Genomic DNA, 72089 nt, shown 5'->3' with positions numbered 1-72089 from the left:
GACGACGGCGATGGTCAGGAGGTGGCGGTCTCTCGAAGGTGGTCTGGCGAAGATCTTTTCTCTCCCGTGGATAAACTCGGACGCGAGAGAGATTGGGCGAGGTTCTGAGAGTACTGACGACGTCCGAGACGAGCTTATCGTCGATGGAGATGTGGCCTACTGGCGCAGGCTCGCTGTCGACGCCAGGGAAGAGAACGAAGACGATGACCTCCTCTTGCACGATTTTTGAAGCACTTGAAAGGGTATGGTGGTGGGTCGAATTTGTTCGTGGGCTGGGCTGCTCCTGGGCTTGGTCGATGTGGTGGTAATGGGCTGCGGTGGCCTGCCAGGTAGGTTTCCCTCTCTTTCTCATTACAAATTTCGGTTTTCTTTTTCTGTTTTTATTTACTGGTTTGAATTCAAATTGAATTCTGGTTTGTTTTGCATGAGCTAAAATATTTGAGTATCAAGATAATTTGATAATCATGCTTACTGCATGGTTTTATTATTTTAACAAATAGTTTGGTTAGGATTCAATTGAGATCTTGTGAGACTTGAATTAAATAGAAATGGTTTAGGTATTTATCTCAACTCTTTAAATTTGGAAATCAAACCTATTTTGAATGATTTAAAGGTTATAACCAGTGCATAGTAAACATGTCATTAAGTTTTGTTATTTTTTTAACAATATTGATGGTTCCCATGTATTTTTATATTAGGGTTAGAGTTTTAAATTAAATGGTAATAAGAATGAGATGAATTCATCATTTTATGTGAAGGATTATTTCTTAGGGTTTAAGAAGATGGTTAGATTTACTCTATGTTAAATAATCTTGCTTAGCAAACTACTACTGGAATTATTTAACATAGATCCTAAGCTCATTATGGTTAATTCACTTGTATACTAAGGTAATTCTATTTTATAAAACATTATCTTACTTGGTTAACTAATCAAGTTCCTTTGAATAGAAAATAGGATTGGATATTGGTTCACTCTACTCACTTAAATAACACTTAAGCTTAGGTATATATGACTTGGCTTATACTTGTGGCATATGATACACAAGTTAGGGCTTAATATTTTATGTGGGATGGATCCCATATGAAAGGGTTAGAGTTTTGGGAATACTTCACTAATTGAAGTATTAAATAGGCATGAGGTATGGCAGGGTTTTACTTATGATCCAAAGTAATGCTTGGATTGGAATTCAAATATGGTTTAGGGTTTAAGTAGTGATCACCAATGTGATACACCACTAGGATTAGGTATGAGCATAAGCATTGATTCTATTTTAGTGGCTAGGGTTATCCTCCTCACTTAGGTAGAATTATTGAATCAAGACAATGCTAGGTTTGTCTCAAGTGTTTGAATATGCAAGGTTTAAATACAATATCATTACTACTCTATACAAGGCATGATTATTGGTCTGGATTAACTACTATTGATATATTTATCATTTCATGTGATAGATGAGATCTATGGATCACATATATAGGTTTAACTTATCATCTCAATTTATAAGATAAGATCATGCATTAGACATGATCCACTTATTCCTCACTAGTCTATCTTCTTCAATACTTCTTTCAACACACTCACTTAGATTCATAGGGTTTATGATCATCACCCAATTTGTAATGATCAAGGTATTGGCCTCATAACAATTCATTGGTGAATTATGGTTCTTTCTCCAAGATCAAGTATAAGTCCATATACTTGAGTATACCTCTTTAAGTTGAGCTCTTCTGAATAGGTAGGGTTTCTCTAGGGTTTATGATCATTACCAAGTTGTAATGATCACAACACTTGCCTCTCTATATTTACTAGAAGAATAGGTTCTTGTTTACCATCAAGTGTGAGCTAGGTCAAGTAAGGTTTAATACTTGACTTGTACCCCTTATAGCATTGATTAGTATTAATGGTTTACCTCACATAGATAGGTTGAATATTAAACTAGGTTCTACCCAATGGATATTATAAGCATATTAATGATTCTCTCCTTTCTCTAGGTGTAATGGTATGATTGGAAAACAAGGTTGGAATGGTCAAGGGTTAATGAGGAATGAATATGAATGTCCCTGACATGGATTCAATTATTGTAGTTGAAAAGATATACCATGTGACTCATGGTAGGAACATTTATTTAGTAGAAGACATGGATAAGATAAGTATAGAATAGTGTCTTAATTAATTGTGTTCTTTGATTTATAGTTGAATAATTATTCATGTGTTGTTGTAAGGAATATCATTTTGAGATCCTTTATAATATCTTGTAGTTGATCCTTACTTAAGGTGTTGTTTGTTGTAAAACTAATTCTATTTGATCTAGCCCATAGATCAAATTATCTCTACCCAGAACAGGGTTTTTAGCAAAGGTCACAGTGAAGTTTATAGCGCTTGACTTGATGATCTACTTCAATTCCAGCAAGTCAAGTGAAACTTCCATCGTGGTAAGTTTTATTTGAAAGCGCGAAAATTCCCCGGATTTTTCTATGCATGAATGCAATGCACACTTTGGTGTTCTCTCATTTTATTGCCTCTAAACCTGGGATATTATAGCCTCTCCCCCTTAAACTGAACTTCGTCCCGAAGTTCGAACGCTCTCATGTTTTGGAATGTGGAACAGACTTGAACAGATCACAATCCTTCAAACTCCATAGTGATCTCACTAGATATAATTGAATATATCCCTTGTCCAGATCCTTCCTGAAGTCTTCTGATGTCTGGCACTGATACTTTCTTTAATTCTATGATTTCTTCCAATATTCTAAGCTTATAGTCTTGCTATCCAAAGATTCCTTGGATTATAACATCTTATGGTGCTAATGGACTTTACTAATGGTTGTGGTGACATCTTCCTATTTGGGTACTCAAAGCATGGTTCTACCAGCTGCGGTAATCTAGCTGCGGTGTAATATGGCACTACGGTGTACCAGCTACGGTGTCCAAACCTTAAGTTTAAAGATTCATTTAAGGTAGGGTATTGTTTTCCCTTACTACCATAACGAAAGTAATGGTACTTAGTAAGGTATTTACAATAGGCATTGTCCTGGTGGTTTAGTCCTACGAATGGATTAGACTCATATAGTCCATCCAATCATGGCTTCTAGTTTATACTAGTTATCTTCCTTTTGGTTTCTTTAGGTTCCATGAAAGGAATCTTTATAATAATCATCAGTTTCGGTATGGTCAAACCCTTCGGTCTTTTGTTTTTCTTAGGCTTTGATTGTCCTCCAATAACTTCTTCCTCCAACTTCATTATCTTGGACTTACTTGAGTTCTCTTGGTTTCGAGTACTTATAATTACCCACTCAAGTTAAGGTCTAACCCTTACTTCCTCGAGATATGAACCTCGGCTTCTGGTCTGACAAGCTCCTGAGAGTATCATTATATGGATAGTTCCCAACAACCTTATGAAAATAAGATCGGACTTCCTCTCAGTTCAGACCTTTTTCTCCGCCTATCATACTCAAATAATATCTTAATACTTCTCCTTCAGCCTTCCTCTCCCCCTTGGAGTTTACTAATGATCTTCAAAATTCCTTTCTTCTAATCATTAAACTCCAAGGTTAAAAGATTGGTCTTGGTCTAGCGTATAGTTTGTACTTTTCTAAAGTCTCACGAAGAATTCTTTGTGGTGTATCCACACAGTTGTGGATATCCGTTTGTGAATCCTCCAATTAAATAGTTACCAACTACGGAATACTAGCTACGAAATCCCTCTTTCCTTTAGAGTGAAAGAACGATTAAGCTGTGGACTATTTGTTACCAGCTGCAGACTATCTAACACAAGATGTGGCTTATTGGATACCAGCTGTGGCTATGTTATGGGTCTAGTCAATATCTACCTACCAGCTGTGGCTACTTACATAGTTTTAGTTAAGATATACCTCACTTTACAATCTTTCTCTTCATGATTATCCTATATCAGCTGCGGTCTTATTATACCAGCTACGACTTCACTTGTCTATTTTCCTTCTTCCAGGGTTTGTTTTGCAAGAAAACCACTTGTTGACACCATAAAAATAGTATTGTAAGTGACTTCACTTGCATTCCCTTCTTCCATAATGAATATGACTCCACTTCTACTGCTCCATATTCACTATCTTTCTCACTTTAGTGATACTTCCATATTGAAGTACTCCTTGATTAAGGATAAAAGTGAGTTTTAATTGGTCCTTCCTCCAGATTGTTGTGGTTGCTTCCCACAACTTTACTTCCTTCTTCTAGTGAACCTTCATCTTGTCTTCCAAAAATCTTCATAATTCGTCACTTCCTCACACGAATACCTTTACCCTCTAGACCTATAACATCAAGTAAGAGTTTGATATTGCAACATGCATTTGCATATCAAAATCAAACTTCATGTATGGATCTAGTCAAACAATGAAAATCCAATAAAATCCAAGAAAATCCAGCTTTGTGCTTATAATACACATCCTTATATGCCTGAATATAGTAGTTGGGTAAGACATCCCTAAACATCGGGATCAGATGTGTAGTATATAACACCACATAAGATAGGTTTAGGTTGTGATACTTAGCACAATACGTGAATGTCTACTAGTGGTTTCAACATTTATCTTAATTGCACATTTGCAATGAGACAAACTTGAAAGAAAATGGCCTAGGATAGTTGGAGTTAACCTAGTTTTCTTTGGAAGTACTAACAAAATAGTATACCATATATATGTGCTATTGAGGACTACTTCCTATAATACAATTATTTCTAACATGTCTACTCTAAACATATGATTGTTTAGAATATACCACCTATAACTCTAGGATTTCTCTATGTGATATGCTCTAAATATGCCTTCTTTAAATTAAGGACTATGATTTTAACATACTTGGTACAGTTATTAGGATTTTAAGGCCTAAGCTTTCGAACTATTCCTTAAATCCTACTCCTCATCATACTTCTGTTAACTTACTTATGATGTTCTACTCCATCACATCATGATTCTCAAGTGAATCGTATATGATTACCAACTTTACCATGAAAAATAGAGTTGTATAACTCCCATCACTCTTCCTTACCTCCTATGATTGACTCATCATAGACATATACTACCTTATATAACTTATCTCCCTTACTTAACATCAGTCATTTGACTTTTTAAATGACTCTTACTTAACTATAACTTGCATTGGTATATTTCTTCCAATAGGATATCTTCCTTATGGTTGTATCTTCTCTTTGGACTACCATGTATTGTATACCAACTGTGGTTTACTACCACCATTTATCTTAAGCTTCAATGGTGTACTAATTATTTGGAATGAAGCCATATAACTAACTAACTTTACTTAAGAAAGATAGATAAGAAAGATTGACTCAAGTGTGTCAGGATTATTCTCAAGTGAATACCCATCTCAAGTCAAAAGAATAGTTGGTTTGGCTAAGACAACTTCCTATAGACACTACCAAACCTATAGGTCTCCTTTAAAGGGTTTTAATCCTAGGGTCAAAGCATTTGCTCTGATACCAGCTGTGATGACCCAGCGTACCACTGCATGGTGTAGTACACAAGTCGTTGACATAACACAAGTGAAACACCGTTCCACTCATATTACATCTCTCAGAGTGGTACAACAGAAACATATGCGAGTCCAAGGTATGTCTATAGAAGGATACACAATCTGTTTACATAAGATCAACACAACCTCCTACTTTTCAGTGAGGTAAAACTTCAAATAAAGCTCCAGAAGAACGACTCGTAGTCTATCTTACTTCTAACTCAAGTTTAAGAGCTAATTGGCTTGCTATAGAAATCTAGCTACTTAGGTGCTATGATTAGGGAAAGGTTCCCTTTTATTTCTAGTCTAGGTTTCCATAATAGCTGATGCAGAAGTTGACTCCATTGACTTCCTTGATTGGATTCTACATCTTGTTGCAGTTGACTCCTTTGTCTTCGAGTTCCACGGTAGTTTCTCCTTCGGTGCCTTGATCTAAGAAGGGGGTTCAAATGGGATAGAATGAGTACGAGCGTACTCAGCAAGTTCATATTAAGAAATAGGTGTATCATACACTAGCTACAGCCATAGACCAGAAAGTCATAGGCCAATGCAAGTTTTCATAAACATTTCTTCAAAAGGTTTATTTTATTCTGAAAACTATGCCCGTCAGTCTTCACAGGTTGAACAGAACTTCGTGGAGTTCCTTTCCTGCCCGCTGTCATAGCCTTCCTTCCCGAACAGGGAGTGACAGCCACAATTCTTGATACCCTCTGCAGAGGTGCGTTACTTTACCCCATAAGAGATCTTAACCTTGTTGTCACGAGAGTATGTCCTCGTCCACACTTCCTTTGGTGTGAGGCCCAGTATAAGATCCAAGCCAATCACTGCCTTCTCCGCGACCCTGCAAACCCACCCTTTTGTCCACCCGCACACCCCCAGTAGACTTCTCCCGATAATACGGCTTTACTCACGGTGTACTTTGGCCAATCCATCATAGATCGTAGAGCCTATCATCACTAATGGATGGGGATTTAAAAGGCTATCCCAACCTACGGCAGTGCCTCCAACACCCCGCCGGCTCTACCAATCCTTTGGCGTGCAGAAGGGAAAAGATACAGCTGACTTCCCCAGAGCCATTATAGATCTTATGGATAACGCGATATGTACGGCGCTAGAATCACTGGATGGCATTGGTACTTAGTCCTAGATGAGTAGTACCCATGCAATGGAACCTCCACCATATCAACGCATACCATGGTTCCATTGCCCACCACATAGTCATATTCATAACTGTAAAATAATACTTTGCTTTTCAATGCATGAGTGATAAGTATAGTACTTTGCATATAGTTTGATACAAATAATCAAATGACATGAGCAAGCGATGAACTTGCCTTTCTTGACTGCAAGATTATGCAGGCAAAAGCTTTGATACGTGAGAACTCCGAATGCTAAAATACCATCATCGTCCGGTAAGGAAAATGTTTAAAGAACTGGCAAAGATGCTATAATGCATAGTATGAGATGCAATCGTCCCGAGCGTAACTTAACCTCGATGATTAAGGATGTATGAGTTGTAAAGATTTCTTTAGGGTTGGTTGCACTTTTAGAATGGTTTTCAAACAAGGTTCTTATTAGGGTTTGGTTATATTAGCATCATATCCAAGTGATATAAGACATCGTAACAATCATACACATAAAAAGTAGTGGTGGAATAATAAAGAACAATTGTCTATTTTAGGTTCTACAGATCTTGGTTGATGTTTACTTATACTATACTTCAAAAGAATAACTTTTGAAGAACATGTTGTTTAAGAACTAATAAGTATTTCAAAGAAGGATAGGGCTTCTAAGGTTGGATTGGCATTTGTACTTCAAAAGAATAATTTTTGAAGAACAGGTTAAATAAGAATATGAACTACCATAATTAGGAGCTATGGCTTTCTAGGGTTTACTATTGGATTCATTTAGTTTCACTAATAAGAACTAGTTGGTTCTTAACTTGGAATGGTTTCTATATAGCAAGTATTGGTAGGTTTATTGCTATGGTTTCTTCTAAGCATTATATCAAAGGATGGTTATCCAAATTGTTCTATAAATTAGCTACTAGGGTTTACTATGGTTTCTCATTTGCTTCACTAAGTAATCACTAATAGTTTCTAAACTAGATGGTTTCTTATTTCTTTAATAGGGTTTAGTTGGATATGAGCATGTGTTGTGAATTGCTACACAAGGTTGGTATTAGGTTTTATCATTATGGTTCTACTAAATTATGGTGGTTTAGGTTGATCCTAATGGTATGGTATATAGTAATAGGGATCAATGGTACTAATTCAATTAACAAGTTAGGGTTTATACCTAGGTGGCACTAGTGAATCATATAGGTTTTAACTAAGCATATGGACATGAAATGATGACTCCTGTGAATTGGTTTTATGCTAGTGGTTCATGACTTGTATGTGTTGGTCACATAATATGGTTCTCTATGTAAGGTGACATTCACATGATAACATGTGATAAGCACCTAGGGTTTAGGGTTAAAGCATTTTCAAATGATCACATAAAATAATGAGATCAAGGTCTTACTCAAATTGAAACTAGGGTTTCTAAATTATGGTACAACTCCTAAAATGATGATTTGGCAACATAGGTGTGGTTACTAATTACTTTGAATCAAAATTAGTGATGGTTTGACATTTTATTAATCTTCACAAGACTTAATAATTAGAGTGACTCCTATTTAGGTTTAATTAAGAATCAGGGTTCAATAATGGTTATTAGGTTTAAAGTATTTAACTTGTTAACTTAAGAATGTTTAAGTAAATAAGTTTTGATTTACCACAATAATATTGGCTTATAATATTTTCTTGAGTTATTACTATTTAAAGAAAATAGAAAGTAGCAATATGCAAATTAGGGTTTATGAATTATCACTAAAATTTAAGTGGATGCAATTATGATAAATAAAATTAATCTTAACATTTTAGTTAGTTACTGAAGAGTTAAAATTTAATTTTTAAACTTAACTCTTTATTGAATTCAATTTGCATTTTAAATAAATGAAAAGGCATAATTGAAGAAGTTAAAAATAAATGGATTTTTATTTTGTCACACATTTTTGTTTTATATTTTATTTGCATAGAGTTTATTTTTGTGAGCATTTTGATATATTATATATATTTTTCTGAGTTGAAATGATTTTTCTATGATTTTACAAAGTTTCAATTATTTACTGGAATTTGAAATTAAACCAAAACACTAAACGTACCGATTCACTTTTACCCACACAGGCTGACTGGTGGGACCTGCGTGTCCACCTCAGGAGCCACGCGGCAAGGTCCGGTCAACCTTGACCACGGGTTTGACCTCACCGGCGTTTAACCGCCGGCGGTCTGCTGAGGACGGCGCCGCCGTTTTATGACCGCCCGGGACGCGCGAGTACAACTTTCTGGATCCCCACGACCTACTGAACACGATGGTAGTGGTGGTTTTCCGAGAAACTCGCCGGAGCATCGCCGACAATCATGTCCGCGGTGGAGCTACTCCGGCCAAACGGCTAACAAAAGCTAGAGCTGATGCCAGGAAGCGAAAGTATGCTCTATCGGCGCGCAAACTCACCCTGAACTGGATGGTGTGGTCGGCGACGATGATTGCTGATGGAGACGACGGCGATTGACTGTTTCCCGGTGAAACAGGGTCAAAGGGAACAGTGAAATCCTCCTGGTTCCGAGCTCCCCTTGATGCCTGCTTGCTCCCAGAGGATCTACACGCCAAGGCGCATCTCCTCGACCTAACGGTGGACTCCAGGGTGGCTTCTATCGACGGCTAGCCAGAGAACTTGCCGGCCATGGTGGTGTTTCCAGTGAGAGATAGAGAGTGATTGAGAGAGAATGGATGGGCAGCGAAGAACAAGGAGATCACGGTGATGATCTCCACCTATTTATAGGCCAAGGAAACTTTCGAGGCATCGACACGACGACGGCGATGGTCAGGAGGTGGCGGTCTCTGGAAGGTGGTCTGGCGAAGATCTTTTCCCTCCCGCGGATAAACTCGGACGCGAGAGAGATTGGGCGAGGTTCTGAGAGTACTGACAATGTCCGAGACGAGCTTATCGTCGACGGGGACGTGGCCTACTGGCGCAGGCTCGCTGTCGACGCCGGGAAAGAGAACGAAGACGATGACCTCCTCTCGCATGATTTTTGAAGCACTTGAAACGGTATGGTGGTGGGTCGAATTTGTTCGTGGGCTGGGCTGCTCCTGGGCTTGGTCCATGTGGTGGTAATGGGCTGCGGTGGCCTGCCAGGTAGGTTTCCCTCTCTTTCTCATTTCAAATTTCTGTTTTCTTTTTCTGTTTTTATTTACTGGTTTGAATTCAAATTGAATTCTGGTTTGTTTTGCAGGAGCTAAAATATTTGAGTATCAAGATAATTTGATAATTGATACGCGTACAGCACGCGACCGTTGGGAACCCCAAGAGGAAGGTGTGATGCGTACAGCGGCAAGTTTTCCCTCAGTAAGAAACCAAGGTTTATCGAACTAGTAGGAGCCAAGAAGCATGTTGAAGGTTGATGGCGGCGAGATGTAGTGTGGCGCAACACCAGGGATTCCGGTGCCAACGTGGAACCTGCACAACACAACCAAAGTACTTTGCCCCAACGAAACAGTGAGGTTGTCAATCTCACCGGCTTGCTGTAACAAAGGATTAGATGTATAGTGTGGATGATGATTGTTTGCAGAGAACAGTAGAACAAGTATTGCAGTAGATTGTATCGATGTAAAAGAATAGGACCGGGGTCCACAGTTCACTAGTGGTGTCTCTCCCATAAGATAAATAGCATGTTGGGTGAACAAATTACAGTTGGGCAATTGACAAATAGAGAGGGCATGACAATGCACATACATGATATGATGAGTATAGTGAGATTTAATTGGGCATTACGACAAAGTACATAGACCGCTATCCAGCATGCATCTATGCCTAAAAGTCCACCTTCAGGTTATCATCCGAACCCCTTCCAGTATTAAGTTGAAAACAACAGACAATTGCATTAAGTATGGTGCGTAATGTAATCAATAACTACATCCTCGGACATAGCATCAATGTTTTATCCCTAGTGGCAATAGCACATCCACAACCTTAGAACTTTTTGTCACTGTCCCAGATTTAATGGAGGCATGAACCCACTATCGAGCATAAATACTCCCTCTTGGAGTTAAGAGTAAAAACTTGACCAGAGCCTCTACTAATAACGGAGAGCATGCAAGATCATAAACAACACATAGGTAATAGATTGATAATCAACATAACATAGTATTCTCTATCCATCGGATCCCAACAAACACAACATATAGCATTACAGATAGATGATCTTGATCATGTTAGGCAGCTCACACGACCCGACAATGAAGCACAATTAGGAGAAGACGACCATCTAGCTACTGCTATGGACCCATAGTCCAGGGGTGAACTACTCACTCATCACTCCGGAGGCGACCATGGCGGTGAAGAGTCCTCCGGGAGGTGATTCCCCTCTCCGGCAGGGTGCTGGAGGCGATCTCTTGAATCCCCCGAGATGGGATTGGCGGCGGCGGCGTCTCTGGAAGGTTTTCCGTATCGTGGATCTCGGTACTGGGGGTTTCGCGACGAAGGCGATAAGTAGGCGGAGGAGATAGGTCAAGGGGCGTCACGGGGGCCCCACACGCTAGGGCCGCGCGGGCCCCCCTTGGGCCGCGCCACCCTAGTGTGGTGGCGCCCCGTGGCCCCACTTCATCTCTCCTTCGGTCTTCTGGAAGCTTCGTGGCAAAATAGGCCCCTGAGCGTTGATTTCGTCCAATTCCGAGAATATTTCCTTACTAGGATTTCTGAAACCAAAAACAGCAGAAAACAGCAACTGGCTCTTCGGCATCTCGTTAATAGGTTAGTGCCGGAAAATGCATAAATATGATATAAAGTATGCATAAAACATGTAGATATCATCAATAATGTGGCATGGAACATAAGAAATTATCGATACATCGGAGACGTATCAGCATCCCCAAGCTTAGTTTCTGCTCATCCCGAGCAGGTAAACGATAACAAAGATAATTTCTGGAGTGATATGCCATCATAACCTTGATCATACTATTGTAAGCATATGTAATGAATGCAGCGATCAAAACAATGGTAATGCAATGAGTAAACAAATGAATCATATAGCAAAGACTTTTCATGAATAGTACTTCAAGACAAGCATCAATAAGTCTTGCATAAGACTTAACTCATAAAGCAATAATTCAAAGTAAAGGTATTGAAGCAACACAAAGGAAGATTAAGTTTCAGCGGTTGCTTTCAACTTGTAACATGTATATCTCATGGATAGTTGTCAATGTAAAGTAATATAACAAGTGCAATATGCAAGCATGTAGGAATCAATGCACAGTTCACACAAGTGTTTGCTTCTTGAGATGGAGAGAAATAGGTGAACTGACTCAACATAAAAGTAAAATAATGGCCCTTCGCAGAGGGAAGCATTGATTGCTATATTTGTGCTAGAGCTTTGGTTTTGAAAACAAGAAACAATTTTGTCAACGGTAGTAATAAAGCATATGTGTTATGTAAATTATATCCTACAAGTTGCAAGCCTCATGCATAGTATACTAATAGTGCCCTCACCTTGTCCTAATTAGCTCGGATTACCTGGATTATCATCGCGGTGCATATATTTTAACCAAGTGTCACAAAGGGGTACCTCTATGCCGCCTGTACAAAGGTCTAAGGAGAAAGCTTGCATTGGATTTCTCGCTATTGATTATTCTCAACTTAGACATCCATACCGGGACAACATAGACAATAGATAATGGACTCCTCTTTTATGCATAAGCATTCAACAACAGTTAATTTTCTCATATGAGATTGAGGATATTTGTCCAAAACTGAAACTTCCACCATGGATCATGGCTTTAGTTAGCGGCCCAATGTTCTTCTCTAACATTATGCATGCTCTAACCATTCTAGCGGTAAATCTCCCTTACTTCAGACAAGACGAACATGCATAGCAACTCACATGATATTCAACAAAGAGTAGTTGATGGCGTCCCCAGGAACATGGTTATCGCACAACAAGCAACTTAATAAGAGATAAAGTGCATAAGTACATATTCAATACCACAATAGTTTTTAGGCTATTTGTCCCATGAGCTATATATTGCAAAGGTAGAGGATTCGAAATTTTAAAGGTAGCACTCAAGCAATTTACTTTGGAATGGCGGAGAAATACCATGTAGTAGGTAGGTATGGTGGACACAAATAGCATAGTGGTTGGCTCAAGGATTTTGGATGCATGAGAAGTATTCCCTCTCGATACAAGGCTTAGGCTAGCAAGGTTTATTTAAAACAAACACAAGGATGAACCGGTGCAGCAAAACTCACATAAAAGACATATTGTAAACATTATAAGACTCTACACCGTCTTCCTTGTTGTTCAAACTCAATACTAGAAATTATCTAGACCTTAGAGAGACCAATTATGCAAACCAAATTTTAGCAAGCTCTATGTATTTCTTCATTAATAGGTGCAAAGTATATGATGCAAGAGCTTAAACATGAGCACAGCAATTGCCAAGTATCACATTATCCAAGACATTATAGCAATTACTACATGTAGCATTTCCCGTTTCCAACCATATAACAATTTAACGAAGAAGATTCAACCTTCGCCATGAATATTATGAGTAAAGCCTAAGGACATATTTGTCCATATGCAACAGCGGAGCGTGTCTCTCTCCCACACAATGAATGCTAGGATCCATTTTATTCAAACAAAAAAAAACAAAAACAAACCGACGCTCCAAGCAAAGTACATAAGATGTGATGGAATAAAAATATAGTTTCACTAGAGGAACCTGATAATGTTGTCGATGAAGAAGGGGATGCCTTGGGCATCCCCAAGCTTAGACGCTTGAGTCTTCTTGAAATATGCAGGGGTGAACCACCGGGGCAACCCCAAGCTTAGAGCTTTCACTCTCCTTGATCATATCGTATCATCTTCCTCTCTTGATCCTTGAAAACTTCCTCCACACCAAACTCAAAACAACTCATTAGAGGGTTAGTGCACAATTAAAATTTACATGTTCAGAGGTGACACAATCATTCTTAACACTTCTGGACATTGCACAAAGCTACTGAAAGTCAATGGAATCGAAAAATCCATCAAGCATAGCAAAACAGGCAATGCGAAATAAAAGGCAGAATCTGTCAAAACAGAACAGTTCGTAAAGACGAATTTCTAAGAGGCACCAGACTTGCTCAAATGAAAATGCTCAAATTGAATGAAAGTTGCGTACATATCTGAGGATCACTCACGTAAATTGGCATAATTTTCTGAGTTAGCTACAGAGAATTAGACCCAGATTCGTGACAGCAAAGAAATCTGTTTCTGCACAGTAATCCAAATCTAGTATGAACCTTACTATCAACGACTTTACTTGGCACAACAATGCACAAAACTAAGATAAGGAGAGGTTGCTACAGTAGTAACAACTTCCAAGACTCAAATATAAAATAAAAGTACTGTAGTAAAAACATGGGTTGTCTCCCATAAGCGCTTTTCTTTAACGCCTTTCAGCTAGGCGCAGAAAGTGTGTATCAAGTATTATCAAGAGATGAAGCATCAACATCATAATTTGTTCTAATAATAGAATCAAAAGGTAACTTCATTCTCTTTCTAGGGAAGTGTTCCATACCTTTCTTGAGAGGAAATTGATATTTAATATTACCTTCCTTCATATCAATGATAGCACCAACAGTTCGAAGAAAAGGTTTTCCCAATATAATGGGACAAGATGCATTGCATTCAATATCCAAGACAACAAAATCAACGGGAACAAGGTTATTGTTAACGGTAGTGCGAACATTATCAACTCTCCTCAAAGGTCTCTTTGTAGAGTTATCAGCAATATTAACATCTAAATAACAATTTTTCAATGGTGCCAAGTCAAGCATATTATAGATTTTCTTAGGCATAACAGAAATACTTGCACCAAGATCACATAAAGCATTACAATCAAAGTGATTGACCTTCATCTTAATGATGGGCTCCCAACCATCCTCTAGCTTCTTAGGAATAGAAGTTTCGCGTTCTAGTTTCTCTTCTCTAGCTTTTATGAGAGCATTTGTAATATGTTTCGTGAAAGCCAAATTTATAGCACTAGCATTAGGACTCTTAGCAAGTTTTTGTAAGAACTTTATAACTTCAGAGATATGGAAATCATCAAAATCCAAACCATTATAATCTAAAGCAATGGGATCATTATCCCCAATGTTGGAAAAAATTTCAGCAGTTTTATCACAGTGCTTTCAGTAGCTTTTAGCAAGCTTGTGCAGTTTTTCGCGCTTTGCATTAGAAGTGGAAACATTGCTAACACCAATTCTTTTACCATTATTAGTAGGAGGTGCAGCAACATGTGGAGCATTAGCATTACTAGTGGTGGTAATAGTCCAAACTTTAGCTATTTTATCTGCTTTTTCATTTTCTTCTCTTTCCCACCTAGCACGCAATTCGGCCATTAATCTTATATTCTCATTAATTCTAACTTGGATGGCATTTGCTGTAGTAACAATTTTATTATCTATATCCTCAGGTTTAGCAGCCATTTTATTAATTAAAGAAGATTGTGACGCAGACATGTATGAGATTCGATTTTCAGCATTTGCAAGTTTAGTTTGCAACCCAGAGATCTCCATATTCAGATTTTCAAGTTGATTTCCTATATTCTTCAACAAGGTAGATTGTTCATTCATAGTTTTAGTAAACAATTTATTTTGCTCATATTGTGATTGCATAAAGCTCTTGGTGGATCTTTCAATTTCTAACATCTTTTCCTCATTAGGTGAAGCATTTCTACCATAAGAGTTACCATTAGCAGGATATGGCCTAGAATTATTATAATTGTTATTTTTAATGAAATTCACAACAACATATTCTTTTTGAGCAACCAATGAAGCTAACGGAACATTATTAGGATCAATATTTGTCCTACCATTCACAAGCATAGACATAATAGCATCAATCTTATCACTCAAGGAAGAGGTTTCTTCGACAGAATTTACTTTCTTACCTTGTGGAGCTCTTTCCGTGTGCCATTCAGAGTAATTAATCATCATATTATCAAGGAGCTTTGTTGCTTCGCCAAGAGTGATGGACATAAAGGTACCTCCAGCAGCTGAATCCAATAGGTTCCGCGAAGAAAAATTCAGTCCTGCATAAAAGGTTTGGATGATCATCCAAGTAGTTAGTCCATGGGTTGGGCAATTTTTAACCAAAGATTTCATTCTTTCCCAAGCTTGCGCAACATGCTCATTGTCCAATTGTTTAAAATTCATTATGCTACTTCTCAAAGATATAATTTTAGCAGGGGGATAATATCTAGCAATAAAAGCATCCTTGCATTTAGTCCATGAATCAATACTATTCTTAGGCAGAGATAGCAACCAATCTTTAGCTCTTCCTCTTAGTGAGAAAGGGAACAATTTGTAATAACCCAGAACATAGGAACAATGAAGGGTAGATTTAGAAATGGGATGTGCATTTCATCGCAAAACGGGGGAAATTTTCGTGCTTTATTGCAACTAAACCTAAGAGGGATTGAGGTTCTCTCTCATTTTGCACTTAGTGTTAGGCAACTTGAGTTAGGGAAATTTCGACATGATCTCTTTTGTATTTTGTTGATTTGGGGAATTGATTTCATTTGAGAAGTGTTAATACATTTAACAATAAGCATTGAACAATATAAAATGGAATTCATAATTTAAACACAACTTATGAATTCAAACAACTTTGAATTTCAAAGTGAATCATAAATACAATGTTTATTCCAGAATATAAATATCAAATAAATCAAAAGCTCATAAACAAAAACTTGGGCTTTATTGATATCACAACACAAATTACATTGTCTTTACAATATTCTTGATACAAGAATGGATGAATAATAAACAGAAATAAAAATGAAGATTACAATATTATTCCTAAACTAAAACCTAGACTATATGACTTGAAGTATTTCTTCATGGTCATGTCTATCTTCAAAACCTGCAAAACAAAGAATCAAAACTAGCCAGAATGTTAGTGTTATCCAAATAAATTTAGTTTGGACAGAACCAAGTGTCATGCACACTTGTGCTTGTCCAAAACCATGGACAGCACAAGATAAGGGCAGCAGCAGACCAAACCTGAGCACACCAGGGGCTCAAGTTTCAGCATATGAGAGCACACAGCTCAAGTGTGCTGGGCAGCAACAGCAAGGCCATGCAACAGCATAGTCACCAAGCAAGCCAGGCTTGTGTGTCAATGCAAGGATAGAAGCAGGGTTCATATAAAAGGGGCACAAACCCTAGAAATCATAACCAGTCGACCAGATAAGATTCACCAGGTAAGGGTGAAGCTAGAACACAGAGTTCATCCAGTTCTTGCTCAAGAACAGAACCAAACCACACAACCACTTAAGCCACCAGAAATCATGGTGACCTAGAAGATAAACTAGACCTGGAGGTGAAGGGCTGTGAACAAACCACAAGTCTGCATCAACACAAAATCTCATACTAGGAGCTGGAACAAGGTATACCAAGTTCCTGGAGCAGATCCAATGGATCTAATCCATAAAACATGCATGACATAGTCATGGGGTTGAGCAGATGCTCAACAGGGTGAATCATCACTTGGTTTTCACCAAGGATCACTGCTAGTCTAAAAAGCCACCAAAAATAGAAACCATCCAGATACAGATCTTGTGCACAGAAGCAAGATCTGATGCACAGATAGCACCAGTAGATGTATTGCAATAAATAGCAGCTAGTATAGACTATACAGAAAACCCTAAGCATACAACCATCAGAAACCCTAGATTTCTTCACAGGCAAGCATATTGGCATTCATAGTTACTATGATCCCCAAATATGCAAGCAAAGATTAGAAGCCAACAAGATCCAACCAATCATGTGAGCAACCAGTCAGTAGCAAGGTTACTGAGGTCACATCACACTTAGCACCAAATAAGAGAAAGCCAAATATATCACATCACTATCCAGAAATGGATTTAGATTCTATTTTGCTTGCTAGATAATCATGAACAGTCAAATCATTTGCAAGCAAGTAACTTAATCATCACTGCATAAGCAGTTCATCATAATTTAAGTAATACAAGCATGAATTTATCACAGATCCATGCTAAGCATGACAGTAGCACACTGTTAAGCAACACAGTTAATCTATAGCCACTAGAACAAGTCTAGGTAGCTAAGATAAGCAACAGCACAAGTAAGCAACAGCACAGTGATGCTTGAGCATCAGCATCACCAGATAATTAACTCATATAGCCACAGTATTAGCCAGTAAGCAATCACTGACAATCAATTGATCAAATGGATCAATCATAGCAAGCCAAGTTACACAGAGAGGTTAGCCAACAAGCAAGGAATGGTCCAATGGATCATTGGCTTGCAGAGAAAGTACTGAAGCATATCACAGGCACCACTGGCACACACACAAGTGTCACAGATGCAACACAAGTACACCTAGACAAGCAAGCATGATAGACCAGTAAGCATAGCAAGCCCATAAGCATGAACATCATGGTATATCAAGCCCATAAGCAAGCACAGCATAGCATAGCAAGGTCAGAGCATGCTAGAAGCAATAGATAATTACCACCTGGCATGTACAGCAAGCAAGGCAAAGACCGGCTGCACCGTAAATTGATAGATTGGCCATAGCTTGCAGAAAAATGGAAGCACGGGCAACTTAGGCAGCCATGGCAAGGCTCTGTGTGATCACAGGATCACCAGAGAGCAGTAAAACAGGAGGAAGAAGAGGCACAATAGCTTGGGAGGAGCACAGGCATGGAGAAGAGAAGGAGGAGGAGCAGAACACTTACATGCGCCTGGTGGCAGAGGCTATGGCATGGCGAGGCAGTGCTCGCGCGGCCATAGCAGCTGCAAGACCCAGGGTAGGCGCCGGCGTTACACCGACGAGCACGAACACCACCACAGCAGCACGGCACGGAGACGACGGCACTGGTACTGCAAACAGCACCGCACCAGGTCGGTCTCAGGGGGCGCGTACGTCGACGGCGAGGACGAGAGTTCGCCGGAGACCACCAAATCGTCCGAGGCGATTCTCCAGTGGATCCAGATCGGAGGCGATTCGCCAGGAGAGGACGAGAAGGGAGAAACTGCACGGACAGATCGATAGATCTGCTCGCGGCGGTTCAGGTTCGGTAGGTGGCTACGACGGAGGAGCCCGGCGATGGCCGGAGCGAGGCGGTGGCCATGGCGGCGACGCCATCGCCACGGGAGTCGCCAGACGGTTAGGGTTAGATGAGCGAGTGAGAGGGCCGAGTGAGGAGAGTGAGGTGGGCCGCTTCGGCGCCACCGAACCCAAAAGGGGGCCAGCCTTATTGGGCCGTCCCTGGGTTTAAGTTATTGGGCTAGGCCCAATATAGGTCCAGCGGGGTATTTTGGTCTTTTTACATTTAATAAAAGACCAAAACTTTACCAAATTTTATTAAATAAAAAAACAACTCTAAAAATCCAATAAAAATTGGATTTATGAATGAAAAATAAATCTTAACAAGAATAAAATATGAAATGGAATTATGAAACAAATTCAAAATTATGAATTTTCAGAATTTAAATAATAACTTGGAATTTAAAATTATTATTTCCTTGTATTTAAAATTCAAGGAAAAATCTCAAATAAGTTCAAATACTTATTTTCAAACATTTCAAAATGAAATTCTATTATTCCAAGTCATTTCTTTTGAAAAAGGGTATTTTTCCCAGAAAAATACTATACTCCTTTTTATTCCAAAAACTATAGAGGTAACTCTATAATTTCAAATTATTTTTGGAATGACTAAGGTAATCAACAAGTAAATAGTTTTACTTTGAAATGTTGTACTTTGTGTGAATTAAAATGGTTTATACTTTTAAATCAATTGTAAATTACTGTCAAAGACATAAATCTTAAATACAACCCTAAATAGTAATAACTCAACGGGGTAAAGGGATTCAACATAAAATAATACATCCATGATTGCATTATTTGGATTTTATAACATTGTCCTTACCGGACAATGATGCTTCTTACAGAACCCGAGGTCCAGGTTCCATCAACTGCATTGAACTGCACTATCTCGCAGTCCACGTGTGCAAGTTCACCCTTGCTCATGTCAACTTGATTATTTTCTACTACTTTAATGCAAAGCTATATACTTATCATTCCTGCATCGCAAATGAAATGTTATTTTCCAACTATGAATATGACTATGTGGCTGGCAATGGAACCATGGTATGTGTTGATATGGTGGAGGTTCCATTGCAATGGGTTATATCACCCTAGGATTAATTACCAATGCCGTCCAGTGATTCTAGCGCCGTACAAATCGCGTTGACCATGAGATCTATAAGGGCTCTGGGGGAAGCCGCCGTATCTTTTCCCTTCTGCACGCCAACGGATTGGTAGAGCCGGCGGGGTGCTGGAGGCACTGCCGTAGGTTGGGATAGCCTTTTAAATCCCCATCCATTAGTGATGATGGCTCTACGATCTATGAAGGATTGTCCAAAGTACACCATGAGTAAAGCCGTATTATCGGGGGAAGTCTACTGGAGGTGTGCGGGTGGACAAAAGGGTGGGTTTGCAGTCGCGGAGAAGGCGGTGTGGGCTTGGATCTTTATACCTGGCCTCACACCAAAGGAAGTGTGAACGGGGGCAAGTCTCATGGATGGCAAAAAGGGTGAGATCCGTTGTGGGAAAAGTAACGCACCTCTGCAGAGTGTATCAAATTGTGGCTGTCACTCCTTGTTCCGGGAAGGAATCGCGAACGCGGGCAGAAAGGAACTCCACGAAGTTCTGGTCAACCTGTGAAGACTGATGGGCATAGTTTTCATAATAAAAGCAACCTTTTGAAGAAATGTTTTCAAAACATGCATTGACCTGCGATTTCCTGATCAATGGTTGTAGCTAGTGCATCAAACACCTTTTTACTCTTTTAGAACTTGCTGAGTACCTCTGTACTCACTTTCTTTCGACACCCTTGCTAGACTGTGATCCGGAAGTGGAGGCTATCAACGATGGAGCACCAGAAGGAAGCTACGAGCTGGTCTACGAAGAACCTGATCTTACCGGCGGAGTGGAAGGCGTAGACTATGGGATAGTCTACGGACCAGATGACACGGAGGTGGAGGAGTAGTGACATACCTTAGCATCATAGAGCCGAACAACATAGAGCTTACCTAAATAAGTTGTTGAGCTCTTTATATTTGTTATGAGTTGTAATCGTACTTAAGTAGTATCTTAGGGTGTTCTCCTAGGACCTGTGAGAATACCAACTTGTTAAGACAATGTTTGTAATAAAGTATGGAGTGTTATGACCTGCAATGTTTCTGTTGTACCACTCTGAGGGATATGGCAAATTGTGAAGAAGTCCCTTCGCAAAGATCATATCAACGACTTGTATACTACAACATGCAGTGGCATGCTGGGTCACCGCAGCTGGTATCAGAGCAAATGTTGCGACCTTAGGTTGGAAAAACCTAGTATAGGGAAGAAACCTGTAGGAGTCTAGTAGAAATAGTAAAGGATTCTCTAGAAATATGGTGATTATTCACTTGAGAATAGCAAAACCATATATTTTAGTGCGATAATTCTTTATTATAGCTATTATGATGCATTATCACCACTAATATTCTGCTTTTGTATACAGCCATAATGGCGAACACTTTTCCTAAGAGGACTTTGAGGAAGGTTGAGGGTTGGCTCGGTGATTATGATGGACCAATAACAGCTCTCCTGTGTGGGATGCTGAAGGAACTTCATTGTGATCCACGGATACCTGTTATCAAGTATACTTACTATGATGGGGAAATCCTAGCCAAGTGCAGAGTATCGGTCCAACTACCGGAAAAACTGCTGATGAGTCGTATAATGCCATACGGAGAAGCCAAAACTATCACCACAGCCTACAATATGGGCCTATTCAAGGCAATCCTTGAGATAAGGCAGCACAAGTCAGTAGAACTGCTATGTTCAGAGTTTTCTCATATACCTCATGCCGAGGAAGATGAGGATCCCACTCTTAATCATTTGGTGTTAGCACACAGAAGTCCTGAAGCTGCAGCACAGCACATGGATAGCTGTAAGTCTTTATTGACCACGATGTACCTTTTACACATGAAGATGAGAGGTGAGATTGACCACATGCTAGCTGAGTTCACGGACCCTGATAAAGTCCAAACTCGGATGCGAGATTTGAGGGCACAACCACAACATACTACACCTTTCTTTAACCCAGACAGCGATGTAGATTTGAGCGACCAGTGGTCATAGAGAAATCCACTTACAAGAGATCCACTTACACCTAACTTTGTTCCGCACTATCCACATGTGTCAGCATCGTATGATACTGGATATGGGGGAGACCATTCATGGAACATAAACTGCTCGGAGTCACCGATCGAGAACTCAACGGGTTGGCATTTCGGGGAACCTTTCGGTGATGAGGAGGAGCCAATTCCATGTGATACAGGAGATGAGAGTGATGCGGTTAACCAGAATGTTAACCAAAGCTATGGGCAGAAAGAGAAAGACACCAACTCCATTTCTTTAGATTTGGAGATGGGATTACCCAAAACATCCCAGTACGTCGTAGGTGAGAGCTCTGGAACAAAGAAAAAGAAGAAGAAGAAGATGAGGGGTCAAGTGAATAGGAATCCTCCATGGATGACTGGAGAAGAGGAGCTGTATTCCACTGGGGATATGTATGAGTCTTTATCTAGTTACTTTGGCATGACAGATCTCTGTCTCGGCACTTCGTCCGATTCAGACTACATACCTACGGGAAGAACTTTCATTCCGGACGGTCTTCGGAGGACAGACCGCTGTACCGGATGGACCCCAGGAATGTATGCGGAGGCGAATGAAGACGATGAGGAGTAGAGCTCCAGGGAAGAATAAAGTAATCTAGGTGGTATTGTAATAGAACGTATTTTAAATTCCCGTTGGCTTGGGCTTTGAGCCAAATAAGTGGTTTATATATACCACATGTAATATAAGTTTGTGAGTGTGTTATGTATTATACGGTGTATATACATAATAAATGTTTGTTTTGGATTTGCTTCTTGATTTTATTGTGTGACTAGTTCTGGGCAATGAGTTGAGCTCAGAAAACATTCGCATGGTGTAATTATGAGTAATCGCTCTTTGTTACAGGACTAGGGGGAAATGGCGTTAGTAGAAACCGAAGAGGCTCGCAGAGAGCGGGAAGCAAGAGAGAAAGAGGAGGCAGATGCAGCAGCTAGAGCAGAGAATGCACCACCACCACCACACCCAATGTTGCACCCAGACTTCCAACAGTATATGAGGTCAATGGAGGAAGATAGGAGGCGTTACCAGGAAAGCCAGAGCAAGAACATGCAAGATTTCTTTACCCATGTCATTAATGATAGGGGTAATGAAGGCAAGGGGGTAACTCTATCGGACTTCCAAAATGCAAGACCACTACCATTTACATCAGCTCCAGAACCAATGGACGCTGAAGATTGGCTCATGGATACGGAACGGAAGTTGAAGACCGTTGGTTGCAACGATGAGGAGAAGATTAGATACACCACTTATCTGTTGTCAGGACCAGCAACATCATGGTGGGAGAACCTTGTAGCAGTACACCCTCCAGATAAGGTATTCACCTGGGAGGAGTTCAAGAAGAAGTTTCGGGATGCTCATGTTCCGGACAGCGTGGTGGAGCTGAAGAAGAGGGAGTTTGAAGAACTAAGACAGAATACTGCACCAATCATGCAGTATGTTCGGGATTTCAGTAGGTTATCCAGGTATGCACCTGAGGATGTAGATACAGAGGAGAAGCGGAAGAAGCGGTTCATGAAAGGCATGAATCCATACATGAAGATGCAACTGAGGTTGGCACGGACTGCCGAATTCCAGGAACTGATTGACTCGGCAATCACTTTCGAGGATGACTACAGGCAAGTCCAGGAGGACAGGAGGAAGAGGGCTCGTATAGAGCCAAGGAAGTACCCAATCAGTAAACCAATACCTGATCGGAGTTTCAAACCCCGATACCGACCTACTACTGGTAACCAATACAACCGGGGAGGTCAGAGTCAGAACCCAATCAACCAGATCATCTGCAACAATTGTGGCCTAAAGGGTCATTTGGGAAGGATTGTCGTAAACCCAGAATCATCTGCTATGGTTGTGGGAAGGAAGGACACATCAAGCCGGAGTGTCCAAACAAGTCATCCTGGAGCGGACAGAGCTCTGGAGGACGAGGTGGAAACAACAACAACAACCGCAACAACAACAACAACAACCGCAACTACAACAACAACAACAATAAGAGGGGAAAGCCTTATGGAAAGCTGAATTGCACATCTTTGGAACAAGCGGAAGAGTCGGATCAAACAGTCTTAGGTACGCTAAGCATTCTTACTCATCCTGGCAAAGTATTATTTGATACTGGAGCAACCACATCATTTCTTGCATTGGAATTTGTGGAAAAATTCGGGCTTAGATGTTCTAAGTTAGAAACCCCTATAACTGTTCTATCTCATGGGGGAACGATCTTAGTAACCCACGTGAAAGAAGCACAAGTCCTAACCATATGTGACTGTGTGTATTTCGCGGACCTATTCATCATACCCATGAAGGACATATCAGTCATCCTAGGGATGGATTGGTTGACAGAAAATGGAGCGGTGATTAACTGTGGAGACAAAACAGTATCACTTCGCAACTCCATCGGAGGTCGAATAGTGTTCCAAGGAGATAAGTACAGTGAGTTGGAGATCGGATTGGAACTAAATAGCCTGAAGGAAGTGAGAATTGAAGATATTCCTGTAGTGAATGAGTTTAAGGATGTATTTCCTAAGGAACTACCGGGAATGCCACCCGATAGAGAGATAGAATTCACAATCGATCTGATTCCAGGCACAGCACCAATAGCACAACCACCATATAAAATGGGGCCAAAGGAGTTAGTGGAACTGAAAGCTCAGATAGATGAACTGGAACAGAAGGGATTTATCCAAGAAAGTGTGTCACCATGGGGTACACCAGTTATTTTTGTGGATAAAAGAGATGGAGGAAAGAGGATGTGTGGAGATTACAGAAATTTGAACAATGTAACTATCAAGAATAAGTATCCTTTACCTAGAATTCAAGATCTTTTTGATCAAGTTCAAGGAGCGGGAGTCTTCTCGAAGATAGATTTAAGGTCAGGATACCATCAAATCAAGATCAAGAAGGAAGATGTACCAAAAACAGCGTTTGTATCAAGGTATGGACACCATGAATACTTGGTTGTACCATTTGGACTAACAAATGCACCAGCAATTTTCATGAATTTGATGAACAAGATATTCATGAAGTACTTGGACAAGTTTGTGATAGTGTTCATAGATGATATTCTAATCTATTCCAAAGATAAAGAAGAACATGCCAAGCATTTGAAGATAGTTCTGCAAACTTTGAGGGAACATCAGCTATATGCGAAGTTCAGCAAGTGCAAATTTTGGTTAGATAGTGTTGAATTTCTTGGACATGTCATAACCAAAGAAGGCATATCGGTGAATCCAAGCAAGGTTCAGTCCGTATTGGAATGGAAATCACCTAAAAATGCTAAGGAGATACGAGGATTTCTTGGTATGGCAGGCTACTATCGGAGATTCATAGAGGGATTTTCGAAGATTGCAGGACCAATGACCAAGTTACTCAAGAAAAATACTCCATTTGTATGGACAGATGAGTGTGAAGCCAGCTTCCAAACACTCAAGGATAAGTTAACCACAGCACCGGTGTTAGCAGTTCCTGAACCTGGAAAGGATTACACGGTGTATTGTGATGCTTCCAAGAATGGACTTGGATGTGTTCTTATGCAAGATCGGAAAGTAATAGCTTATGGATCAAGACAGTTAAAACCACATGAACACAACTACCCAGTACATGATCTCGAGTTAGCGGCAGTTGTGTATGCTTTGAAGAGTTGGAGACAATTTCTATATGGATCCAAGTGTGAGTTATACACCGATCACAAAAGCTTGAAATATTTCTTCACCCAGAAAGAATTAAACATGAGGCAGAAGAGATGGTTAGAGTTGATTAAGGATTACGATCTTAAGATCAACTATACACCAGGCAAAGCTAATGTAGTAGCAGATGCCCTAAGTAGGAAGAGTACGGAGAATCAACCTACGGAATGGGAGATTCCAAAGGAACTTCGGAAAGAGTTAGAGGATGCTCAGATTTTGTTTATTCAAGGTGATGAGAAGGGAAGTATAGCAACCATGAGGATTATGGATGAGATGTACTCAGACTTGAAATATGAGATTATCCGAAAGCAAGCGGATGATTTGTTCATCCAAGAGGAAATCAAGAGGATTGGCGAAGGAAGACCATCGGAATTCCATCTAGGGGATTTTGATTCATTATACTTCCAGAAAAGGATCTGTGTACCAGATGATCCAGAAGTAAAGTCAATCATATTAAAGGAAGCACATGAAACCCCGTATTCAATACATCCGGGAAGTACTAAGATGTATATGGATTTGAAGGAGATGTTCTGGTGGAACAACATGAAAAGAGAAATAGCACAATATGTCTCGGAATGTCATACATGTCAACGAGTAAAGGCAGAGCATCAGAGTCCTGCGGGATTACTCAAACCACTAGAGATACCGGAATGGAAATGGGATGAAATAGGAATGGATTTTGTTACTGGTTTACCAATGACTAGTAAGAGGAAGGATATGATATGGGTAATAGTGGACAGACTTACCAAGAGTGCTCATTTCATAGCCGTAAACACAAAGGATACTGCAGAAAAGCTTGTGGATATTTATGTGAAGGAAATTGTGAGTAAGCATGGAGTACCAAAGAAGATAGTCTCAGATAGAGGTTCGATTTTCACATCAGCATTCTGGAAACAATTACAAGAATCTTTGGGATCCAAGTTGGATTTCAAGACAAAGATACCATCCACAAACCGGAGGACAAACCGAAAGAACCAATCAGATACTTGAGGACATGCTTAGAGCTTGTGCTCTGAACTTTGGAGGCTCATGGGAGGACCATTTACCTTTAGCGGAGTTCTCATATAACAATAGTTATCAGAGTAGCATCCAGATGGCACCGTATTTAAGCATTGTACAGAAGGAAGTGTAGATCACCAATTTGTTGGTTTGAAACCGGAGAAAACAAGGAGTTTACACCGGACTACATCAAGGAGAGACAAGATGTCATCGAGGTGATCCGGGATAGACTTAAAATAGCTTAGAGTCGTCAGAAGAGTTACGCTGACTTAAAGAGAAGAGATTGGGAACCGAAAGTGGGAGACATGGTTTATCTGAAGGTTAGCCCAATGAAAGGACTTAAGAGGTTCGGAGTGAAAGGAAAGTTAAGCCCTCGATATATTGGACCATTTAAGATAATCAATGTAATCGAGGAACAGCTTTTGAGTTGGAGTTACCGGCACAACTAAGTCAAGTTCATAATGTATTTCATGTATCACAACTCAGAAAGTGTTTGAAGGCACCGGATGATCCCATCACATATGAAGAAATAGAATTGCAATCTGACCTAACTTATGTGGAAAGACCGGAAAAGATTTTAGAAGTACAGTGGAAGAAGTTAAGGAACAGGGCAATCAAATACTGTAAAGTGCAATGGCAACATCATCCTGAGCGAGAAGCAACTTGGGAGACGGAAGAAGAATTAAGGAAGTCTTACCCCGAGATGTTCAGGTACCAATCTTAACTTCGGGACGAAGTTTCTGTTAAGGGGGAGAGGCTGTAATAACCCAGAACATAGGAACAACGAAGGGTAGATTTAGAAATGGGATGTGCATTTCATCGCAAAACGGGGGAAATTTTCGCGCTTTATTGCAACTAAACCTAAGAGGGATCGAGGTTCTCTCTCATTTTGCACTTAGTGTTAGGCAACTTGAGTTAGGGAAATTTCGACATGATCTCTTTTGTATTTTGTTGATTTGGGGAATTGATTTCATTTGACAAGTGTTAATACATTTAACAATAAGCATTGAACAATATAAAATGGAATTCATAATTTAAACACAACTTATGAATTCAAACAACTTTGAATTTCAAAGTGAATCATAAATACAATGTTTATTCCAGAATATAAATATCAAATAAATCAAAAGCTCATAAACAAAAACTTGGGCTTTATTGATATCACAACACAAATTACATTGTCTTTACAATATTCTTGATACAAGAATGGATGAATAATAAACAGAAATAAAAATGAAGATTACAATATTATTCCTAAACTAAAACCTAGACTATATGACTTGAAGTATTTCTTCATGGTCATGTCTATCTTCAAAACCTGCAAAACAAAGAATCAAAACTAGCCAGAATGTTAGTGTTAGCCAAATAAATTCAGTTTGGACAGAACCAAGTGTCATGCACACTTGTGCTTGTCCAAAACCATGGACAGCACAAGATAAGGGCAGCAGCAGACCAAACCTGAGCACACACCAGGGGCTCAAGTTTCAGCATATGAGAGCACACAGCTCAAGTGTGCTGGGCAGCAACAGCAAGGCCATGCAACAGCATAGTCACCAAGAAAGCCAGGCTTGTGTGTCAATGCAAGGATAGAAGCAGGGTTCATATAAAAGGGGCACAAACCCTAGAAATCATAACCAGTCGACCAGATAAGATTCACCAGGTAAGGGTGAAGCTAGAACACAGAGTTCATCCAGTTCTTGCTCAAGAACACAACCAAACCACACAACCACTTAAGCCACCAGAAATCATGGTGATCTAGAAGATCAACTAGACCTGGAGGTGAAGGGCTGTGAACAAACCACAAGTCTGCATCAACACAAAATCTCATACTAGGAGCTGGAACAAGGTATACCAAGTTCCTGGAGCAGATCCAATGGATCTAATCCATAAAACATGCATGACATAGTCATGGGGTTGAGCAGATGCTCAACAGGGTGAATCATCACTTGGTTTTCACCAAGGATCACTGCTAGTCTAAAAAGCCACCAAAAATAGAAACCATCCAGATATGCATCTTGTGCATGAAGCAAGATCTCGATGCACAGATAGCACCAGTAGATGTATTGCAATAAATAGCAGCTAGTATAGACTATACAGAAAACCCTAAGCATACAACCATCAGAAACCCTAGATTTCTTCACAGGCAAGCATATTGGCATTCATAGTTACTATGATCCCCAAATATGCAAGCAAAGATTAGAAGCCAACAAGATCCAACCAATCATGTGAGCAACCAGTCAGTAGCAAGGTTACTGAGGTCACATCACACTTAGCACCAAATAAGAGAAAGCCAAATATATCACATCACTATCCAGAAATGGATTCAGATTCTATTTTGCTTGCTAGATAATCATGAACAGTCAAATCATTTGCAAGCAAGTAACTTAATCATCAACTCGCATAAGCGAGTTCATCATAATTTAAGTAATACAAGCATGAATTTATCACAGATCCATGCTAAGCATGACAAGAGCACACCGTTAAGCAACACAGTTAATCTATAGCCACTAGAACAAGTCTAGGTAGCTAAGATAAGCAACAAGACAAGTAAGCACAAAGACAGTGATGCTTGAGCATCAGCATCACCAGATAATTAACTCATATAGCCACAGTATTAGCTAGTAAGCAATCACTAACAATCAATTGATCAAATGGATCAATCATAGCAAGCCAAGTTACACAGAGAGGTTAGCCAACAAGCAAGGAATGATCCAATGGATCATTGGCTTGCAGAGAAAGTACTGAAGCATATCACAGGCACCACTGGCACACACGCAAGTGTCACAGATGCAACACAAGTACACCTAGACAAGCAAGCATGATAGACCAGTAAGCATAGCAAGCCCATAAGCATGAACAGCATGGTATATCAAGCCCATAAGAAAGCACAGCATAGCATAGCAAGGTCAGAGCATGCTAGAAGCAATAGATAATTACCACCTGGCATGTACAGCAAGCAAGGCAAGACTGGCCAAGCATCGTAAATTGATAGATTGGCCATAGCTTGCAGAAAAATGGAAGCACGGGCAACTTAGGCAGCCATGGCAAGGCTCTGTGTGATCACAGGATCACCAGAGAGCAGTAAAACAGGAGGAAGAAGAGGCACAGTAGCTTGGGAGGAGCACATGCATGGAGAAGAGAAGGAGGAGGAGCAGAACACTTACATGCGCCTGGTGGCAGAGGCTATGGCATGGCGAGGCAGTGCTCGCGCGGCCATAGCAGCTGCAAGACCCAGGGTAGGCGCCGGCGTTACACCGACGAGCACGAACACCACCACAGCAGCACGGCACGGAGACGACGGCACTGGTACTGCAAGCAGCACCGCACCAGGTCGGTCTCAGGGGGCGCGTACGTCGACGGCGAGGACGAGAGTTCGCCGGAGACCACCAAATCGTCCGAGGCGATTCTCCAGTGGATCCAGATCGGAGGCGATTCGCCAGGAGAGGACGAGAAGGGAGAAACTGCACGGACAGATCGATAGATCTGCTCGCGGCGGTTCAGGTTCGGTAGGTGGCTACGACGGAGGAGCCCGGCGATGGCCGGAGCGAGGCGGCGGCCATGGCGGCGACGCCATCGCCACGGGAGTCGCCAGACGGTTAGGGTTAGACGAGCGAGTGAGAGGGCCGAGTGAGGAGAGTGAGGTGGACCGCTTCGGCGCCACCGAACCCAAAAGGGGGCCAGCCTTATTGGGCCGTCCCTGGGTTTAAGTTATTGGGCTGGGCCCAATATAGGTCCAGGGGGTATTTTGGTCTTTTTACATTTAATAAAAGACCAAAACTTTACCAAATTTTATTAAATAAAAAAACAACTCTAAAAATCCAATAAAAATTGGATTTATGAATGAAAAATAAATCTTAACAAGAATAAAATATGAAATGGAATTTATGAAACAAATTCAAAATTATGAATTTTCAGAATTTAAATAATAACTTAGAATTTAAAATTATTATTTCCTTGTATTTAAAATTCAAGGAAAAATCTCAAATAAGTTCAAATACTTATTTTCAAACATTTCAAAATGAAATTCTATTATTCCAAGTCATTTCTTTTGAAAAAGGGTATTTTTCCCAGAAAAATACTATACTCCTTTTTATTCCAAAAACTATAGAGGTAACTCTATAATTTCAAATTATTTTTGGAATGACTAAGGTAATCAACAAGTAAATAGTTTTACTTTGAAATGTTGTACTTTGTGTGAATTAAAATGGTTTATACTTTTAAATCAATTGTAAATTACTGTCAAAGACATAAATCTTAAATACAACCCTAAATTGTAATAACTCAACGGGGTAAAGGGATTCAACATAAAATAATACATCCATGATTGCATTATTTGGATTTTATAACATTGTCCTTACCGGACAATGATGCTTCTTACAGAACCCGAGGTCCAGGTTCCATCAACTGCATTGAACTGCACTATCTCGCAGTCCACAGGCAAGTTCACCCTTGCTCATGTCAACTTGATTATTTTCTACTACTTTAATGCAAAGCTGTATACTTATCATTCCTGCATCGCAAATGAAATGTTATTTTCCAACTATGAATATGACTATGTGGCTGGCAATGGAACCATGGTATGTGTTGATATGGTGGAGGTTCCATTGCAATGGGTTATATCACCCTAGGATTAATTACCAATGCCGTCCAGTGATTCTAGCGCCGTACAAATCGCGTTGACCATGAGATCTATAATGGCTCTGGGGAAGCCAGTCGTATCTTTTCCCTTCTGCACGCCAACGGATTGGTAGAGCCGGCGGGGTGCTGGAGGCACTGCCGTAGGTTGGGATAGCCTTTTAAATCCCCATCCATTAGTGATGATGGCTCTACGATCTATGAAGGATTGTCCAAAGTACACCATGAGTAAAGCCGTATTATCGGGGAAAGTCTACTGGAGGTGTGCGGGTGGACAAAAGGGTGGGTTTGCAGTCGCGGAGAAGGCGGTGTGGGCTTGGATCTTTATACCTGGCCTCACACCAAAGGAAGTGTGAACGGGGGCAAGTCCCTGCGGATGGCAAAAAGGGTGAGATCTCTTGTGGGAAAAGTAAGGCACCTCTGCAGAGTGTATCAAATTGTGGCTGTCACTCCTTGTTCCGGGAAGGGAACTGCGAACGTGGCAGGAAAGGAACTCCACGAAGTTCTGGTGAACCTGTGAAGACTGACGGGCATAGTTTTCATAATAAAAGCAACCTTTTGAAGAAATGTTTTCAAAACATGCATTGACCTGCGATTTCCTGATCAATGGTCGTAGCTAGTGCATCAAACACCTTTTTACTCTTTTAGAACTTGCTGAGTACCTCTGTACTCACTTTCTTTCGACACCCTTGCTAGACTGTGATCCGGAAGTGGAGGCTATCAACGATGGAGCACCAGAAGGAAGCTACGAGCTGGTCTACGAAGAACCTGATCTTACCGGCGGAGTGGAAGGCGTAGACTATGGGATAGTCTACGGACCAGATGACACGGAGGTGGAGGAGTAGTGACATACCTTAGCATCATAGAGCCGAGCAACATAGAGCTTACCTAAATAAGTTGTTGAGCTCTTTATATTTGTTATGAGTTGTAATCGTACTTAAGTAGTATCTTAGGGTGTTCTCATAGGACCTGTGAGAATACCAACTTGTTAAGACAATGTTTGTAATAAAGTATGGAGTGTTATGACCTGCAATGTTTCTGTTGTACCACTCTGAGGGATATGGCAAATTGTGAAGAAGTCCCTTCGCAAAGATCATATCAACGACTTGTATACTACAACATGCAGTGGTATGCTGGGTCATCGCACAATTTTAATTTTATAATGTCACCATCTACATCCTTATACTTTTGCATTTCACATAATTCAACAAAATTATTGAGATGGGCAGCAGCATCATCAGAACTTACACCAGAAAATTGCTCTCGCATAACAAGATTCAGTAAAGCAGGTTTAATTTCAAAGAATTCTGCTGTAGTAGCAGGTGGAGCAATAGGTGTGGATAAGAAATCATTATTATTTGTGGTTGTGAAGTCACACAACTTAGTATTTTTAGGAGTACCCATTTTAGCAATAGTAAATAAAGCAAACTAGATAAAGTAAATGCAAGTAACTAATTTTTTTGTGTTTTTAATATGGAGATTGCAAACAAGACAGTAAATAAAGTAAAGCTAGCAACTAATTTTTTTGTATTTTGATATGATGCAGCAAACAAAGTAGTAAATAAAATAAAGCAAGACAAAAACAAAGTAAAGAGATTGGAATGTGGAGACTCCCCTTGCAGCGTGTCTTGATCTCCCCGGCAACGGCGCCAGAAAACAGTCTTGATACGCGTACAACACGCGACCGTTGGGAACCCCAAGAGGAAGGTGTGATGCGTACAGCGGCAAGTTTTCCCTCAGTAAGAAACCAAGGTTTATCGAACCAGTAGGAGCCAAGAAGCACGTTGAAGGTTGATGGCGGCGAGATGTAGTGTGGCGCAACACCAGGGATTCCGGCGCCAACGTGGAACCTGCACAACACAACCAAAGTACTTTGCCCCAACGAAACAGTGAGGTTGTCAATCTCACCGGCTTGCTGTAACAAAGGATTAGATGTATAGTGTGGATGATGATTGTTTGCAGAGAACAGTAGAACAAGTATTGCAGTAGATTGTATCGATGTAAAAGAATAGGACCAGGGTCCACAGTTCACTAGTGGTGTCTCTCCCATAAGATAAATAGCATGTTGGGTGAACAAATTACAGTTGGGCAATTGACAAATAGAGAGGGCATGACAATGCACATACATGATATGATGAGTATAGTGAGATTTAATTGGGCATTACGACAAAGTACATAGACCGCTATCCAGCATGCATCTATGGCTAAAAAGTCCACCTTCAGGTTATCATCCAAACCCCTTCCAGTATTAAGTTGAAAACAACAGACAATTGCATTAAGTATGGTGCGTAATGTAATCAATAACTACATCCTCGGACATAGCATCAATGTTTATCCCTAGTGGCAACAGCACATCCACAACCTTAGAACTTTCTCACCTGTCCTGCATTTAATGGAGGCATGAACCCACTATCGAGCATAAATACTCCCTCTTGGAGTTAAGAGTAAAAACTTGGCCAGAGCCTCTACTAATAATGGAGAGCATGCAAGATCATAAACAACACATAGGTAATAGATTGATAATCAACATAACATAGTATTCTCTATCCATCGGATCCCAACAAACACAACATATAGCATTACAGATAGATGATCTTGATCATGTTAGGCAGCTCACAAGACCCGACAATGAAGCACAATTAGGAGAAGACAACCATCTAGCTACTGCTATGGACCCATAGTCCAGGGGTGAACTACTCACTCATCACTCCGGAGACGACCATGGCGGTGAAGAGTCCTCCGGGAGGTGATTCCCCTCTCCGGCAGGGTGCCGGAGGTGATCTCCTGAATCCACCGAGATGGGATTGGCGGCGGCGGCGTCTCTGAAGGTTTTCCGTATCGTGGCTCTCGGTACTGGGGGTTTCGCGGCGAAGGCTATAAGTAGGCGGAGGAGATAGGTCAGGGGGCGTCACGGGGGCCCCACACGCTAGGGCCGCGCGGGCCCCCCTTGGGCCGCGCCGCCCTAGTGTGGCGGCGCCCCGTGGCCCCACTTCGTCTCTCCATCGGTCTTCTGGAAGCTTCGTGGCAAAATAGGCCCCTGGGCGTTGATTTCGTCCAATTCCGAGAATATTTCCTTACTAGGATTTCTGAAACCAAAAATAGCAGAAAACAGCAACTAGCTCTTCGGCATCTCGTTAATAGGTTAGTGCCGGAAAATGCATAAATATGATATAAAGTATGCATAAAACATGTAGATATCATCAATAATGTGGCATGGAACATAAGAAATTATCGATACGTCGGAGACGTATCAATAATCATGCTTACTGCATGGTTTTATTATTTTAACAAATAGTTTGGTTAGGATTTAATTATCGATAGATCTTGTGAGACTTTAATTAAATAGAAATGGTTTAGGTATTTATCTCAACTCTTTAAATTTGGAAATCAAACCTATTTTGAATGATTTAAAGGTTATAACCAGTGCATTGTAAACATGTCATTAAGTTTTGTTATTTTTTTAACAATATTGATGGTTCCCATGTATTTTTATATTAGGGTTAGAGTTTTAAATTAAATGGTAATAAGAATGAGATGAATTCATCATTTTATGTGAAGGATTATTTCTTAGGGTTTAAGAAGAAGGTTGGATTTACTCTATGTTAAATAATCTTGCTTAGCAAACTACTACTGGAATTATTTAACATAGATCCTAAGCTAATTCAGTTGTATACTAAGGTAATTCTATTTTATAAAACATTATCTTACTTGGTTAACTAATCAAGTTCCTTTGAATAAAAAATAGGATTGGATATTGGTTCACTCTACTCACTTAAATAACACTTAAGCTTAGGTATATATGGCTTGGCTTATACTTGTGGCATATGATACACAAGTTAGGGCTTAATATTTTATGTGGGATGGATCCCATATGAAAGGGTTAGAGTTTTGGGAATACTTCACTAATTGAAGTATTAAATAGGCATGAGGTATGGCAGGGTTTTACTTATGATCCAAAGTAATGCTTGGATTGGAATTCAAATATGGTTTAGGGTTTAAGTAGTGATCACCAATATGATACACCACTAGGATTAGGTATGAGCATAAGCATTGATTCTATTTTAGTGGCTAGGGTTATCCTCCTCACCTAGGTAGAATTATTGAATCAAGACAATGCTAGGTTTGTCTCCAGTGTTTGAATATGCAAGGTTTAAATACAATATCATTACTACTCTATACAAGGCATGAGTATTGGTCTGGATTAACTACTATTGATATATTTATCATTTCATGTGATAGATGAGATCTATGGATCACATATATAGGTTTAACTTATCATCTCAATTTATAAGATAAGATCATGCATTAGACATGATCCACTTATTCCTCACTAGTCTCTCTTCTTCAATACTTCTTTCAACACACTCACTTAGATTCATAGGGTTTATGATCATCACCCAATTTGTAATGATCAAGGTATTGGCCTCATAACAATTCATTGGTGAATTATGGTTCTTTCTCCAAGATCAAGTATAAGTCCATATACTTGAGTATACCTCTTTAAGTTGAGCTCTTCTGAATAGGTAGGGTTTCTCTAGGGTTTATGATCATTACCAAGTTGTAATGATCACAACACTTGCCTCTCTATATTTACTAGAAGAATAGGTTCTTGTTTACCATCAAGTGTGAGCTAGGTCAAGTAAGGTTTAATACTTGACTTGTACCCCTTATAGCATTGATTAGTATTAATGGTTTACCTCACATAGATAGGTTGAATATTAAACTAGGTTCTACCCAATGGATATTATAAGCATATTAATGATTCTCTCATTTCTCTAGGTGTAATGGTATGATTGGAAAACAAGGTTGGAATGGTCAAGGGTTAATGAGGAATGAATATGAATGTCCCTGACATGGATTCAATTATTGTAGTTGAAAAGATATACCATGTGACTCATGGTAGGAACATTTATTTAGTAGAAGACATGGATAAGATAAGTATAGAATAGTGTCTTAATTAATTGTGTTCTTTGATTTATAGTTGAATAATTATTCATGTGTTGTTGTAAGGAATATCATTTTGAGATCCTTTATAAGATCTTGTAGTTGATCCTTACTTAAGGTGTTGTTTGTTGTAAAACTAATTCTATTTGATCTAGCCCATAGATCAAATTATCTCTACCCAGAACAGGGTTTTTAGCAAAGGTCACAGTGAAGTTTATAGCGCTTGACTTGATGATCTACTTCAATTCCAGCAAGTCAAGTGAAACTTCAGTTACTGTGGTAAGTTTTATTTGAAAGCGCGAAAATTCCTCGGATTTTTCTATGCATGAATGCAATGCACACTTTGGTGTTCTCTCATTTTATTGCCTCTAAACCTGGGATATTACACTTCTCTAACTTACTCATCCAATTCACTTTCAGATGGAGCCCGTCAACACCAAGTTTTACCAGCTGGGGAATGGTGGGAGCCTGATCTTCGAAAGGGACCTCAATGCCCTCTCGGATTTCCTCGGACGCCCTCACCCAGAGTTCCACGGAGTCGAGGTCAACGACCAGCCCGGAGGGGAACTTCAGTGGATCATCACCGCTGATCTGAGGGGCAAGATGGAGCCTCCTACTTCTGAGAGGATCCTCTTCTCCTTCAGGGAAAGCAACTGGATGGCCGGACTCGCTCGTGGTCTGCAGGAAGCACTTGCCCGTCTCTACGGGTAGAATGTGGTGGCGATTCTCGCGTCTCACTTTGCTCACCTTGCAAGGCGCGACTCCATTGGAGGACCCATGGACCTGCAGTCTCACCCCGAGCTGAAGCACCACGTGGAGCATCTGGACTTCATGTTGCACAACACTCAGAAGGAGATGGACACCGCTCGTGTGTACGCCAACCAGACTCACGTCCACATCACTCAGCAGGGCGAGGCCATCAAGATGCTCGCCAAGGACCGCAAGTCACTCCGCCAGCAGCGTGCCAAGAAGGACGCTACCATCGCGCGTCTTCACGCAAAGATAGTGTCCTTGGAGGCAACTGTCAAGGCCCAAGAGGACCAGCTGAGGGATATGGAAGAAGATGGTGAAGACCTTCAGGGAGGAGGAGCATTCCAGAGCGATGACGACGACTTCAAGGAGAATGAGAACACTGTCGTAAAGGATTACGAGTTTCTGGAGGCCGGAGAGGATGACTTCATCTAGATCGATGTGGATGAGGAGGAGTAGTTGCACTTTATCACTGGAGTAGGTGTGAGTTTGTATCCCGTCACTTGTATCGTAGCGCGAGTAAATGGTTCTTAAAACCATGGGTGTGTTATCTTGTAATATGTGATGTTGAATGAATGAATGTGTGTTTGTGTTTTATCTCAAAGGAATTCAATTGTTAAATTTATGAACTTACCCAAAATAAGCCATAGAAAATTCCCTCTTATCTCATGATCTTCTCTGTGATCAGATGGCCCCTCCCAATCGCAACAATAGCCAAGATGCCATGATGCAACTGCTGCAGACCCTGATGGCAGACCGAGAGACTGAAAGAGCTGAAAGACAAGCCAACATAGCTGCACTGCAACACCTCGCTAACCAAGGCCATGGAAACTATGATCACCCCGGATCCAAACTCAAGAACTTCCAGAACACCAACCCTCCTGTGTTTAGCAAGACAGAATGTGGGGACCCCGGACTAGCTGTCCGAAATACCTGTTATGTATACAGTTCACGATCCCATGATCAGTGCGCCGTGAACACATAACCGAACTGATATCAAAATTTCTTTATCCTTTACAAAATGGAATAAGAAAATTACAACAAGGTCACATGACCAATCTTTACATACTAGCCTCGAAGGGCCTAATCTAATCATCAGAGTAGCGGAATCACTTCAGCAGCGTAGAGTCCAAGTCATCTGCCTTAACCCTACAGGCAACTGACTGGGAAGATGTTCCTAGCTCGCATAGACGTCGTCAACTCCTTCTTCACCTGTCGAGTTCCTCCAAGTCTGGCCAATTAAATAGCCAGGGACAAAGCCGTGAGTACATTGGAATTGTACTCGCAAACCATCAAGAAGGTGATAACAATTCTAACTAAAGAAGACAAGAGAGAAATAATAGTTTCTCTTGTGGATATAGCATGTGGAATCAGTTTCTCTTGTGGATATAGCATCCCAACTTCGCAGTTAAAGGGAACACTAAGAGGGTTCTATGACATCTCTATATCTTTGTTGAAGAAGATACTCTAAAAGATATCCTATGACATCTCTATATCTTTGTTGAAGAAGATACTCTAAAAGATATCCTATGACATCTCTATATCTTTGTTGAAGAAGATAATCTAAAAGATATCCTATGACATCTCTATATCTTTGTTGAAGAAGATACTTCAAAAGAGTTCCACAACATAAAACACTAGGATGGGGTAACCCAATTTTATTTATCCTTCCCGACCATCTCCATATGGTCGACACATCCTTTCCCGTACCCTTCTGGTACTTCAAAACAAGTTCTTTCCTTTCCTTTGTCAAACAATTTTGTAAAACAAAACTCATCAGGCTAAGCAACAGCCATTCCAACCGTCCATGACCGCGGACGCGGCTATTCGAATAGATTTTACTCTGCAGAGTTTGCACACCTTCCCCACCTCTATCCGGATACCTATCGTGTGGGCATCATCCCCGCATAACAACATATGCCACGACGGATACCCGAACATAGCCTTTCGCCCATTCGACTTAGCAAGAGGTCCTACCCTATGGAGTATGTACCTCCCCGGCACCGTGGCAGCCCACCTCCTCTTGAGCGTGGCTCCACCGCCAAGCCAGGAGACCCATAGTGTCTTCCGGACGGGTCAGCCCCGAAGGCCTCCCGTTATACTATTGTCCCAACAATGACAACCCGGACTCGGGGGTAACCGTACCCTTGTATAGTTGTGCGGTGCCTCATGCTAAGAAGAACAAACGTCAAGCTAATCTCCGTGCCCACGTTTGAGTAGCTGTGGTTGCGCGGGTTAATTGTCACGGGTGAATACTTAGACGCCAAAGTTTTCATAAACAAGATTCTCTTTCCAACCATCTTTGCCAAGATCCTTTTCTTTCATAAACACACACTTAGGTAAGTCCAACTCACCCAAGGTTTTTCAGAAGTTCTTTTCAACAAGGTATTTTTCCAAGGGGTTCCCAACCTATAGTTTCATGTAAGAACTAAGAGACAACAATGGCGTGATGCTAGCCATCATACCACTAAGGAGATGATAATTGAGGTGTCAAGGGGATCATACATACTTAGGATAAGCATGCATAGGGACATCATAAATAGCATGATTCAACAAGGGTCATGATGTTAATCATCATACCACTAAGAAGATGATAATATAGGTGGTCAAGGGGGCATACATGCTTAGAGTAAGCATGCATAAGATCAACAAGGGGTTCAACACACTGGAGAGTAAGTATGTATAACAGCAACAAGGGGTTCACAAACTTGGGAGTAAGTATGCATGGCATCAACAAGGGGTTTAAGATACGACAAGGGCATCATGCTAACCACCATACCACTATGGGGTGCAAAAAGGGTGTCAAGAGGTCGACACACACAAGACAAGTGGGCGTACCCATCACACTTAGAGGGGTACACCAAAAACATGATGATGAAGACCACCATTTCACTAAAGGGGGTTGTAGGTGAGGTGTCAAAGAGAATAAACATGCTCATGGTGAGCATGCTCCATCAACATAAGTAGAAACAACACAAGATAGATCGAGAGACAAGAATAACAACAAAGTAACCACAATATGTGATTAAACATTCAGAGATCAAGAGATGGCTTGCCTTGGTTGGCTTATTTGTCCCTGGACTTCTTCAACTCCATCAAATAAGAATTCCAACAATAAATATAATCCTCGTCCGAACCACTTCTTCTTCTTCTCCGGAATTGTTCGCATCTATCACCGGAAATATGAGAGGAACACAATCAACACATTGCACCAACAAAACAAACATTCTACAATCAACAATCATCCATCAATAGCTAACCACTTTACTAAGATCTAACATACTAAGGATCACAATTCAACTTTAAATTTGATTTTAAGAACACCTAATTTATTCCTCCTAAATAAAGGCATGAGAGCTTTACAAAAGAGAAATTGCCATCATGGTTATAACCAAGGTATGAATTAAACATCCCCTAATATATAACACTATCAAGAAGACTAGCGCAATGCTTTGGCCTCAAAAACATTCATCCTTTATTTTCAAAACATTTTTTGAAGAGGTAGAAATCATTTGTCTCTTTTATTCTTGAAACACTACACTAAAAATAGAAAGTAAACCATACACCCCAACATTTGAAATATTATAAAAAAACACATGAAACTTGGTTTAAGTCTCAGAGAGTTTTGTTTTGCAAGAATGAAACATAGGTTGACCATTTTTAAAAAGAAGAGGTGGTCAAGGATTTTAAATAAGCAAAAGTTTCGGTACAACATTTCATGTGACACACACTTAGCACAAATAGTAGCCAAAAAGTTATGAAAAGGGTCTAACACTAATTATTCTAGATGGTCAGTACTAAAACAATACTAACAAAATTGGATTCACTCAAAAAGGTTAATTTTTCAAATTTAGAAATTAGAGATACTAAACAATAACCAGTGATCATGTTTAATACATTAAAAATTATACAAAAATCCTAAAAATACGGGACCAGTTGCATTGGAAAGGTAATGAAATTTCTGACCTAATGCAATTTGTTTCACTCGATTTGGTTTTGTAGATCTCGAGTTATTAGCAAATTGAGTTCTCTGGTTTTCTCACATCTTAACAGAATTTTAAATTTTTAAAAGCACTGGGATGGGCGGAAAGCTCTGGGCCACGCGATTTTTGAACAGAGGGCCGGCCCAGGAGGAATTCCAGGTGGAGGGAGGGGGAAAAATGAAAAGAGGGCCAGCTGTTGGGCCCTGCAGGTGCGGGCCGACGTGGCCATGCAGCTTACGATCGGGAGGACGACCTGGCGTCGTTCTCTTCCGCCCAGGTACGCGTACGGGAGCTCGGGGAAGAAGCGGAGGCGGCCAGCGACTTACCGACGAGGCGCGGCGGCAGTCGACGGCGGGGACTGGGCGGGTGGTGGGGCGTTGTCAACACCCGGATTTTTAAGTCCGAATGCCTATTATGTCATACATCGCAATCCCAGGAATATTGTTGTTGCGAGGCATAATAGTTAAGTATCACAGTCATCATTCATTTCAAACCATAAGTCTTACAAATTTGGAATCACATGATCCATATTACACGAATAGTTGATCTATCGATCAACGAACAAACACAAGTTCATAGTTCAACATAGCGGAAGCGTAAGATACAAGGACTCGCTAGTCCACAGGCCAACGCTTGACGTCGGAAGGCGCTTAGTTGTCGTAGGCGTCCTGTTGGTCATCTCCTTGTTCCTCTTCATACTCTGGCCATTTGAATAGCCAGGGACAAAACCGTGAGTACTTTAAGTACTCGCAAACTAATACTAATGTAAGTGCTAGACATTTAGTATGGTTTGCTAAGCTCTAGTTTATTTGCATAAAGCTAGTTTTAGTTCACAAAGTTTGAGAAAAAGCTTATTCAAGTGATAACTAACTCAAGTGGGAACATTAGTGTCATTCCCACCATTCAAGTGGTGATTTCAATTCAATTCACCACAAGTCATTTCACCATCACCTTTCAGCATCATTTTTCAAAGATATGACATCGGAAACTGTATGGCCTTTCCAACTGTCCGTAACCGTGGACGCGGCTATTCGAATAGGTTTACACTCTGCAGAGGTTGCACACTTGTGCCACAACATTTGATTTCATCCGTCGGGATTACCCCGAATCATCGTAATACAGTACGCGGATCATCAACCATAACCTTTCACTTACAAATCCTAGTATGAGCACCTCTCCCCATGAGCTTGGCCTCCCAGTGAAGACCAACTGTCAACCTGGGAACTGCACAGGGCTTGGCCGTACAATTCACCTCAATTTCACATCATTTCTCAACAACGGAGGCAGCCTCAAGCGTAACCCCTATGACGTGTGTTCAGAGGGAACCCATACTAAGACGCATAATGTGGGGACCCCGGACTAGCAGTCCGAAATACCCTGTTATGTATACCGTTCACGTTCCCATGATCAGTGTGCCGTGAACACATAACCGAACTAATATCAAATTACACCATCCATTACAAAGCGGAATAAGAAAATTACAACATGGTCACATGACCGATGCTTACATAATAGCCTCGAAGGGCCTAACTAAACATCAGAGTAGCATCATCACTTCAGCAGCGCAGTACCCAAGTCATCTGCCATAACCCTACAGGCAACTGACTGGGAAGACGTTCCTAGCTCGCATAGACGTCGCCAACTCCTTCTTCATCTGTCGAACTCCTTCAAGTCTAGCCAAGTAAATAGCCAGGGACAAAGCGTGAGTACATTTGAATTGTACTCGCAAACCATCAAGAAGGTGATAACAATTCTAACTAAAGAAGACAAGAGAGGAAGAATAGTTTCTCTGGTGGATATAGCATGTGAAAGAGAATCAGTTTCTCTTGTGGATATAGCATGTGAAAGAGAATCAGTTTCTCTTGTGGATATAGCATCCCACATCACAGTTGAAGGGGACACTAAGAAAGTCCTATGACATCTCTATATCTTTGTTACAGAAGAGGTAGCATACCGCCATCTCAATTGATGGGGATACTAGGTAAGTCCTATGACATCTCTATATCTTTGCTAAAGAAGAGTTCCTCTACATGAAACACTAGGAAGGGTCACCCACTTGTGTTTCATTTTCCTCGACCATGTCCACATGGTCGGCACAACATCTTTCCCGTACCCTTCCGGTACTTCCAACACACGCATTTCCTTTGGAAATCATTTTCAAAACCAAAACTCGACACAGCTTGGTAACGGCCATCCCAACCGTCCATGACCGCGGACGCGGCTATTCGAATAGTTTTAACTCTGCAGAGTGTGCGCACTTTCCCCACAAGATCTGATAAATCCGCCGGGATCATCCCCGGTTCGCCATACGAAAGTATGCGGGTCTCGGATAATCAGTCGAAGCCTTTCGCCCATTCAACTTAGCAAGAGGTCCTACCCTATGGAGTATGTACCTCCCCGGCACCGTGGCAGCTCACCTCCTCTTGAGCGTGGCTCCACCGCCAAGCCAGGAGACCCATAGTGTCTTCCGGACGGGTCAGCCCCGAAGGCCTCCCGTTATACGATTGTCTCCAACTACGACAACCCGGACTCGGGGGTAACTGTACCCTTGTATAGTTGTGCGGTGCCTCATGCTAAGAAGAACAAACGTCAAGCTAAGCCCCGTGCCCACGTTGGAGTAGTGTGGTTTCGCGGGTTAATTGTTCCGGGCGAATACAAAGAACCATGTGTCATTTTTCTCAAAAACCCAAGTCACACACACTTTCCTCTTTCCAACCATCTTTGTCAAGATCCGTTCCTTTCATAAACCATACGCTTTGGTAAGATTGCCTCACCCAAGGTTTTCATAAACATTTACAACAAGGTAAACCTTGAGGGGTTCCCAAACTAAAGTTTCATGAGTTGAACTAATACAACACTATGGCCGAGATGAGGGTCATCACGCCATTGAGGGTATGAAAAAGAGGTATTGGAGTGGATCATACTTGCTTGAGCTAAGCATGTATTATGACAACACAAGAGGAAAATATACTTTCAGATTTGTGGTGCTATCTAACCCAATCAATAGATAGGGATGAGAATTGACCAACACCAACACCATTAAGGGAATCAGGCATACTCATCACAATTTGAGAATACACCAAAAACATGGTATTGATACATCTACACTAGAAGGGATGTAGTATGAATCTTGTCCCGAGGTGGAACATATTCAAGCTAAATATAGAAAACAAGTTGGATAGCAATGGCCATGATACCATACACCCAACCAATTACCAAGACCTTGACAAGATAAAACTACTAGAGGTACCATGCTTGCATCCAAGCATAGATGACAACAATATGGTGATCATCACACATAGAACCAAGATGCTATTGATAGCACAAGATGACATCCAAAGAGACATCATATCAGAGATCAAAAGATGGCTTGCCTTGGCTTATTTGTCCCTGGACTTCTTCAACTCCATCAAATAAGAATTCCCACAGTACAAATAAAATCCTTGTCTGATTCCACTTCTTCTTCTTCTCCTCCGAAATTGTTCGCATCTATCGCCGGAAAATATAAAAGGAACACAATCAATCACATTGCTCCAAACATAACAAGCATGCAACATTCATCAATCAATAGCTAACCACTTTACTAAGGGCTAACATACAAAAGACTTATAGATACTACAAAGCAACTAAAAGAAAACCCCATTTATTTACCTAGTAAAGGTATGAGAGTGCCACGACTTAGCAATTGCCTCTCTAGGTATCACCATGGCACAACTAAGTATCCCCTGGTAGATAACATCATAAAGAGGACAAGAGCATTAGTTTGACATCAAATACATTCACAAAACATTTTCAAACATTTTTGGAAAAGTAGAAAACAGTTTTCCTAACTTAGTTTGCTCACATAACACAACATCCAAAATAGGAAGCAAACCACATTCCACATCATTTGAAAACTTAAGCAAAACAATAGGGCTAAAGTTGAGTTGCAGAGGTTTTGTTTTGCAAGCATAAAACAAAGGATGCCCAGTTCTAAATAAAAGAGTTGGTCAAGGGTTTTAAATAAACCGAAAAGTTTTGCTTTAACAATGCATGTCACACATAAACATTACTAACAGCAACAAATATGTATGAACAGAGACTAATACTATTTTTCCTATATAGCCAGTACTAATACAAGACTAACCCAATTGGAATCACCCAAAAACATTAAACATACAATTTTAGGAATTTCCTTGAATCTGACTGTACAGAAAAAACGATCTGTAAGCCATAAATCGTAGAAAAATCCTAAAAATATGAGGCTACTTGCATTTGAAAGGTAATTAAACAGAGATGCAAACACAATTGGATTTGGGTTCAAATTATTTCTGAAACTCTCACAAATGGATTGACAAGTTTACTGCATGTTTTCACCATTTGCTTTAACTATGGAGTTGCAGAACAGATAAAGGTTTGAAACTTATTGGAGATGATTAAGAAAACATTCAGTAATCCAACAGAATTGGAATCACTCAATTAGGTTCAAAAATGGATTTTTGATGAATTAAAAGCTAACAGCCATGTCTGCAGAACATACAGAAATAGTTTAATTCATCAAAAATCATACACAAATCATAAAAATATGAGGTCTGCTGCATCTGAAAGGTCTTGAATAGGTGGTTCTTACCCAGTTGGTTTCATTCAAAAATTCTTCTCCAAGCTCCTGGTTTAATTCGACAATGTCAGATCTGACCAGATATTGATCTGTGAGCCATTTCAGTTTAAGAGGTCAATCGAAGTGAAACCACCGCCAAAATGAAGGTATTGGAGAGGGCTTTCACCCACAGTTTAGTTTGCTCAAAAAGGTTTGGTAAAACGGGAGAAATCTAACAAACAGTGATTCTGCATGTTTGCAGAACTTTATTTACCATGCAAAATCCGTAACGAATTTGAGGATGAGACCAACGCCAAGTTGTAGATATTTTCAATACCTATCTGCAGAACTTTGAACCACTCGATTTGGATCTGCACACGAGATTTGGCGGATTTTACAAAATCGTACAGAATCTGAAACAGCAAGATAGCAGAAATTACTGCAGGGATTTGGACGAACTTTGCTCAAGAACTTCAGATCTGAGGATAGCTCAAGCTTCTCCATGCTTGGACCAACATGCACCTGCATCAAGATCCAATCTTAGCAAGGGAGGAAGAAGAAGAGGAGAGAAAACCATCTAGGGTTGGGGAGAAGAAGGAGAGGGAGGCTCTCATGGTGAGGAGGAGCTTGAGGGAGGAGGGGACTTCATCTTGGAGCTCTTTCCATGGCCATGGCCGGCCATGAAGCCTTGGGGGAGCAATATTTCGTGGGGAGGGGAGGAGGAGAGTGTGTGGGAGTGAAGAAAGGAGTGGGAAGTGAAAAGAAATGAGGCAAAGGAGGAGGGAGTGGCCGGCCAAGCTCTTTAAATAGAGGGAGGATGGTGGCTGCCTCCTTTTTTTGATTGGCTAAGGTGGGTGGCTGCCCATTTAGTGATTGGGTTAGGTGGGAGGCAAGTCTTGTAGAGGAAGAAAAATGGAGAGGCATGGCTGGCCGAAATTGCCATGCATACACATTTTGGCCGGCTCCATTCTTGCCAAACACAAGTGAACAATGTGAGAGATATAGAGATGGAGGAAGATTGTGATGGTAAAATATACCATGATGGTATTTGTTGCATGATGACTTTGTGCCAAGAAGATAATGGTGATGTTGATGTACAAGGTTTCATGTGCATGCCATCTTGGAGATGACCTCCACAAGATTTTAGACTTGAACAACTCAACACAAGATGAAAAAGAGAGAGGGATGATGTGACCTCATGCAAGATTGCATGGGGGTGGCCGGCTCATCTCTTGAGCCAAGTCCTCATATGAAAGAGTGGTAGGATAATAAGCATGGCAAGCTTGTAACAAGGTTGGCAAAGAAAGTCAATGTGAGAGGAAGGTGGTGGTGGTGAAGGTGGTATGCCATAGAGGAATGGGTTGTGGTAGATGAACACAAGGTGTGCAAGAGTTGTCATTTGAGAAGGATTTATTTCAAAGGTATATGGAACACCTCAATTGTGTAGGGACAATTGAGAATGAACTCAAGTGGAATGGAATTTGAAAATGTTGAGAGGAAACTAGTTGGAACATGGAAGTTCAAAATATTCTACTTACTCTCTCAAGTAAAGTAGAGTTTTTCTAAAATGTAAAATAATCAAGAGGAAAACAAGAAATGGTGTAGGTACCATAAACAAGCCTTTTGTTAAAAAGAAGGCAAGATAGAAAATAATGTTTTAGAAATCAGTACTTGGTAGTAATGGGATGAGAAAGAAAACCCATTTCAGTTCTTTGTTTTCTTTGAAGAAATATCTTGAAAAGTTTTAATAAAACTAGAAGTAGTTTTGTGATCAAAACCAGAGAAGGAAAACATTAGGATTTTTTAGGAGGGAAACTAATTTAGGGAGGAGTGTTCTCAAGGGTAGATGGTGGCTACAAAATGTATCCATCATTCCCACTCTTGGTTTTTGTGAAGATAACTTGGATGAAAAAAAACAAGAGGTAAAAGAGGAAGAAGTGATCTGGTGCTGAAACATTGGATAGGATACCAGATCAAGTTGAATATATGAGTTGCAAGGATAGTCTGAGACATGCAAGACATGGAGGTTGAAGAGGGTATTGCACAGATGAGATCAATTGCCAAAGTCTGGACATTTTAAGCCTGTCGACACAGATGGTCGTCATGGCCTCAAAACCAACAAGGATGAGTGGGTATAAGAGAGGGATGTAACTAGGGGTAGACGATCCCAAGTTTTGAATTAAGGATGATTGAGCTATCTTGTACAACAAAGAGAAAAATCAAGATGGCACACTCATGTTGTCATCAGGAGAGAGTATTTGATGTAGTAAGAAGGAAAATAATTCTTCCTAAGCCACACATGTGTTTTATTTGGTGAGTTGCTTGTTTAACCACTAGAGGTGTTGTTCTTTGAGGTAACTCAAGTCAAAACTCAACAAGCAAAACAAGATAATACATCTACCAACAGATCAAAGAAATTCATCTTAACAGACAGATCAAGGCAATTCGTCTTAATTAGTCTAAAGAAAAAGTTTTTGTTCCCCCTGATTTTTGAAATAAGGACAACTAATCAAGGTTGCAAAAGTTGGGGTGTTACAGATCTTCCACCCTTAAAATAATCTCGTCCCGAGATTACTGAGCGTAGAACTGGAGGGGTTGTAAAGCTTAACGAAAGTTAGACTCCATTCTTCTGTCGGCGTGCCGTTGTTGAGAGGGTCGCAACTTCGGCTTCTGAGAGACATGTTAGATTTCTTCCGAGGGAAAGCTTCGTGAAGGGTTGACTACTCCATGCAGGTGTTGGATCTGTAGCTTCTTCACGATCCTAGCAGAGGTTCAAGACTGTGGGAGGGTTAGTGCACCCAATGGTACTTGAGCAGGGTTAAAAACTTTTTAGAGTTAGCTTAAATTTTTAGTGGAAGACGAAGTCTTCCACCCTTAAAATTGTTCACCGGGGAGGTTTAAAAACTCTAAGCTTCGGCCACGGGTCTTGTCGGCGCTTTTTGGAGAAGTCATTGATATCTCGTCTTGAGTCGAACATCTTCAGAGGACGTTGTGTAGTCCACGACTTCAAGGGCAGTAAATGCATCCCAAGTTCTCGACGGTGTTTTTAGAAAGGTTAAAAATGTTAGGGTTAGCTCCAATTTATAGTGGAAGACGAAGTCTTCCACCCTTAAGATTTTTCACCGGGTTCTCGGAAAAACTCAGAGCTTCTGCCTTGTAGTTCTGTCTGGGGCTTCTGAAGAAGTTGTCGATCTTCCGTATTTAGTTGAAGAATCTTCGGGGGAGAAATGTAGACCACGGCTTCAAAAGGCACTCACGGTGTTTACTAAACCTTATAACGTGCGGTAAGTTAGTAAGTCGATGAAGCGCCTGGTTGTGTCCATATGAAGTAGCAACGAAGGTCGTCGGAGACAATCTTGAGCTTGAGAGTTGGTGCTGACTTGTACCAGTTGAGAAGTGTGCGGTTAAACTACACCTAATCTTGAGTCTTGAGGTATCTTCAGGAGCTTCACTTGATGAGGAGCGGATGAACCAGGTGATGCAGCTTGGCTTTGATGCTATTGTTCCCTCAGCTTGTTAGACGACGTGTTAGAGGGTGGTTTCAAGAAGATATGCTCGAGGTTAGTGCGGTTATGCTCCAAGGTTAGTCCAAATTAGTATGTCTTCTCGCAGAGGTGCAGTCACTCTTGAAGGTAGGGGCTTCTGCTTTCTTGGCGTAGTAGAGATGCTCCAGCTGATCTTGAAAGTAGTCGGCGTGGATAGGGGTCTGGGTTAGTTTCTCCGACGGTTGAGAATCGATGGTTAACAGAGTTAACTTATCCAGTAACTAGCAGTTAGTATTCTAACGGCGTGGTTGATGAGGGTAAAAACATCTTAGGGAGGCTGTCTAAGCTAGGTTATCACACCGAGGGTGTTTTTCAAACCGAAGGATCAAGACAATCATGCACACAACAAACAGATAAAAACACTCAAGGCAACACACGAGGAACTACAAGCAATCATCACACCAGACATGGTACTCTAAGTACCCAAGGATGCCTAATACGTAGGGGTAGCTCAATCAAAGCGATTGAGTTTTGTCCTATCCATCCTATAGGTTTGGGGCTGGTCGCATATGTTGACGTCTTCATATCGTCAACATCAGCTTCAACTTGGATCCTTGTAGCAGTTGGTAGTGAAGGGGTCGGGTGTTGAGTCATTGATGATGAGGCGGAGGAGAAAACTGTGTAGAACTTCTAGTCTCGACATCTCGGAAATATGAGGTCTTCGAAGAGGTAGCTGTTGAGGTGCTCCCGAAGGCGGCAACTTCTGGTGGCTGGCCTAAAAAGTACTAGTCAAGAACTGAGGACTTGATCCCAGACGACTGCAACAAGTGCAAGTCCATGGAGGAACAAGGTCAGCTCATCGACGGACTTTGGTGACAACCAAAGATGTGATGTTATCATCCCTACATGAGCACGGCTAAGTCGGCATCAAATCTTCAAAAGCTGCTGTTGGAGATATGTGAGACTTCATAAAAGGTTGATCCATCTTCGAGTTCGAGTCTCCGGTCTGGGTTGGGGACATCGTCCAATATGTAGGTTTGAATTGGATGAGACAATAGAGTAAGAATTTTCAAACCCTTTTATAAAGCGGAGAGATAAGAATTTAGAAGCTTTGAATAAATAAGAGGAGTAGAAGCTATGCTTCAGACTAAAGAAAGAATTTGTTTTGTAAATAGTTTTTCCCAAGTACTTGTTTCCTAACTAACGTCCATGCTAACTAAGGTCTCCTACAGTCAGGATAGCTCTGACACCAGCTCTGTGGGGACCCCGGACTAGCTGTCCGAAATACCCTGTTATGTATACCGTTCACGTTCCCATGATCAGTGTGCCGTGAACACATAACCGAACTGATATCAAATTACACCATCCATTACAAAGCGGAATAAGAAAATTACAACATGGTCACATGACCGATGCTTACATAATAGCCTCGAAGGGCCTAACTAAACATCAGAGTAGCATCATCACTTCAGCAGCGCAGTACCCAAGTCATCTGCCATAACCCTACATGCAACTGACTGGGAAGACGTTCCTAGCTCGCATAGACGTCGCCAACTCCTTCTTCATCTGTCGAACTCCTTCAAGTCTGGCCAAGTAAATAGCCAGGGACAAAGCCGTCAGTACATTTGAATTGTACTCGCAAACCATCAAGAAGGTGATAACAATTCTAACTAAAGAAGACAAGAGAGGAAGAATAGTTTCTCTGGTGGATATAGCATGTGAAAGAGAATCAGTTTCTCTTGTGGATATAGCATGTGAAAGAGAATCAGTTTCTCTTGTGGATATAGCATCCCACATCACAGTTGAAGGGGACACTAAGAAAGTCCTATGACATCTCTATATCTTTGTTACAGAAGAGGTAGCATACCGCCATCTCAATTGATGGGGATACTAGGTAAGTCCTATGACATCTCTATATCTTTGCTAAAGAAGAGTTCCTCTACATGAAACACTAGGAAGGGTCACCCACTTGTGTTTCATTTTCCTCGACCATGTCCACATGGTCGGCACAACATCTTTCCCGTACCCTTCCGGTACTTCCAACACACGCATTTCCTTTGGAAATCATTTTCAAAACCAAAACTCGACACAGCTTGGTAACGGCCATCCCAACCGTCCATGACCGCGGACGCGGCTATTCGAATAGTTTTAACTCTGCAGAGTGTGCGCACTTTCCCCACAAGATCTGATAAATCCGTCGGGATCATCCCCGGTTCGCCATACGAAAGTATGCGGGTCTCGGATAATCAGTCGAAGCCTTTCGCCCATTCAACTTAGCAAGAGGTCCTACCCTATGGAGTATGTACCTCCCCGGCACCGTGGCAGCTCACCTCCTCTTGAGCGTGGCTCCACCGCCAAGCCAGGAGACCCATAGTGTCTTCCGGAAGGGTCAGCCCCGAAGGCCTCCCGTTATACGATTGTCTCCAACTACGACAACCCGGACTCGGGGGTAACTGTACCCTTGTATAGTTGTGTGGTGCCTCATGCTAAGAAGAACAAACGTCAAGCTAAGCCCCGTGCCCACGTTGGAGTAGTGTGGTTGCGCGGGTTAATTGTTCCGGGCGAATACAAAGAACAATGTGTCATCTTTCTCAAAAACCCAAGTCACACACACTTTCCTCTTTCCAACCATCTTTGTCAAGATCCGTTCCTTTCATAAACCATACGCTTGGGTAAGATTGCCTCACCCAAGGTTTTCATAAACATTTACAACAAGGTAAACCTTGAGGGGTTCCCAAACTAAAGTTTCATGAGTTGAACTAATACAACACTATGGCCGAGATGAGGGTCATCACGCCATTGAGGGTATGAAAAAGAGGTATTGGAGTGGATCATACTTGCTTGAGCTAAGCATGTATTATGACAACACAAGAGGAAAATATACTTTCAGATTTGTGGTGCTATCTAACCCAATCAATAGATAGGGATGAGAATTGACCAACACCAACACCATTAAGGGAATCAGGCATACTCATCACAATTTGAGAATACACCAAAAACATGGTATTGATACATCTACACTAGAAGGGATGTAGTATGAATCTTGCCCCGAGGTGGAACATATTCAAGCTAAATATAGAAAACAAGTTGGATAGCAATGGCCATGATACCATACACCCAACCAATTACCAAGACCTTGACAAGATAAAACTACTAGAGGTACCATGCTTGCATCCAAGCATAGATGACAACAATATGGAGATCATCACACATAGAACCAAGATGCTATTGATAGCACAAGATGACATCCAAAGAGACATCATATCAGAGATCAAAAGATGGCTTGCCTTGGCTTATTTGTCCCTGGACTTCTTCAACTCCATCAAATAAGAATTCCCACAGTACAAATAAAATCCTTGTCCGATTCCACTTCTTCTTCTTCTCCTCCGAAATTGTTCGCATCTATCGCCGGAAAATATAAAAGGAACACAATCAATCACATTGCTCCAAACATAACAAGCATGCAACATTCATCAATCAATAGCTAACCACTTTACTAAGGGCTAACATACAAAAGACATATAGATACTACAAAGCAACTAAAAGAAAACCCCATTTATTTACCTAGTAAAGGTATGAGAGTGCCACGACTTAGCAATTGCCTCTCTAGGTATCACCATGGCACAACTAAGTATCCCCTGGTAGATAACATCATAAAGAGGACAAGAGCATTAGTTTGACATCAAATACATTCACAAAACATTTTCAAACATTTTTGGAAAAGTAGAAAACAGTTTTCCTAACTTAGTTTGCTCACATAACACAACATCCAAAATAGGAAGCAAACCACATTCCACATCATTTGAAAACTTAAGCAAAACAATAGGGCTAAAGTTGAGTTGCAGAGGTTTTGTTTTGCAAGCATAAAACAAAGGTTGCCCAGTTCTAAATAAAAGAGTTGGTCAAGGGTTTTAAATAAACCGAAAAGTTTTGCTTCAACAATGCATGTCACACATAAACATTACTAACAGCAACAAATATGTATGAATAGAGACTAATACTATTTTTCCTATATAGCCAGTACTAATACAAGACTAACCCAATTGGAATCACCCAAAAACATTAAACATACAATTTTAGGAATTTCCTTGAATCTGACTGTACAGAAAACAAGATCTGTAAGCCATAAATCGTAGAAAAATCCTAAAAATATGAGGCTACTTGCATTTGAAAGGTAATTAAACAGAGATGCAAGCACAATTGGATTTGGGTTCAAATTATTTCTGAAACTCCCACAAATGGATTGACAAGTTTACTGCATGTTTTCACCATTTGCTTTAACTATGGAGTTGCAGAACAGATAAAGGTTTGAAACTTGTTGGAGATGATTAAGAAAACATTCAGTAATCCTACAGAATTGGAATCACTCAATTAGGTTCAAAAATGGATTTTTGATGAATTAAAAGCTAACAGCCATGTCTGCAGAACATACAGAAAAAGTTTAATTCATCAAAAATCATACACAAATCATAAAAATATTAGGTCTGCTGCATCTGAAAGGTCTTGAATAGATGGTTCTTACCCAGTTGGTTTCATTCAAAAATTCGTCTCCAAGCTCCTGGTTTAATTCGACAAAGTCAGATCTGACCAGATCTTGATCTGTGAGCCATTTCAGTTTCAAGAGGTCAACCGAAGTGAAACCACCGCCAAAATGAAGGTATTGGAGAGGGCTTTCACCCACAGTTTAGTTTGCTCAAAAAGGTTTGGTAAAACGGGAGAAATCAAACAAACAGTGATTCTGCATGTTTGCAGAACTTTATTTACCATGCAAAATCCGTAACGAATTTGAGGATGAGACCAACGCCAAGTTGTAGATATTTTCAATACCTATCTGCAGAACTTTGAACCACTCGATTTGGATCTGCACACGAGATTTGGCGGATTTTACAAAATCGTACAGAATCTGAAACAGCAAGATAGCAGAAATTACTGCAGGGATTTGGACGAACTTTGCTCAAGAACTTCAGATCTGAGGATAGCTCAAGCTTCTCCATGCTTGGACCAACATGCACCTGCATCAAGATCCAATCTTAGCAAGGGAGGAAGAAGAAGAGGAGAGAAAACCATCTAGGGTTGGGGAGAAGAAGGAGAGGGAGGCTCTCATGGTGAGGAGGAGCTTGAGGGAGGAGGGGACTTCATCTTGGAGCTCTTTCCATGGCCATGGCCAGCCATGAAGCCTTGGGGGAGCAATATTTCGTGGGGAGGGGAGGAGGAGAGTGTGTGGGAGTGAAGAAAGGAGTGGGAAGTGAAAAGAAATGAGGCAAAGGAGGAGGGAGTGGCCGGCCAAGCTCTTTAAATAGAGGGAGGATGGTGGCTGCCTCCTTTTTTTGATTGGCTAAGGTGGGTGGCTGCCCATTTAGTGATTGGGTTAGGTGGGAGGCAAGTCTTGTAGAGGAAGAAAAATGGAGGGGCATGGCTAGCCGAAATTGCCATGCATACACATTTTGGCCGGCTCCATTCTTGCCAAACACAAGTGAACAATGTGAGAGATATAGAGATGGAGGAAGATTGTGATGGTAAAATATACCATGATGGTATTTGTTGCATGATGGCTTTTTGCCAAGAAGATAATGGTGATGGTGATGTACAAGGTTTCATGTGCATGCCATCTTGGAGATGACCTCCACAAGATTTTAGACTTGAACAACTCAACACAAGATGAAAAAGAGAGAGGGATGATGTGACCTCATGCAATATTGCATGGGGGTGGCCGGCTCATCTCTTGAGCCAAGTCCTCATATGAAAGAGTGGTAGGATAATAAGCATGGCAAGCTTGTAACAAGGTTGGCAAAGAAAGTCAATGTGAGAGGAAGGTGGTGGTGGTGAAGGTGGTATGCCATAGAGGAATGGGTTGTGGTAGATGAACACAAGGTGTGCAAGAGTTGTCATTTGAGAAGGATTTATTTCAAAGGTATATGGAACACCTCAATTGTGTAGGGACAATTGAGAATGAACTCAAGTGGAATGGAATTTGAAAATGTTGAGAGGAAACTAGTTGGAACATGGAAGTTCAAAATATTCTACTTACTCTCTCAAGTAAAGTAGGGTTTTTCTAAAATGTAAAATAATCAAGAGGAAAACAAGAAATGGTGTAGGTACCATAAACAAGCCTTTTGTTAAAAAGAAGGCAAGATAGAAAATAATGTTTTAGAAATCAGTACTTGGTAGTAATGGGATGAGAAAGAAAACCCATTTCAGTTCTTTGTTTTCTTTGAAGAAATATCTTGAAAAGTTTTAATAAAACTAGAAGTAGTTTTGTGATCAAAACCAGAGAAGGAAAACATTAGGATTTTTTAGGAGGGAAACTAATTTAGGGAGGAGTGTTCTCAAGGGTAGATGGTGGCTACAAAATGTATCCATCATTCCCACTCTTGGTTTTTGTGAAGATAACTTGGATGAAAAAAAACAAGAGGTAAAAGAGGAAGAAGTGATCTGGTGCTGAAACATTGGATAGGATACCAGATCAAGTTGAATATATGAGTTGCAAGGATAGTCTGAGACATGCAAGACATGGAGGTTGAAGAGGGTATTGCACAGATGAGATCAATTGCCAAAGTCTGGACATTTTAAGCCTGTCGACACAGATGGTCGTCATGGCCTCAAAACCAACAAGGATGAGTGGGTATAAGAGAGGGATGTAACTAGGGGTAGACGATCCCAAGTTTTGAATTAAGGATGATTGAGCTATCTTGTACAACAAAGAGAAAAATCAAGATGGCACACTCATGTTGTCATCAGGAGAGAGTATTTGATGTAGTAAGAAGGAAAATAATTCTTCCTAAGCCACACATGTGTTTTATTTGGTGAGTTGCTTGTTTAACCACTAGAGGTGTTGTTCTTTGAGGTAACTCAAGACAAAACTCAACAAGCAAAACAAGATAATACATCTACCAACAGATCAAAGAAATTCATCTTAACAGACAGATCAAGGCAATTCGTCTTAATTAGTCTAAAGAAAAAGTTTTTGTTCCCCCTAATTTTTGAAATAAGGACAACTAATCAAGGTTGCAAAAGTTGGGGTGTTACACATAAACTTCCAGTTAAGCCCTACCCATAATCAGGTATTGTGGGGGTACTTAATAATTGGAAAGGTATCGCATTCAAACCAACATCATTGTTTACCAGAAATCACCATCTTCTCTTGGTCATATTCACTTTCAAAAATCATTCAAGGGAATGCATCTTCATTCCAAGGTTTCAAATTCATTTCAAATTCACATTGTTCCCATCTAGAGTAGTCAAGTTTTATTTCATTAGCACTAGCTCTAAATCATGAGGGGTGCTATCTTGCTTTGCTTGGAAGAGACTAACTTCACTACTCTAGTAAACAACTTGTACTTTCACCAAAGTTAACTATGAAAGTAAATCATTTAGAAAACAAGTAAAAACTTGCAATGTAAAAACTTGGGATAGGCTTATGTAAGAAAAGGTAAGGTTCATGGTGCCTTGCCCCAAGGGGCTTTGCACTTTGCAAGAATATTAGCTTGCCTTGGTAGTTCTCAAACTGTTCCTCCTCCTCCTCTTGGTAGCAACCTTCTTCTTCGGCGTACTCTCCGGTACTACCGTCTGAATTTGAATACGAGTATAATTACTCACTAATTCAATGGCTATTCCATACATCACATATAAACACACAAACTATTCTATGCACACAAAATAATCTACTTAGGTGCATGGGTTGTGTTGTTTAAATAGAATTCACTTCTTTGTATTTAATATGTAAATGATAGTTTCCATAGGGTTCTTTGAGAAATAATTTCCTCTCATTGAAAGCTTCTTAAGATTTAATTTCTCAAACAATCATGTATGAACTCATATTGACCTAAGTCAAATGTTCATCATCATCATTTGAGAAAATGATTTAAATGAGGTAGATCACCTCATATCATTTAATATCACTACATATGATTTAAATCTCAAGTAATTCATATAAGAGAGTTTGGGACCAGGGGTACAAACATCCCATGAATTCATGTGAGACAAGTTTAAATGAAGTATAAGACTCCACATAATTTACTTTAATAGTTTTGGACAATATCAACTAGTTAAACTAGCCATATCATCCATTAATTAAACAATGGCATGATCATGCAAAGTGACCACACCATTTTCTTGCAGAAACAATTAGTGTAAGTCAAATGTGAGCTATTAGAGTTGGAATTAACTTAATATCTATTTTGGTTGATTTTTAATAATTATTTGAATAGGGAAAAGTCCCTGCCTTGTTATTTTTATCACATTAATTCTACAAAGAATCTGGTCATGGGACCAGTGGCATGTTGTAGATAATTTCTCTAGCTTTCCAACAATATAAAGTTCATCCAATTTGGTTTATCCGATTTAAATCTATTGAATTTCCAAGTGGCAGCAGTATTGAAATTCATTAGGAAATATTTAAACTAGATTTGAATTAACAGGCCGGCGGGAAAACTAAACGGGCTGCAAGATTTAAAAAGGCCCAAACCAACCCAGTCCAGCCCAACCACGGTCCACAGACGCGCGGCGCGCTGACAGGGTGGGGTCCGCGCGTCAGTGACTCACTAAACCCGAATCGGTATGGGCGAGTCTGAGGCGTTGGATTAGACCGAAATCTAACGGCCGTGGTTCATCGTCCCGCCGGCGAGAGGGGAGTTCACCAACGGCTCAGGTAGGGGGTCGGCGGGCTTACGGTGGCTCCAGCTAGGGTTGGAAGTATGCGTGACGAAGTGGTGGACGACGGCGAAGCGGCTGGTAGCAGTGGCGGAGCTCGAGGTGGTCTGGTTCGCCGTCGATTTCTGCCGGGCTTCCGCGGCGGTGATCTTGCAATTGGCCCTTCTCCGGCGTGAATCAGATGAACGGTGGGGTGGTTGAGTGGTTGTGAGAGGTGGGGAGTCTGGTGGTGTGCTTGGATCAGCAAGGGGAGCTCTCCTTTTATAGCGTTGCTTGAGTGCTGCGGGGCAGGGTGGCGGTCGACCATGGCGCGGCACTTCCGGTGGCTGGTCGAGCTAGGAGAGGGTGTAGTGGTGTTCTACGTGTCCAGGCGAGGCGAATGGCGGCGACAGCTCGGTCGGGGAGGGCCTGGTTGTGTCGCATCATTTCCATGTCTGCCGCGCCTGCGGCGTAGCAGGGTTTCCTTCTCCGGCGGCGGTGGGCGCGGGTCATGGTCTGGCGGGTGTCTGGCGGCGTCCAGGTGTCGTGGTGATGCTCAAGGCGTCGAGAGCGGGTCCAGGGCGAGAGCGAGGTGGCGGCGCGGCGCGTGTACTGAGCGCGTCCATGGCGTGCATGTGCGACGCGAGCGGCGTCCAGGGCGTGTGCTAGGCGCGCGATCTCCGGCCATTGTCATCGTTATCGTCGACCATGGCGGTGCTAGGCGAGGCTAGGCGATGCGGTGGCGTGCTGTGGCGCAGTGGCCAGGGCAGGGATGCAAGGGGAGAGAGGGGAGGTCGTCGGGCTCGGCGACATGGCCGGCATGGCCATGTCCTAGCTTCTCTCCTCCTCTCCTTAGCATCACTATGCACCATTTAGGGTTTGAGGGGACCAGGGGACACAATGGTGTAGGTTAGGGTAATTTAGGTGATGTAGAATCACTATTTGCAATAGTTGCAAATAGTGCCCGATTTTGTAATTTGCAAAAATATCCAAATTTGAAAAATTCAAATGGTGAACCTTTTTGAAATGTGATTGTTGAGATAAGTTGTATTTGACCAGAGGTGATTAGAGGTGGTGATGGAATTTTTAGAATTCAAGAATTGGCAAAAATGGCTAAGTGGAGAATGTTCCATATGTTAAAAAGTTGTGACTTTGGATGAGCATTGCTCATGATCAAAGATGATTTTGGCATGGTGATCTTGACAAAAGTTGTTCACCTTGATGTTGACTTTGAAATGGTGCAAAGAGTTAGCAAGATTTGGTTTGGGAAAATTGAATGTCAATGGCTCAAAGTGGTGATCAGACTATAATTGTCAATTTTGACCATTATCATATGTGAGCTAGCTTTGTGTTTGAATTTCATTTGAATTGTAATTCTTTGATTCCAAAAGTTGTAATAAGTGTTTAATAACATTATTCAACTAATGGTGAAGACCAAATAGGTCTAGGGTCAAAATTTATAAAAATGCCATAGGGCATATATGAGGGTTTTTAGGGTTTTTCATTTAATGGATTTTCTCCTTCTTTGATTTATTTGGTTGGTGATCTTAATATGATCACATTAGGGTTTTAGAGCATATAAAATACCAGTAATAACAATCATCATGGCATATCAATCAAATGCACAAGTCCTATGCATGGTACTATATGCACTTTGAAAAGTTTTTGTTGGTTTGAAATTTTGCTCTCTGGAATTTTCTAACTTCCTTTTTATTGAAATTTGGGGTGTTGCAAACCCTTCCCCCTTACAAAAGATCTCGTCCCGAGATCGAAAAGAAAGTTAGGTACCAAAGAGATCTGGGTACTCCTTCTTCATGAAGTCTTCGCGTTCCCATGTGGCTTCATCCTCGGTATGATTGCTCCATTGGATCTTCAGAAACTTGATGCTTCGGGTGCGGGTGGTTCGGTAAGCTTCTTCTAGGATGCGAATCGGCACTTCGCGGTAAGTCAGATCCTTGTTGATATCCACTGATCGGTGATCGATGTTCTTGAACACTTCGGTCTTCTCTGGGACTTCAAGGCACTTCCGGAGGAGTGAGATGTGAAACACGTCGTGCACAGCCGACATCTCTTCCGGTAGCTCCAGTTGATAGGATACTTCGCCTCGGCGGCTGAGGACTTTGAAAGGTCCGACGTATCGGGGTGCTAGCTTTCCTTTCAGCTGAAACCTTTGCATTCCTTTCAAGGGGGATACCTTGAGATAGACGAAGTCTCCGATCTCGAAGGTCATCTCCCGACGTCTCTTGTCGGCGTAGCTCTTCTGTCTCGATTGCGCCGTCTTGAGATACTCGCGAATCTTGTGGACTTTCTCTTCGGCTTCACGAAGAACATCTGGGCCAAAAACTTGGCTCTCTCCAACTTCTGACCAGTTCAGGGGGGTACGGCACTTCCTTCCGTACAAGGCTTCAAAGGGGGCCATCTGTAGGCTGGCTTGATAGCTATTGTTGTAAGAGAATTCTGCGTAAGGTAGGCAGTCTTCCCACTTGGATCTGTATTCCAGTATGCATGCTCTAAGCATGTCCTCCAGTATCTGGTTTACTCTCTCAGTCTGTCCGTCGGTCTGAGGGTGATAGGCGGTGCTGAAATTTAGGCGAGTGCCTAGTCCTTCATGCACTTTCTGCCAGAACCTTGAGGTGAACTGTGATCCTCTATCTGATACTATCGATTTGGGGGTTCTATGCAGGGCGACTATTCTGGAGATGTAAAGTTCAGCTAACTTTGGGCCTTGATAGGTGGTTTTGACGGCGATGAAATGGGCGACTTTGGTCAATCTATCGACAACTACCCATATTGAATCATTGCCTTTGCTGGATTTGGGCAGTCCGGTGATAAAGTCCATTCCTACGGAGTCCCATTTCCATTCTGGAATCTGGAGGGGTTGTAATAGTACGGCGGATCGTTGATGTTCTGCCTTGACTCTTTGACAGATGTCACACTTGGCGATATAGCTACCGATCTCTCTCTTCATTCCGTGCCACCAAAATTGCTCCTTCAGGTCTTGGTACATCTTGGTACCTCCGGGGTGGATTGAATAAAGGGTGTCATGGGCTTCTTGCAGGATGACTTGTTTCAGGTCAGAGTCCGATGGTACGCAGAGACGTTCTTTGTACCAAAGAATTCCGGCTTCATCTATGGTGAATCCGGGGGCTTTTCCTGCGGCTATCTGTTTCTTGATTCCGTCAATGCTAGCGTTGTCTTTCTGGGCTTCCTTGATCTGACTAACCAAGGTGGGTTGCAGTTCTATGCTGGCTAGGAATCCTTCACTCACAAGTTCAAGTCTGAACTGTTCAAACTCTTGATGCAAGCTAGGCTGTTCAGTTGCGAGCATGGAGTTCAACTGGCACGGTAGTCGACTCAAAGCATCCGCTACCACATTGGCCTTGCCGGGGTGGTAGTGAATCTCCAGGTCGTAATCCTTGATCAATTCGATCCATCGGCGTTGTCTCATGTTTAGCTCCTTCTGGGTGAATATATATTTGAGGCTTTTGTGGTCGGAGTAGATCTCGCATTGATTACCCATGAGGTAATGACGCCAAACTTTCAAGGCTAAGACCACGGCTGCAAGCCCAAGGTCATGGGTTGGGTAGTTCTGTTCATGTTGCTTGAGTTGTCTTGAAAGGTAGGATACAACCTTGCCTTCTTGCATAAGCACGCATCCAAGTCCAGTCTTGGAGGCATCGCAATATACGTCAAAGGGCTTTGCGATATCCGGCATGATCAGGATTGGGGCTGTTGTCAGTCTACTCTTGAGCTGTTGAAAGCTCTCTTCGCATTTGTCGGTCCACTCAAACTTTCTGTCCTTTTTCAGCAGTTGGGTCATTGGTCGAGCGATGCTCGAAAAACCTTCGACAAATCTGCGGTAGTATCCGGCTAATCCAAGAAAAGCGCGGACCTCGGTTTGTGTGGTTGGGGCTTGCCATTCCATAACAGTTTTGATTTTGGCGGGATCTACGACAATTCCTCCTGCAGACAAGATGTGTCCCAGGAATCCAACTTCTTCCAGCCAAAACTCACACTTGCTAAACTTGGCATACAACTTGTGCTGTCTAAGGGTTTCTAGGACAATTTCCAAATGCTGTTCATGTTCCTCTTCGGACTTGGAGTAGACGAGAATGTCATCGATGAAAACAACGACAAACTTGTCCAAAAAGTTCATGAAAATCTTATTCATGAGATTCATGAAATAAGCGGGGGCATTGGTCAGTCCAAATGACATGACGTTGTACTCATACAACCCATATCTGGTGGTAAAGGCAGTTTTTGGAATGTCGGTGGCTCGGATCTTCAGCTGATGATATCCAGTTCTAAGATCTATCTTGGAGAAAACTCTGGATCCGGTGAGTTGATCGAACAAGTCTTCTATCTTGGGTAGGGGGTATTTGTTTTTTATGATAACATCGTTAAGCTTACGATAGTCTGTGCATAAACGATTTGCACCATCCTTCTTGTCCACAAACAAGACGGGTGATCTCCGGGGGATGCACTTGGTCTAATCAGACCTTTGGCCAACATATCATCTATCTGCTTCTTCAGCTCCACAAGCTCGGTTGCGTTCATGCTGTAGTCTCTCTGGGCTGTGGGTCCAGTTCCGGGAATTAACTCGATGATAAACTCGATATCCCGATCCGGGGGCATACTGGGTAGATCATCTGGAAACACATCAGGGTAGCGACAAACGACCCTGATTTGATCCAGAGTTGGCTTGGATACACTTTGGTTGCATGTGAATTTTCTGGGTAGTTTTTCAGAGACGTGCTCTACTACGATACCGGTGCTGCTGGTCATGGTTATGGCTTTCTTGGCACAATCTATCAATCCATTGTGCTTGGACATCCAGTCCATTCCTAGTACGACTTCCAAACCTTTGGTTCCGAGTATGATTAGATTGGCAAAGAAATCTACATCATGGATTTTGATGGGTACATTTTTGCAGAATTTTCTGGCTTTGGTGGTTGATCCGGGGATTTGAACTATCATAACATGCTTCAAACTGAGGGGTTGAATTTTACTTGTTGATGCAAAGTCTTCCGTGACAAAAGAATGAGATGCTCCGGAATCAAACAATACTCTGGCAGGGATGTGGTTGACAGAAAACATACTCAGTACAACATCTGGTGCTTCCTGGGCTTCTTCGGCGTTCATGTGGTAGAGGCGGCCGTTGCGGTTATTGGGGTTGTTGGGGGCGAACTTCTTGCCGATGGAGACACCACGTTGCTGCTGGGCAGGTGCAGCGGTGTTGCCGGCGAGCTTGGCAAGACGCTTGGGACACTCGTTGGAGTAGTGCCCCACTACACCACACTCATAACAAGTGATAGTGGACTTGTCCTGCTTGTTCGCAACGGGCACGGCATTGCTTCCGGTTCTGGGAGCGGTGTTGGTGTTGTTGTTGTTGTTGTTAGGGGCTCGGGGTTGTAACAACCCAAAAATTTCAAAACAAACAAAATGGATTTCCCTAGTTCCAAATTTTGGAACCAACAAAAACTTTTATCAAAATAAGATGGATACATATAGATCTTGTTTAAATCTTGTGTTTTGCCATGATGAGTATTATTATGCTTATGCGCTAAAACCAAAAACCCCAAGGTGATCAAGTGAAGATCACCAACCAAATAAAAGAAAAGAGAAAGAAGTCAAATAAGAAAAACCTCAAACCCTAATCTTCTCCAAAAATCATTTGGATCCTTTTTGAGAAACCAAAATAAAATAAAAAGACACATGGGGGCATATAACCCCAATAGTTAATCTTGAACCCTACCTTTCTTAATTATGCTAAATGGTGGTGAACCTTTGTGAACCCCACAAAACCCTAAACCTCCCCTTCTCTTTTCCCCACTACGAGTTAAATGAAATAAAAAGAATTTAAATAAGAAAAAGGTATATGTGCCTATAGCTATTTTTATAAAACTTTACCCTAAGCCTTTCTACTTTGCTTAGAGGTTGGAAAACCTTCTTACACCTTACCTAGTACCTATCAAACCAAATCCAAGTGGTTTCCAAAGAAAATTAAAAGAAACTAAAAATGCCATAGAGGCATATGTGAGAAAAGTGCAAATTTGTGAATTTGAGAAGTTTGACCCTAGGACTTGTTGTTAATGGATGGATCACCTCCATATACCATTTCAACATTCAACAACACCTTTTGGGCCAAGAACACTCAAATCAAAAATCAAATGCAACATATGCATAGAAGCATATGAGACACATAGCCATTTCCCCAAACTTTGACCTTTGGCTTTAAACCTTGACCAAATGGTGTGAGACCTTCTCCAAACTTAATATAACCCTAAATTGACCCTAACCCTTGTCCAAGTGAAGCAAGGTGAACCCTTTTCAAAAATAATAAAACTTAACACATCACCTCTTATGTGTTATGGCCAATTTTGCAAATCTTTGACCAAGACCGTTTTTTTTAGTTTCAATGGTTTGAAAATGTTTCTAAACCAACAAGAATCACTTTAGAGTCAACAAAAGTCAAATCAAATGGGTAGAAATCAAATAGGGAGAAAATCCCAATTTCACTCACATACACTTAAGTCAAAATTTTAAATCTTCAACCAAGGCCACCAATGCTTGATCCTTTGTTTGTAAAACTCTTCTATATGATAAACAAACACAATTCCATCAAAGAAACAAGAATCCAATCAAAGGAAATCTCAAATTCTTTTCACATATGATAATGGTCATATGTCACTTTTATTTTATCTTCACCACTTTGCCCCCTCCTATCTTTTGTTTCTGCAACCAAACTTGACCATCTACCTCCATGTCATCCAAGACCAGGTCAAGATCAACAACTTTCATGTTGACCATTAGGGTTGACTCTGCCTAGGTTGACCAGAATAGAGGAGGCAAGTGATGACTTTGAAATAAAGAGAAGATCATCTCACTTTTGCCATTTTGCAATTCTTCACCAAAATGACCACCACCACCACCAATCTACTTCAAATATTATATGAATGAGATCCACCAAGGGAATTTCCAAAATTCGAAAACTTTTCTCTTTCGGCCATATTCACAAACACCTTGTGGGCAGCATCTAATTTGAAGCCCATACTGAAATTTCACCTTGGACCAAGTCCAAAGCTGACCATCCCTGCTGCCCTGGAGCTCCCTCACACCTCCCATCATCAGTCCAAGCCACTGCACCCCTCTCTCTTGGTCACCATGACCAAAAACCCAACCATGCCGGCCACTTGTCACCCACCATGCCATCCCTTCCTCCTCTCCCATCCATCTCCCCTCACCTTGTCAGTTGACTTCCCCTGACCCTGCTGAGGCTGACCCTGCACGCCCTTGACCGAGACGGTGACCACACTGCCCAGGAACGGACGTGCCCAGACGCGCCCAGAAGCGCCCATGCGCGACAGGACGTGCAGGGTGACGCCCCGGAGCACGCCAGAGCGCGTCGTCGCCTCGTCGCCTCCAACTCCCCCCCTGACCTCAGCTTCTGCACGGAGCATCGCCACGGCACCAGTTAGCTCCCAGACAACCCCATCTCCCCGCTCGAGCCCTGTCGCCGTCGTCACCATCGACGACTGTCCGCCACGGTACAACACGCGCGCGTCACGCTCCTGCTCGCTACAGACCCTCTTTTTCAGTGCCTTCAAGCGCGTCGTGATCCCCGTGACGTAAGGAAGAGAGCAGCATCACCGCCCACTCATCTCCGCCACTGTGCCGTCGTCGCCATGACCGACCAACCCATGCCGCGCTGCCCTTCCTCGCCCGCTATAAAAGCCGACGCTCCTCGGACGATTTCTGCACACCAACGAGTTCTCCTCTCCCTCCTGAACCTCCTCGACCTCTTCCCCTCTCCGATTACACCCCACCTCGCCGGAATTTGGCCGGAGCCCGCCGCTGCAGCAGCTCAACGAAGCCGACGTTTCCGAGCACCCCTGGAGCCGCCACGACCCTCCCTCGACTCGCCTTCGTCGACAACGCCATTTGCCCGCCTCGCCGACCTCGCTGGACGTCGGTAAGCCGCCCATCACCACCCTCCTGGCCGCCGGTAGGGTTAGCCCTCGCCGGAGCTCGTCGACGAAGGGGACAAACCCTGGCCGTCCGATCTCTTTTAATCCCACGGTCCACAACACAGCATACCGGTTCGGTGTTTTAAAAGAAACTGACAGTGGACCCCACTGTCAGGCGGCCCGCTCGCATCGCCAGCATAGCTGGGCCGGCCCATTTAGTTTCCCGCCCCCGTTTAAATTCAAAATGGTTTATTTTCCTTTTCATCTATTTTACAATCTGATGCTAGATTCAAAATTTAATAGATCCAAATCTACTGAGCCAAATTCAACAAATTTTATATATTTAGAAAGCTCATGAAAGGACCCCTCCAACCACACTGGATTCAAATCCAAATATGTTGCAGAATTTGAATAATAAAAATAACAAGGCAGTAACTTTTCCAACTTCAAACAATTATTCAAAATCAACCATAAATGCTTTTGAGTTGATTCCAACTCTCATAATTCACATTTGATGTTGTCTAATTTATTATGTAATAAAATACTATGGTTGTTTCATATGATCTTGGGCTAAACTCAAATAATGGCTATCTGGCCATTTCTAGCTCATTTAAACTTTTTCCAAAATAGTATTTAAATTGTATGAGGTGTAGCATCTCATTTAAATCATTAATCCAAGTGATTCAATGAGAGTTGAGGACACATGTATTAATGACCCATAGGTTCCTGTTTGAAAATATTAAATCTTTCTCATAGTGGTTTTTGAATTGTTCAAAACTACTTATTAAATCTTATGAGATGTTTTGGTCTCATTTAAAACTTGTCTCAACTAAGTTAATATGGGGTAGAGACTATGGTCAACTTTAAACTCATATTAAGTTAGTTGATGATATTAAATCATTAATCATGAGTATTAAAAAGGCATGAGGTAGTGTACCTCATTTAAATCCCTTCCCCACTTGATACTTATGAAGAGGTTGACTTTGGTCAACCTAGGTCATATGGCATAATTTGAGGAATTTAAATCTTAATATTATTCAATGAGAGGAAATTATTTTTCTCTCAAGAGATCAATAGAAACTCTAATTAATATTTATATGAGAGGAAATTATTTTCCTAAATAAGAAAACAACACTTTTACCCACTTAATAGTAAAGAGTAATGCTAGTTTACTTGTGTAAATTATATGAGGTGTTTCACTTCATTTAAATCTTGTCCCAAGTATTTTCATATGAAGTTTGAACCCCTGGTCAAATACTCTCACATGAAATCACTTGGAGATTTTTTTAAATCATAATAGGCACTATTAAATGGTATGAGGTACCCCTACCTCATTTAAATCATTTTCTCAAATGATGATGATGAATGGTTGACTTGGGTCAACATAAATTCATGTGTGATGGTTTGAGAAATTAAATCTTAAAGAAGATTCAATGAGAGGAAATTATTCCTCAAGAACTATATGGAAACTATCTTTTACTTATAAAATGAGAGGAAATTATTCTTCCCCAAAGCAATACCACCAATGCACCAAATTTGTATTAATTGTGTGCATAGAATAGTTTGTGTGAATATATGTGATGTTTGGAATAGCCAATGAATTGTTTGGTGATTGTATCCTCGTATTCGTTTATAGACGCTAGTACCGGGGACTATCAAGAAGAGGAGGTATTCTACCAAGAAGAAGGAGAAGAAGACCACTTTGATCAATACACCAACCAAGGCAAGCTAGACTAATGCAAGCTATATTATTTGCAAGCTAGCATTAATGCAAGCTAATCTTCCTGCAAGCTAATATTCTTGCAAAGTGCAAAGCTCTACTAGAGCAAGGCACCCTCACCAATTTACTTTATGCTTCATGATCCCATCCCAAGTTTTATTCTTACAAGCTTTTGTTTTTGATTATTTATAACTTGCTTTTATAGTTAACTTTGGTCTAGAGATAGAATACTACAAGAGTATCAAACTTAGCCTAGAAGGCTATAAGCTAGTTAGCACCCCTCATGACTAGTTGCTAGTGCTCAATATCAAAAGTGGCTACTCTAGATGGGAACTTGTGATTTTGAAATAACTTTGAAAACCTTGGAATGATGAGTCATTCTATTGAAAGATTTTGAAGGTGAATGTGACTGGTGAATGACTTGGTGAATTTTACAAAACTGATGGTTGGGTTTGGATGCGATACCTTTCCAATATTGCAAGTACCCCCACAATACCTGATATGGGTAGGGCTTAACTAGAAGTTTATGTATCCTAGTATGGGTTCCCTCTAAACAAGCGTCATCGGGGTTATGCTGGAGGCTGCCTCTACAAAAGTGAAGTGATATGAAATGACGTGAAATGAGGTGAATGTCCGGCCCAAGCCCTGTGCAGTTCCCAGGCTGACCGTTTGTCTTCACTGGGAGGCCAAGCTCATGGGGAGAGATGCCTATACTAGGATATGTAAATGAAAGGTTATGGTTGGTAGTCCGCACACGGAGTGTGGTAAATCAGGGCCAGTTAACCCTGACGGATTATTGCAAATGTTGTGGCACAAGTGTACGACCTCTGCAGAGTGTAGATCTATTCGAATAGCCGCGTCCACGGTTATGGACGGTTGGAAAGGCCATACTATTCCGTCATCAGACCATTTTCAAAATGTGACATGTGAAGGGTGATTTTTGAACTTGAAAAGGTGAATGGTGACTTGTGATTTGAATTGAAAGGTGACTTTGACTTTGAATCACAACTGAGTTGTGGGAATGACACTAATGTTCCCACTTGAGTTAGTTAGCAAATGAAGGGGTTTTGTTTATGAAAGTGTTTATGAAATAAAACTGGCTTTCTGCAAATAAAACTAGAGCTTAGCACCCCCTTCTATAGTTGATAGTGATTACCTTAGTATTAGTTTGCGAGTACTTTAAAGTACTCATGGCTTTGTCCCTGGCTATTCAAATGGCCAGACTATGAAGAGGAGTACCAGAACCCGGACGAAGGACAGCAGGACGTCTACGACAACTAGGATCACTCCTGACGTCAACAGTTGCCTGTGGAATAGATGGACTACGACTACGCTACTTCGCTTCCGCTATGTGTTTTGTAATTGATCAATGGATCATCTACTATTGTAATGAGACTGGATCATGTGATCCCTTGTTGTAAGACAATTATGCGTTGTAATGAATGATGTGTTGTGATATTAATCTATTATGTCTCGCAAAAACAATATTCCTGGGATTGCGAGGAATGGCATAATAGGCATCTGGACTTAAAAATCCGGGTGTTGACAAGTTGGTATCAGAGCCATTGTTGACCTTAGGAGACCCTAGTTAGAATGGACGTCTGAAAAACTTAGTTTCAAAACCAATGAAGTGAATATTTATGAAAACTTATTCTCACCCTTAACCTTGAAATCTTTTTCAAAATGAGAAATTCATGCTCTACTTTCTTTGCAAGCCTACATAAAATTTTGCACACCTGGCTATTTCTCTAATTTACTCCTCCTCTTTGTTCTCAGATGACGTACCAATGGGAGTCCTATCAGCTTGGTCCCGGAAGCGACCAAGGGTTCGAAAAAGAGTTGAAACAACTGGTGGACTATCTGGGACACCCGTATCCCGAGTTCTTCGGAATACCCCTCAAAGCTCAGTTAGGAGAACCACCTCGGTGGGACGTTTCTACTGATCTACGAAGGAAGCTTGATGCCCCAGTATGGGAAACCATATGGTTTTCTGTAACGGGAAACACTTGGAAGGAAGGACTAGACAAAGCTATGCAAGAAGCAATTTCCCGTCTGTGTGGACAAAATGAGGACAAGATCAAGAACACTCGCTTCATCTACTACCCAAGACATGACTCCATGGGAAGACCGATGACCATGCCCCCACCACAACCAAAGATGAACCCCTATGAAGCACCTCAGGATTTCAAGCAGTACAAAACCCGCAGGGATTTGGACAACGCCCTCGCCTCTCGCCAAGCACCTCACCCGTGAAGAAGAAGAATCCACTCGGAAGAGTAGTATCATTTAAGCACTTAAGTAGGTGTGAGTTGTATCAGGATCCCCCTTGTATCGTAGAACGATGAATGGTTCTTCAAACCAACGGTGTGTTAGACTTGTAATGTATGATGCTTGGTATGAATGAAAAAGTGTTGTTGGTTTTTACCCCCGCAACACTACTCAAATTTTCAATTTGTGAACTTTTAAAAATGTAACAAAACAAACCATAGAAATTTCCCTCTTATCTTATCATCTACCTCAATGTTCAGATGGCCCCACCAACCCGCAACACCACCCCAGATGCCATGATGCAACTGCTGCAGACAATGATGGCAGACCGAGAAGTCGAGAGAGCTGAACGCCAAGCCAACATTACCGCACTGCAACAGATAGCTCAGAACAATCAAGGCCATGGAAACCATGATCACCCTGGATCAAAGCTGAAGAACTTTCAGCACACCAACCCTCCGATATTCAACAAGACTGAAGAGCCCCTCGATGCTGATGACTGGCTCCAGACCATGGAGAACAACCTCGAAGTTGCCCAAGTTGAAGCCGCAGAGAAAGTGCTGTTTGCCACGCACTACTTAACAGGACCAGCCAGAGCTTGGTGGACCAGCACCCGTGCCATGAATGCAGGACAGATGATGACTTGGGAAGACTTCAAGACTAAGTTTAGCAAATATCATGTGCCCCAAGGACTGATCAAGAAAATGAGAGATGAGTTCCGTGAACTCAAACAAGGAAGGATGTCCATGGTGGAATACCGCGACAGGTTTCTCACTCTGTCAAGGTACGCCCCGGACGAGACCGATACCAATGAGAAGAGAAAGGAAAGATTTCTGAACGGACTACACGACGAGATGCAGACTGTGTTAGTGAACATTCCGTTCGCTGACTTAGAAGCCCTTGTAGACTCCGCCATACAGATGGAAGGAAAGCTACATCAAGCCAATGAGAACCGCAAACGCCGGATGATGAACCAGAATGGACCCCACCATAATCAGAAGTATCGCAATAACTCCTCTGGAGGATTCACCCCAAGATACAACAAGCCAACCCCTCAGAATTATCGCCCCAACTACACCAACAACAACGGAGGACCCCCGAAGCCCGGAGGGAACCACAACAACAACAACAACAACAACAATGGAAACAAAAAAACCCCAATACTGCCCCAAGGACTGGAAGCAATGCTACCCCCGTAATCCCCAAAGACAAGTCCACCGTCAACTGCTATGAATGTGGAGTTGTGGGTCACTTCTCCAATGAGTGCCCCAAGAAGCTTGCCAGGATTGCCGCCAATACCACAGCACCTGCTCAGCAACAGCGCCGCTTTGCCGGAAGAAGGAATCAGAACAACAACAACGGCCGTCTCTACCACATGACTGCCACTGAAGCTCAGGAAGCACCCCAGACTATGCCAAGTATGTCTTCCTGTAAATAAAATGCTCAATCTCTCTTAGGAACCTAACTTTTCTTAAAATCTCGGGACGAGATTTGTTTAAGGGGGAAGGGTTTGTAACAACCCAAAAATTTCAAAACAAACAAAATGGATTTCCCTAGTTCCAAATTTTGGAACCAACAAAAACTTTTATCAAAATAAGATGGATACATATAGATCTTGTTTAAATCTTGTGTTTTGCCATGATGAGTATTATTATGCTTATGCGCTAAAACCAAAAACCCCAAGGTGATCAAGTGAAGATCACCAACCAAATAAAAGAAAAGAGAAAGAAGTCAAATAAGAAAAACCTCAAACCCTAATCTTCTCCAAAAATCATTTGGATCCTTTTTGAGAAACCAAAATAAAATAAAAAGACACATGGGGGCATATAACCCCAATAGTTAATCTTGAACCCTACCTTTCTTAATTATGCTAAATGGTGGTGAACCTTTGTGAACCCCACAAAATCCTAAACCTCCCCTTCTCTTTTCCCCACTACGAGTTAAATGAAATAAAAAGAATTTAAATAAGAAAAAGGTATATGTGCCTATAGCTATTTTTATAAAACTTTACCCTAAGCCTTTCTACTTTGCTTAGAGGTTGGAAAACCTTCTTACACCTTACCTAGTACCTATCAAACCAAATCCAAGTGGTTTCCAAAGAAAATTAAAAGAAACTAAAAATGCCATAGAGGCATATGTGAGAAAAGTGCAAATTTGTGAATTTGAGAAGTTTGACCCTAGGACTTGTTGTTAATGGATGGATCACCTCCATATACCATTTCAACATTCAACAACACCTTTTGGGCCAAGAACACTCAAATCAAAAATCAAATGCAACATATGCATAGAAGCATATGAGACACATAGCCATTTCCCCAAACTTTGACCTTTGGCTTTAAACCTTGACCAAATGGTGTGAGACCTTCTCCAAACTTAATATAACCCTAAATTGACCCTAACCCTTGTCCAAGTGAAGCAAGGTGAACCCTTTTCAAAAATAATAAAACTTAACACATCACCTCTTATGTGTTATGGCCAATTTTGCAAATCTTTGACCAAGACCCTTTTTTTTAGTTTCAATGGTTTGAAAATGTTTCTAAACCAACAAGAATCACTTTAGAGTCAACAAAAGTCAAATCAAATGGGTAGAAATCAAATAGGGAGAAAATCCCAATTT

The 72089-nt window shown here is 41.3% G+C and overlaps 1 protein-coding gene across 5 annotated transcripts; it reads right to left on the bottom strand.

The window, feature by feature from the left end:
- Positions 1-42228: 42228 nt before the first annotated feature.
- On the bottom strand, positions 42229-54208 carry LOC127321397 (uncharacterized). 5 transcript variants are annotated; one of them, XR_011750033.1, is made up of 8 exons: positions 53839-54185; positions 53717-53750; positions 53412-53488; positions 52454-52527; positions 52177-52291; positions 44480-44553; positions 44203-44317; positions 42234-42501 (listed from the first exon to the last, which is right to left on the bottom strand). XR_011750033.1 is itself a non-coding variant. In XM_051350438.2 (5 exons), the coding sequence occupies exons 1-5, from the start codon at positions 53905-53907 to the stop codon at positions 50452-50454; spliced, it is 381 nt and encodes a 126-aa protein (XP_051206398.1). In that variant the 5' UTR covers positions 53908-54204; the 3' UTR covers positions 49882-50451. The 5 variants fall into 5 exon arrangements, 1 of the variants encoding a protein (XP_051206398.1); XR_011750034.1 differs by having other exon boundaries at positions 42237-42501; positions 53654-53750; positions 53839-54191; XR_011750032.1 differs by lacking the exon at positions 52454-52527 and having other exon boundaries at positions 42229-42501; positions 53654-53750; positions 53839-54208.
- Positions 54209-72089: the final 17881 nt, after the last annotated feature.

Source organism: Lolium perenne, unplaced genomic scaffold (genome assembly GCF_019359855.2).
Source record: "Lolium perenne isolate Kyuss_39 unplaced genomic scaffold, Kyuss_2.0 unplaced13, whole genome shotgun sequence".
NCBI classification, from domain to species: Eukaryota; Viridiplantae; Streptophyta; class Magnoliopsida; order Poales; family Poaceae; genus Lolium; species Lolium perenne.
The sequence above is the reverse complement of the archived record's forward strand: the minus strand, read 5'-3'. Positions and strand labels throughout refer to the sequence as shown.

Excerpts from the sequence above, each read along its gene's own strand:
- LOC127321397 (XM_051350438.2), bottom strand. The coding sequence starts at position 53,907 with ATGCAGGTGCATGTTGGTCCAAGCATGGAGAAGCTTGAGCTATCCTCA. Across the intron at positions 53,751-53,838 it reads ATCTGAAGTTCTTGAGCAAA|ATCCAAATCGAGTGGTTCAA; the intron begins GTTCGTCCAAAT and ends TCTCGTGTGCAG. Across the intron at positions 52,292-53,411 it reads TTTTGAATGAAACCAACTGG|ATGCGAACAATTTCGGAGGA; the intron begins GTAAGAACCATC and ends TTCCGGCGATAG.